This window comes from Galleria mellonella, unplaced genomic scaffold, assembly GCF_026898425.1.
Source record: "Galleria mellonella isolate WM207_F2 unplaced genomic scaffold, CSIRO_AGI_GalMel_v1 utg78, whole genome shotgun sequence".
Classification (NCBI taxonomy): domain Eukaryota; kingdom Metazoa; phylum Arthropoda; class Insecta; order Lepidoptera; family Pyralidae; genus Galleria; species Galleria mellonella.
The window spans coordinates 2349088-2410035 of NW_026442151.1; the positions used below are offsets into that span (position 1 = coordinate 2349088).

The window sequence follows — 60948 nt, forward strand, 5'->3', positions numbered from 1 at the left end:
GAAGAAAATTATAGTTGTTCAATAATGCTAAATTATGAATATTAAATTATGAAGAAATTATCCTAAATGATTTCTGGGTTGGAGTTTCTGAATGTCGATTTAACGAGGTATATTACTAGCAATAAAGCCACTAGTCCCTGCCGTTACTAATAATTTTTTCTTCAACTTTATATGTATTTTTAAACCACTTGTAAAGAAAAATAAGTATAGGTAAATTCACCAGATAATTAACAGACCAATATTGCCCATCTGCATTTTAGTACGAAGATGGGTTAACTAAGGCTCTCCACTACTTCATAAATAACTGCGTACTTTTTTAATTGCTACAGAACAAAGGCACCGCAATGCGAGCGAGATAATATACGTAGGAGTGAGTGGGCCGGTTAAATGCCATTCTAATTGCTCAGATACTCATTAGTTAAATTTGAATTATTTATTAGTGTCCCAAATCCCAGCAGGTGGCTTATCTCCGGCAACGATAATGCGCCAGTTTGCCGGCATTCGGGTCGCGTACTATTGGATTATGGCCCACTCTTAGTCCTCAACATATTTAAGTAGACTTTACAGTTTATGGGATCTATTTCATGCTAAGCATCTAAATGCGTCATTGAAAGGCTATCGAAAGGTTATATAATTTGCACTATTACCACAGTATATAACATGTTTTTTTTTCCAATTAACGTTCTTTTCTCTACTTTTTACTTTAAGTATTTACAATATTTGTATCTTACAATAGCGGTGCGCGAATCCTAATGATTTGGTTAATTGAATAATTAGTAATTACTAATTTTATAATTCGACTATTAAATAGTACTTTTATTGCTAATACTAATTTCATCAAAAACACTTATAATAAAAATAAAGTCTTTACCCTCACATTACCAATAGGTGTAATGGATAACGACGACTTACAAATCAACAGAGATCGACTGCTTACAAATTAATTAAAAGGGACCCTTTATAGAAGTAAAAATGTCTTAAAAATGAAATTATCCAACTGTCTCTTGATTTCCAAAATGTTTAATTCCTAAATAAATTGAAATAATTTAAGATTTCTTTCCACAAAAAACAACGTATTATCGTAGCAAAACCAGTTATTTTAATTTAAAACTACAGTTCTGAAGATTTTAAGAACTAATCTAAAAGTATATCTTTTCAGATAAAAAAGAATTTTCCAAATTAGTTTACATATGACGGAGTTCTGAGGTAACAATTATAAAAAAATACAATAAATTTGAGAACGTTCTTCTCTTTGAAGTCGCTTAAAAATATTATTCAACTGAAATTGGTTAAAAAGTGATATCACTTAATTATTTTAAAACTATATTTGATATCCAATAAATATATAATAGACACATAAGATATGTGAACAATATTGAGGTAATAGCCTATAGCGTAAAAAACGCGATTTAGCTTACATTTTCAGCTTCGTAAACTCTTATTCTTTTAATTTCACACTTCGCAGCACATCGTTTAAGTTTATTCATCATATGAGCAACAAAATTCAAGAACAAGTGAGTAATTATTAACAAGCAAGTACGGGAACCCAACATGAATTCTACTTAGTAACTCCAATTGTATTTCTCAGACTAGGTGCTAACACCGTAAGTCAATTGCTCATCGAGTTGTTACCGACTGGTTACGTGTTAGACCGCTTTTCGGGGGCTCCTAATTGATTTAGGTACTTACGTATCTAACTTTTACCAATCAGAAAAAGTTGGAATGCTCTTTCGTATGATATAACGTAACGTATATGGTGTAACTGTTTATATATTTAATAACTTCTTTATTATTTGCAAATATTTACGAAATACATCTTAAAAATACTTCGAAATTAATTTTTTATTATAATTGTAATATTATAAAAATATTAAGATTAAATTACAGCAAGTATAATATCAATAAATAAAATTTTATTGGTGAGAGCACTAGCTCCGGCTAGGCGTAAAAGATAAGTGTTGAAATTCCACCTACTTCAAACTTTTTTAACCATACCATGTGAGTAATTATTATTAATTATCATATTTTAATAATAGTATTTCTACTTGTGTCTTTTACCTAACACGTATTTGTTTGAATAATAGCTTATTAGATCGCTAAAAATAGTCTATGATTTTTTTTTTGTTTTTATTAATATACCGTAATAGCTACGCTCGTGTATCGATTAGGTTCACTTTCCCAGACAAACGTGATGCCCGCTTTAATAGGATAAAAACTCAAGCTGACGTCAAGCTCTACAGTATGCAATAAAACTACGTTTTTAACTCTTAATAAATAAAGAGTGTGATTGGCGTATACTTCATTTCATTGCATAGTAATAAGTTACAGAGATTTCAAGATGTTTAAAGTAAGATGAAAACCAAATAATCATAATCATGTATGTAGTAAAATTTAATTTTATATTTACATGTGCAATTAATTCATCTCCGGTACCCAGCAGTGGGACGTAAATGAGTTATTATTGTCAACTAATTTTTAGTTAGCATTTATATTATTTTTAAGGATATGCATGTACATACTAATGCAACAATAGAAAAGGACAAAAAACATTAGAAAAATAATGGATTTTGTTAAAGAAAAAAATTCGAAAAACTGATTTGTAAATATTTGTGATTAAAATGACAATCTCAAATTCTAATATGATTCTGTTTAAATCTCATCTTGTTCAATCGACTTCAAAAAAGAGGTTCTAAATTCAGTTGTATTCTTTTATATTTGTTACCTCATAACTCAGTCAGCTCTAAACCGATTTCGAAACTTATTTATTTAAATACACAATCGGGACTTGACGCGATGAAGAAACCTTTGCAGGTAAATATTGCATACCTGCTTCTTTATTGCCGACGTTTCGACGTGGTGCAGTCCACGTGTATTTAAAATATGTGTAAAGAACGTGAAAGTTTTTTTTATCTGAAAAGATATATAGTTATTAGTTCCATAGAAATTTTATCTAAATCGGTGCAGTAGTTCAGTTTTTATAACGAAATAACTGGTTCTGTCACAATTGAAGTCGGTTTTTTTGTGGAACATTTTTTACCTTTAATTATTATCTAACAAACTGTGAAAACTTTAAAACTATAAAGGCAAGCGCGCGTGTTTGGAATACAACCACAATCCTTCTGGACGTCTAGCTGCTCGTAGCTTTGAATCCTTTGTCTGAAATGCAAACCTGGAATACATTGTCTCATTAGGACGAATCTCGGATAATGAATATTGTATGCGAACGCCTTGGACTGGGCGGTATTGCATAAATTCAACTACAAACTGGATTTAAACCGACCCATTTCTATTAAGTTAGTCCAGACATCAGAGCGAAAGTATTCTGGAGGCTTACAGACATTTTAGCGTTCCCTTTATTAAATATAGTAAAATAGAATAGTTTGCCGTTGGTTAAGATATATATGTCTATCCTTTTTTCCTTATGGAATTTATCTCGGTAGAACAGGACGCTAATGCAGTACTTTTACTGATCAAAACTGTACGGGTTCCTCCTTCTCGCATGGGGCTTGGTATAGCTGTAGCATGTTTACTTCAAATCGATCAGCAGTTATTTTTATTGAGCTGCCAGCAATTACTCCTTCGAATAATTCTTAGGAAGAGCTTGAGCTGCTCTTTAGAAACATTTGGGTGCCTTAGATTTGTGAACAGATCAACGTGAGCTTGAAGCTCCAATCCATCACCAGTCGATTTTAGTTATCTATATAATTTAGTTGTCTCCTACCAGAATCTAAGAGTGGAATCTGAGAGTGTAAATAAAAAATACAAGAACAAATATTTCGTCAAAAATATATGTAAAATGGGCGCGAGATTTTATTTTTAATTTATTTTTTTATTCTTAATATTACATGAATAGATGGACAGATTTTAATAAACGGGATCTCTTTATGTTTGTTTTCATTTTGTAGGCCACATAGGATATTTAATATAAAGCATCAAGAAATTTAATGTTATAGCTGTATAAATGTTTTTGTAAATTTCTTTGTCATCCTTTTGTACATAATATTTTTTTAAAAGTTTACTAAAATCACATTAACTTGTTTTTTTTTTTATGATCCTTATATCTCATAATATATTCAGTTTAATCTTGCAATACGTATCTGTTGAGCAGAGCCTTAACTATTGTAGCTTCTTACCTTTTTCGTGTTGCTTACCTTGGTGTATTTAAAATATTTATTTTTTTTCCTTTATTATGTTATTTCTGGTTGTCTTTATATTAATTTTATTAATATAGCTCTATATTATATAACAATATGAAATTCTTATGTAATAAAATATTTGTTATGTTATCCTATATATAGTACGCGAAAGAATTATTGCTTAAACTTAAGCTTACAAAAGCTATTAGCTTTATACGCATAGCACGCATAGCTAGTTTTTCGTAACACACGACGAAATTATTAGGTTTACGTTTTAAATATTTCACAACACAACCTTATAAACGAAACTCGCGTATTTAATTAATTGATGGTAAAGAAGTTTCTGAAGAAAATAGTTAGGTATAAAGAAATCTTTTATAGGTTACTCCCCCATCTATCGGTTTGTCAAAGTGTTGTATCTCATCAACTACTAAAGCTTTCAACTTGAAATATGGAATCATTTTAGGTATCATTAGTTTTTATATGTTAAATAAGATTTTTTTGTGAATGCTATGGAGTTCAGACGTATGTACAGAGCTTTCGGCATGTGAGTTTAATTTACATCTTACGTTAAAATCTAGAACTTATCTAGTCTAGTCGAATAAATCAACTTAAAGATATTTAAGATTAAATTTGTCTGCATAACTTAGGCTATAACTTACCTATGTACCAAATTTCAATTAAATCTATTTAGTATTTTTTTACGTGCAAAAGTAACAAATATCCATCCATCCACCCATCCATCCTTACAAATTTTAACATTTATAATATTAATAGGACATTTAAGCTTTTTAGACCATTGTGTTCGTGATTTTAAGTATCAGGTTAAAGACTAAATATGTACCTACCAATAATAACATAGCAACAGTCATAGACTTTAATTTATCGTGCATTAAAAAGTTGGAGATTCATGACTCCACTGATATATTTACATAGTTGCTCCCACGAGACTGCGAGAAATGTTTATATATATAAGTACTCGCTGTAAAAAAATGTTATGTTTATTGTTGCAAGTTTTTGATTGAAACTGCTTATTTTTTTGCTTTTACATTGTCAAAACAGACTGGATTGACTACAAATTTTGGAATTTTATACAGATTTATACTATACCTGCTAAGAAAATGTTTACTACCTATAAAATAGAGAAGATATTGTAAAATGTCTTTGTAGAATAAACGCCAAATATTAAAACTGCCTATTAGCAATTTTGTTAATTTTTTTAATAATTTAAAATCATATATTTGAAACTAAAAATCGTTTAGAATAAGAAATAATCGGATGAAATAAAAACATAAGCTCCTTTCGCTAGAAGTGTGTACCAGTGAAATTGAACATTGTTTCCAAAACAAAACTGGGTCAAAAACGACATAAAATATCAAGTTTCCTACACGTGTCAACATGATCCGTCCAGTCATCAAGTTATGGAAGGTTTTAAATTTTTTGTTGATATTTCACTCATGTTTGTTTTGAAAAATGTCGTATTCTCCAATATTTATGCGTAAATACTGGTAAGTAGTAATAAAAAAATGATAATAATTTTGAATTCGATTTCGATTCACTAATTCAAATAAAATTATATTTTAAAACACCTCTTAAAATAACTATACGTTTTTTACGTTCTGTGTGATCGTTTACCTAGTATTTAACAGAAATTGCTGTTGAAATAATAAATATCATTACTTTAATTAAACTACCATTTTTCTATACGCAAGAGGTCGTTACACCATTTAAGCGGGCTATTTGTAGCAAGATCCTACCTTGGTTATTTTTTATGAGTTCCGATTGCAATCGGTCACGACCTCTATTTGCTGTTGCTGGTGAGGGTCGGTCGGAGATTGCTAGAGCACCGAGCGTCGTGATTGATGCCGGCAGGTACATAGCAGTTTTAGGGTTGAAGACGATTTATGTTTACTCTAGGCACCAGCTTAAAATACTGCTTGTGGCTATCCTTTAGTAATATACATTTACGTAATATATATGTTAGTAGCATGTTACACATACAACGCCCATTTTTATTTGACTTCAGGTTTTCTATAGCCGTGTTGTTTATATCTATAGGCGAAACTTACCACTCCATGTATCCAGTGGATGATTTTTTTAATGGGTCACGATGGAATAGTAACTCAATCTGCACTATACCAGTACCAGTGAGTGATGATAGGTCGGATTGAAGTCAGGTTAGTTGACCAATTACGACGAATTCATCGTGAATTAATCATGATGGTTTCCAGGTAGAACCGTGTGGAGATCGATCTGATATATTGCTAGCAATGGAGTGTTTAGACTCCCATTACCAACAATCTCTTTCTCTCCTCAGGAGATGTTAGTTTGCCGCAGTTTTTTAGTAGGTAACATAAAAAATAAATTTAACGACTTTGTTTTTGATGACTTTGGTGATCCAACGGCTTAGCACACAGATTTACCTACCCCTGGTTCGGGGTTCGATCCCCGCATAATACAAACATTTGTATTCATGAGTGTGTCTGTTTGTATTAGTTTGGGTGCTCTCTATATATAATATGTAAGTATTAAAAAAAAGCATTTAAGTATATCTATCACTCGCCTAGTATTCATAATACATAAACTTTTCTTAATTTAGGACTAAATGCTATTATAATATGCCCCGTGGTATTTATCATTATTACTACTGTCTTGTTTTGTCTTTGTTGTGTTCGTAAAATTAATCTCCTCCTTCATAATCTTAAAGTAATTACTATTGATTTATAATTAAGATCAAAATTCTAATTTTATATAAGCACCTACAATTAAAAATTTCACCGAAATTAAAGTATTCTTTTTGACAGAAAATGCCGTCTTCAATTTATATAAACGATCTTTCGTTTAAATTACTGAATAAGTAATACAAGTACACCGTTACATTATTCGGAGTGCTTTTTCCTACCATTAAAATGCCTATATTCTGTTTGTGACCTCTTTATACTTTATATATAAGCTGACGCTAAATTAATAATTCCCATAGACATTAATAGACCTATGGACATTAGAGATTATACTGAGACGTATATAATATCCCTAACACGTGCTATTTCTGAGAGCTTAGGTATTATATCTTCAAATACAGCCACGTTAGCACAGGCGCTTGGCGACATAAACACGTGTGTTATTGTGTTTTTTTCCACCAACTTCATAAAAAAAGGTTCCCAATTCGGTAGTATTTTTTTAGTCTTCATTACTTCATAGCTCCGTCAGTTACAATCCGATTTTGAAAATTTTTTTTTATCCAAAAGGATATACTTTTAGATTAGTCTCATAGGAATTTTTTTTATTATTTAGTAGTTTAGTTTTTAAATCAAAAACTTGTTTTATCATAACTGAAGTCGCTTTTTTGTGAAACAGCCTTAAATTAAAACAAGAAAATATATAATGCATGTTCTCAGGTATTATTCTGATAATTATTTGCAGTTTAGAAAACACCTAATAGATATATATTATAATCCAAGTTGATATCGATTTATTTATTTGCAATATTACATATATACAAATACAGCAGATTGTCTTTGGGTCAGGTCTTATTTTAGTTTATTTATATTTTCATTAAGTTAAAAGGGTATATTATTGTTTCTCGAGGATCGGCAAAGCGCACGTGACACACCTAGTGTTGCAGGCGTCCATAGGCTACAGTAATCGTTTACCATCAGACGGGCTGTATTTTTTTATACCACTGAGGTGGCAAACAAGCATTGAGTCCACCTAATAGTAAGCGGTTACCGTAGCCTATGAACGTCAGTAATACCAGAGGTATTACGCGCGTGTTGCCGACCCTGAAGAAACCTCTTTACCTCCCCTTTGAAGAATCCCATGCTGTAGTGTCTTGGGTATACCTTGGCAGGGAGCTCATTTCATAACTGAGTGTTCGTGGTTCATGTATCCTTGCTTGCTACCTTTGTGGTATAAAAAAAAAGTTACATTCGAACAGACTATATATACATCAGTGCAAAAGGAAGAAAACTCGCATGCGGTTCAATTAATCTATTTTTGTAGATGACTTAAAAATTGGACATTGTGTATAAGTACATAAGCTTGCATTGTTATTGTTTACAGATATTCATAAAGAATATAAAAAAATAATTCGTTGTCACTTATCATTATTTAATTATTATAAGTTTTTACCAGATATATTTGTTTCGTTTTGGCCCTGTGATAAAAAAAAATTAAACAAAATTGTGCTGTTTTATATTTTATTGAAGATGTAGATACAATTAACTTATCGAAAGAAATTTGAGAAGATATATTTACAAGGAATTGTAGGTAACATTAAAATTTAGGTAATACTTCGTAAAATGGCATAGTCTAAATATAATTTTAAATTATCAACATGAAATTAATGAAATATAGTTATTAATTAACACATTTAAGGAAAACAGTACACAAAATAACAAAATATTTCATTTTCATCTTGGAAAGTATAAGTATCATTAACATTGTTAATTTATCTAAATAAACAATAATTACTATAAAAATTATTGCCCTAATTAAAACTTTAACTATCATTATGAACGTGCACAACATTTAACAGTGATTAAAATTATCTATTAACTATTGAATTAGATCTAAATAAATAAATTTTCTTATTTCCAAATGGTAACTCAATAACTTAGAATAGGTACTTAATTATTAAAACTTACCTATATGATTTATTAAGTTTTGATATGTTTGATATTCCTGTTTTTGATACAAGTTGTAAAAATTATTTAGTCAATGTAAAATAAATATATTTCTGTCTCTCTCGAATTAAAGTATTTATTGCTCTTCATTAAGATTTAAACCTTTTTCAATCCTTTTTATCCTGTTAGAATGTTTTGTCACTATCTTGTAAATTGAGAATTTAGCGTAAAAGGAAAGGACAAAATACTTTAACAACTAAAATAGGTTTATAAAACATTTTTATGTATAAGGGGGTAAGTTTTTTCGTTTTATCCACTTCTCTAAAAAATATTTTGAATTGAGATAGTATATGACTAGGCTACGTCAATTTATGTCTCTGTCTTAGAATGTATTAAAAGAAACCGCTTGCTTGAGGGCATACATTCAATAAATAATTAATTTATCTAACATAAATTATACTTGTCAATATAGTAATTATTGTATGTATCAAAACCCCAGACTCGCTGATAAATAGATAAACCCTGTGAGATTTTTGGATATGACACACAACTGAACTGTGTATAGAATAAGTAAATTGAATAAATAGTTAAAAAAATCTAGGTGTCGTAATATATCGCAGTAAATATCGATACAATAGTCAGATTATATATCTGACTATTATATATCAATAATTGATTATAAAATAGTCCATTCTTTTGTTTTAGTAGTCCCAAATTTTAATAATATGTATGTATTAGTATCTATTTGTACTGTTCGTTTGTTAGTAAGAGTTTACAATAGAGCGCAGTGACGCTAGAAACATCAAATGTTTACCTACCCCATTTCGCACTATAAACGTAGCAAACAAATTAACATACACAAAGCTTATATAATTTGATTTTAGTAATGATTTATTTTTGGGAACAGTTATTAAGGGATATTTAATCACATAACATCCGTGTTCATAATAAATGTCAAAATCAATACGGCATCATTAAATATGTTTTAATAGTTACCTAGTTACCCGGTATTTCTTTCTTTGTTACTTAGTATTTATCTAAAAAGTATTATACTATATATATTATAATTACCTACCTACATAATGATATCATAAGTTAATAAAAGAATATTATATTAAGAGGTTTTAGTCCAGGTTTAAATTAAAAGTGAATGCAAAATAGATATATTTAAATTAATCATGATTGTTTGTATTTGAACAACTTGTATCAAATTCTAGCAGCTTGGTGCTCTTAATAAATTAGATGTAACGACTATATGTCGCTACAATCACATTAGTGGAATGCCGCGAAGCGCCCAATAAATGTAGCAAATTTTATTTGGATCTATAAAAACATGTTTATAAATATTCGTTGACTTTGAAATTTGGATTTGGAAGCAAACGTTCTACTAGGATATCCTTATCGAATTTAAATGATTTCGATCTTAACAAATTAAAATGTTTGATAATCTTTTATATCAGGGCTTGCAACATTGCCGCTGTTTTACGTATTACCTATGGACATTTTATGCTAAATAGGTATTACTTAGACTTAATCAACTAACTCTTCAGTCTTGGACGTTACACTTAAATAGAATACTTCTAAAACCCGCGTCGAATTCATACCTCTCCAAGTTTTAAAATTATCGTTAGAATCAGCGTGTAAACTAATTTCCTATGCATTTACCACCACATACAACAAGTTTTGAGAACAAGATTTAGAAAAAGTATACAGTCATATATTATTTAAGAGACACACAGATTTATTTGGAGACTAATAGCTTACAACTTTTGTTCTACAGAAACGAGACGAATTCAATAATAATACAACTATACTAATTTTATTTTCAATTGTAGATTTTGTGTTTGCAATATGAAATATTTTGCCTAAGACTCGAGAAAATCACATACACTAACAACAAAATACAGTTATACACGTTATGTCACACAGCACGATCAAATCACGACATCTAAAAAGAGAAAGCGAAAATTGTACAACATTCATTCTTGTCGAATTTAATTATTATTTAATACATAATTCTGATTTTTACACCTATATAAATAATTATTTCTTAAAACGGAAATGATCATAAACAGTAAAAATATTTTAATCTGTATAATAAACATTGTATAAATATAAAAGTTGCACATAATATTTAATTAGGTATATATAAAAATATATTGCTCAAGGTTTCGGTGGGTCGGTCTATCAAATCAGTGCGTATTCACTGCTGGTAATTACTCCTAATACAAACAACGTTTAGAATAAACAAATAGAGCTACGATAATGACGTATAATTAAATTAATTTTCAAAATTATTATTTAGATTGTTACCCAGTAAAATTAGACAATATTTTGGTATTTTGTAAAATATGTTAAACAATCAAACAGAATGTTCTACCTTAGAGAAAAGTTTAGTTTCTGAAACGAGTAAGTGTTCATAGGTTACGACTATAAAGGTAGGTAAAAAAGAGATATATCGAAGAATACCTGTAAGATCAGATAATAAATTATAAAATATAAGTCTTAATTCCATGGTACATGAAATCTATATCAACTAAAACGTTTTCAAAATAGTATGAATATTATCCGAAATCGAGATATTTAAAATAGCTAAGATAGATTTCCTTTCAGTGGTTCGAAACAAAATACCTAGATACTTTCATCATTATCTTGTATTAAATAACAAATATTTATGATTATTAAAAATGACTTTTGAAATTTTCTTTCAAGATGTCTAAGTTTACTGGGTTTTTTCAAATTTATAATATTGTTCCCTTTCATTAATTGCAAAAAAAAAAATTATACGTATTAAAGATACAAAATAAAAAACAAAACTTTAAATTTAGAATATTAAAATTTTGCGTCGAATTTTATAATTTTCTACATGGTTGTAAACCACAGTTATAAATAAATTTAAGTGTAAGTACTATTCTAATTTACGCTAGATGTATACATAAACGATTTAAAAAACTTATTAACTAGTGATATGTATTATTGATGTGTATTATTACATTGATATGTATTTGATCACAACGATAGGGTGTCTCCATCAATTGCAGATTAGTAGATGGATTTATTTATAAACTAGTCTTCTGGCCATCCGAGATCCTCGCCAACTAAATCATAGAACCTCTGGTTGTGCTGGATAAAGAACTTTCTCAATTTTGTGACGACTGCTGGATCTACTCTTGGGTGCTTACGTCCTTTAGTTTCCCGTAGACATTTGTCCGTGGTATCATTTCGTAAGCAATAGAAACCTTTGGTTTCATTGAAGTAAAAGTTCTTTCGTCCTAATAGAAAATAAAGGAACTCATTATGGTATTGGGTACTTAGCGTAACAACAACCATTTCTCACATATTTTTTATACCTAATATTTGAAATGAAGAATCATTACTACTGGCAAAACTTCCCCGTATTATGGAGGATTAAATTTAGCAGTGTGCAATTAACACAAGATATCATAATAATAATAAAATAAGTAATGACTTACCTATTTTGTGCTCCAATCCTAAAAATTTCTCAATACGGCGTAATTGTGGTACTGGATCTTCAATCAATAAATCACCGTTCACCACGAGAATTTGCTCCCTTGGAAATACTTCTAGCCATCGATGAAGGTAAGCGTGATATAAAGATATTGCTATTGGTCTGCAGAAAGAAAAGGACACTAAGAAAAGTTACTTATCAAAAATATTAAGTTTTTAGACAGAAATGAGACGAACCTATATGCCATGTTTATTGAACCATCTGGCGAAATTGCTAAATGTTCGAAAGGCTTCGCAGCATCAGGCAATGGATGACCCGGAGCCAATGGTTGTGCAGGTGCTGATGGAGTGGCTCGACTTCGTAGTTGCGTGTAATCGGAAATCGCCCGAGTAACTGGTTCTCGGACTATCAGGAGCAACCGAACCGAAGAATTCATTGCTCGCACTCGCTCTGGTACCTGGCAATTTCAAAATGAATAAAATATAAAAAATATAATTTAGTTCTTAAGAAATTATCTAACATTTTTAGTTCGTTCTTACCTCAGGAGTAACAAAGTAACTCGGACTCTTCTCAATTGTAATCTGTCCTTTAAAAGATAAAGGCATTTTGCTTCTATACCATTCCAATCCTAATGCGTAGTTCTCATCGCGATCAAAAAAGTGAACTTCTCCTGAAGCTTTTTGGACCATCGGATGGAGGTATAGCATTTCCAATAGAGCACGAGTACCACATTTCCGTACACCAATTATTAATGCCTACAAAACAATTCATAAATATTAATTATGTATAATCAAGTAAATGAAATATACATATTGCTAAACCTCCCAATATAAAATGTAAATAAATACACTCATAACTCCTACCCCGTCAGAGATATTTGTCGCCTGTTGTCGTCGTGTTTAAAATAACATTTACATACTCACATTTCTCAGAACATATTAGAATACAACATGGTAGAAGTGAACCTACCGTCGATACTTGGAATAATTTATTTTATTATCTGTGTTTTCAGTTGCTAGACAATTAGTCGGAAATCTAAATGAATGTACAAAGTGTTTGGTGTCAACCAATAAAATGCAAGTCGCAGCAAATAAAATACGACGCTAGTTAAAGTGTACTCTTGGAAAATACCACTGTTAGCAATTAAGAGCTAAATGTGGGTAATCAAAGATAGATAGATATAATTAAAGGTAGACTTTAATTTCTTTATTCTATATATAATTCCTAGTATCTACTGTACTGCTAATTATTGTACTGTATTGCTGATTACGTTAAATACCTGAGGGAGTCTGCGTGCCGGCCGGGGTTGGCGGGGTGCACGTAGCCTTTTCCTTAGCGCCATTGGATGATTAATGGTCCGACTGTGGCTTTCTTGATTCTGTAAGATCTTACGGTTTTCGCTCGCGGCCGATGCCAAGCTTGCCGCCTACGCAAATATGAAATTAATAATGCGCCTCCAGTTAGATTAATGAAGAAAATTGCCATAAAGGGTGGATGGAAACTTAATTATTTATCATTAGTCATAATCTCTAGTTACACGAGCTGTGTTTTGAGTTTACACGAGTGGTCGGACATCTTCTCTATTATCATCACATTTTTTCTAAAATGTATATAACATTGGAGTAAAACTATTCCTTATTAATAGAGTAGATAGCAATGATATTATAAGTGATTTATGTGGATGATATGGTTTGAGTTCCAATAAGCAATAACCGAAGATATAATATTTTATAGCTATAGTTCTCAGTGACCTGTCACTCACAGTAAATAAAATCAAGTACATCAATTGTAATATATAATTCTTACATACAATAATTAATTTACATCTACAAAGCTAATAGGTAAACGTACATTCCTTAGAAACAAAGCATGCACGACGACAGTAATGTTTGTATAATCGTGGGGTTCTTTTCCTTGGTTAACTGTGTAGTGTGTTCGTGACCTTAAATCAAACGATGACCTTTTAGTTGATTGTGTTCCTCGGAACCAAATAACTTTTGTTTCAAGAACTTTACGGTATTATTAACTAAACGATTTCCAATAATTTTATTTTATTTTATTTATTTTTATTTAATTCTTTATTGTACACACCAGTTATAAGAATATGACAGAGGTAATCAAATGTACAAAGGCGAGCTTAACTCAAATAGAGTTTTCTTCCAACAAACCCAAAGTGGAAAGGCGCATCAGTGTTAGCGGATAGAGCAGTGTACAATATTGTGATTATATTTATTTAAATAATTACGAGTTTTAGTTTTAAATCACGATGATAATAACGCATCGTTAATACTATTGTGTCGCCCTCTGGTGTCAAAAATTCTAGGCTACTTTCATTACACACGACGATCTTTAACCTAGTTTATAGTTAATTATCTTTGTCCGCAGTTTTGCTCGCTTTTGACTTTCATCACCTGTTTGTCCTCTTCGGGAGTGAATTTTTAAAATTCGTTTATTATTGTTTATCTGCACTATACTCGTATCAAGAACTTATATGCAAAGATCCAAAATTATATATATAGTTAATAATATACTTATTATTTGTTAGTTTATGCCAATTAAAAAACACCTAAAACGAAGTCGAAAAAATAAGAAATCATAATACATCTCAAATAAATACCTGTTACGATACAATCTACCACACTTTTAACCCGGCTAAAAAATCGCGTTGGGTTACATATTTCCCTAAACTAAATTACGAGAATACTTGTAATTTATTTAGATTTTAAGCCTATTATCGTAGAAAAATATACAAGTTGGCTAATTAGTTTGTATTTTAAAAGGCACTTAACTTTAAACTTAGAGAACAAGTGTCTAAAGAAGGGCAGCACAGCGCTATCAGGTTATCTGCGGAGAATAGCGGCTTTGACCATTAATTACTGTTACAACATTCATGATAGGTAGTGGCCAGTAGGTACTGAGTTATGAGACTGTATGGTGCAAAGTCTGCTCTGACACGCCCTTATGTAGCACGCACCGAGTACAGTCTGTACCGATGAACTAGTGCACGATTAGTGAATTTGAGATTATCTATAGGTGATTATAAATTTAAGGAAATGTTTAGTGGTCAATATCGAACAAAAGTCAATTAACATAACACTTTGTGTTGAATTAAGATTTTCAAATTCTCTATATTCCGTAGTACACATGTCATTGTGTCATGTCATTGTATATGTTCAACAAATTTTTAGTTTATACGATATTAATCCAATTATTTTTTTTCAAAGTCTCGTAAAGCCGGCATAGACTAGGGCACTCCATCCTTTCCCGTGGGTGTCGTAAGAGACAATCAAGGGAACCTATTGATCGAGGAATGGGCAGCAGCGTTCCTTTTAAAACGTCACAAAATCTTAACTGTGGTTGCCAACGTGGCAACTATTGGCAAAACCCCCCTTTTAGGGGAGGTTTATCTTCAGCAGTGGACAATAAATGATATGATGATTGATCCTAATATGGTAATATTTAGAATATCTACATAGAGTACAGCAGACAAATTTTGTTAAAGAAACATTCATTTTAAAAACTTATAACCTAACGTATCTTAGAAATATAGGTATATACATATTTTTAATATTTTAATAACTTGCCGTCATTGAGCCGAAACTACTGAATCTATAAAGAGTAAATTTGCATAATAAAATCTTTGTATATGGCAGACGGAAATATAAAATGATTTCTAAGAAAGCTTTTATGTAATATTAAACTTAAAAGACACTTGTTTGAGCATTTTTGGAAAACGATCCCTTAAGAAAAATGATCCACTGTATTTATTTTTCTAAATGGTATGCGATTTCTTCCTCAATTCTTTTTAACTGAAATTGTTTACTTTCGTTTTGGTTCCATATTCAGTTTATTGACATGAAAGGCTTCAATTGTATTCTTAATACATGATTTTATAAGGGAAGTCTCATACAAATTGTGGTAGTGAATGAGAGTTCTCTCTGGTGATAAGAATTATATGTTTATTAAGGACCTCACCTGTATACTATAGAGAGCGCTGTCGTAAAGCACATGAAAAGTGAGGAAGAGCGACAGCAGCGTGACGGAGAGGAGGGCCGCGGCGAGCTTGGGCCGCGACACCCCCACCACCAGCACGCAGTCCGCCAGCTCGCCCTCTGCCGGCCGGAACGACGATCGGGGCAACCATCTACGTCATAAACATTCATAATCCATAACCCAGTGCTGGAAAATCTGTCCCCATAATAAAAGTATCCATGTTCTCTGTCGTAGTGGCTTTTATATGTTTTATAGCACACCGAGTGCTAGAGAGTGAACCTATGGCTGTCTTACCCTAGTCGTATTAATAAATTCATTATGTTAACAAATTTAGTCCTTTCTTTACATTTTTTTTTATATTTGTGCATTACATGCTTTTAATATTTGTAAAAAATAAAATTTACTTTCTTATTATAATTTTTAGTTATAAGAAAAACAAAAAAAAAACTGTTAAAGAACAAACAGCCTGTAGTGCACGACAATAATAAGTAATAAAATGTACGTTATAGCATAGGGGCGCAGTTGTATACAACAGAAAAGAGACACGTTAATGATAAAATGATGGCCTTAGGTTATAGGTTTGACCTCTAACTGAAGTAGTAGTATCTACGTTTGTGACACTATTAGATAAGTAGCTAGATATTTTTTTATACAACTTAGAATGGCAAACAAGCTGATGGCCCACCTGATGGAAAGTATAACACGGATACATGTAGGTAAATATTTATATTTTTCATGCTTAGTACATACTTAGGTTGCCTAATAAGCTGATGGCTCACTTGATGGAAAGTGGTACTATAGACATGAACAGTACCATGGACGTAACAGACTATACTGTTTCGCCCATGTTACTCCCATGATATATGATGTTTTATGCCTCTGTACCCTGTAAATCCACTGCCATATCCTACCCTTCAAACTGAAATACGGCCATGCAAACGCAACTGCTTCACGGTAGAAACACGAATGGGACAGTGGTGCACAAACAAACGACTTTTGTACAAAGTCTCCCTCTGATGGTCTCTCTCTCTGATTTATAATATATAAGGTTTATTCATTACCCGCTACTTCGCCCGCGTGACCGGGGTACATGTTATATTTGAGACGACGTAGGCTACTTTTTATCCCGGTCACGCAGAGTCGCGGCTAGTTAGCGATAATTATAATTATCCTCTCCAGGCCTTTTTCCCATAATTGGCAGGGTTGACATGTTTTCCATTTTGATCTTCATTCAAACATCTTACTGCTGTTACACAGGAATAACATTCATATCTTCTTTGACATAGTCCTTTCATCTTTTCGGATGTTTCCTCTTTCAAACACATCATTCGTCAAGTCTAATCTAACAATTGTATTGTATTGTAAAATATTTATTGACCTCAGGAATAGCAACGCATGGGGGGTATCATAGGCGAAACAGTATACTCTGTTATGTCCATAGTACTGCTCATGTCTATAGGTGACGGTTACCACTTTCCATCAGGTGGGCTGTCAGCTTGCTTGCCATTCTAAGGTGCAAAAAAAATAGGAAAGTTTGTAAATATATAAGGATATTTGTTATTCAATTACTCTTAAACGGTTGAACGGATTCGAATGTTTGGTGCACTGATGGGTCATATCCTAACTTAATACTTAGAACACTTTATATGCAGATAATACAGTAAAACGAGTAATTATAGATTAAAAATACTTACAGAATATCGAGTGGCAAAGATTGCGAACAACTCCTGTAGGTTGCCTCAGGCCGGTGGTGTTTGGTGGGCAGCGATTGACTCATCTGCGCACGCGACTCCATGCGGTTTCCATCGAATTATAATCGACTAGCACATTTTAAACAATAAATTCTTTCGTGGCATTGCTTCTTCCGAATAGCATCTCTACATCACAGTCATTGCTTTATTAGAATAGACAGAAATATATATATAATCCTGTTTTGTTGTTTGTAAATATCTTTAAATGCACCTGCAAGGCAGTTGATATAAATTATAGTATACATATATAATAGTTTACTGTCTTATATATAAATATCGATATTTAACTATACAAAAAGAAGTATTTATATAATCTTAAACATATGAAAATTATAATAATGTTCGTCTTGTAATTAAATATTAAGGCAAATAACATGTTAAAAATAATTTGTAAAAACGAAAATAGCGGCGAATAATCGTACAATAAATGATTACATCTCGTAAAAAAATTATTAGGATTAAATATGGTATATTAGGTAACTATAATGATCAGCGGTACGTTTGATAAAATATTCAATATGCAACCTCGACCTTTGTACTATTACATCGTAAAAGTATTGACATATTTTATTTCATTAATTGTAACTAGAAGTCCCAACATACCATGTTAACATATCCTCAAACACTTCTCCAGCACCTGAAAAGAGGGAGACATAATTAAAATAGGTGACCAATGAAAAAAAATATAGACGAATTTGTGGTGTAAGTTTTTTTAATGAGTGATAATGAAATGCTAACCCCGCCTGCGTTATTAGTATATGCTGGCAGGGCACCAGTGAGAGATGATAGGTGACGATGAAAGCAGGTTAGTTAGCCCATCGTGAAGAATTCTACAAGAATTAACCACGATGGTTTCCAGGGGGAATGGCGTGGAGGTTGATCTGAAAGGCTGGCAATGGGTCAGTTAGATCCCATTACAAACAATCTCTTCCCCACCTGTTGTGCCATGTTGGGTATGGTGCTTTGCTTAAATTAGGTTCCTACTTCGATTCTCGATTGGGGTAATTTAGGATATTCGTCGTCCGGTTACCACAGGATATCCAACTATTATTATTATTATAATATCTAAAACATAGATATGTATTCACGTATGTGAATTGTCAATAATTAATTAATAAGTAACATGTACTTTATGTCTCATTAAAATTACAAGAACAATAAAGCAACACGAAGTTTCTAGCTAAACTCTGTGTTTAAATTAGCATTTACAATAAAGTTACAGAACTTAGTTCGCCGAGAAATCACTGTACCTCCCTTTGCCTACATTGGAATCATGTGTCGTTCTTCAGGACGTTTTACGACTCTGAGGTGAAATAAGGAAGCTTCACACGTTTTCACCTTTGTACAGTTGCACCATATTACTAAATCACAGAGTAGAATCGTCTAGTGTGTGGGTCATGTATTTGGCCATACTTACAAGTACTACTACAAGAAAAACTATAGATAACCTTTTAAGATTTTTTTCCTTCTACTTTTTTTTCTCTATTTGGTATAGTAAATTTTAATAATATAATAACATTGTAGCTAGACGATGTCTGTAAATGAGACGAGTCATATCTATGAAAAATTGACATGAAGTATCTTAATAGGAGCAATAGAAATAAAAAAATCATCATCTTCCAATCATTATATTAATTTATTTACAAGCCAAAAAAATAATTTTTAGAAATTTTGTGTGTCTGTATGTTTATTCTGGCATCGCGCAAAAACTACTGCACTTTTTGGAACAGATTTCATCTTAATATGTCATCTATAGTGATCTATTTCATTGGGTTTTCTACTTGTGAAATCCACACATACGAAGTAGCAAGCAAAAAGCTAGTCTTAACGTATAAAATCCCATGTTACGATGTTCGTTCGTCCCCAAAACCACTCGATCGATTTTAATGGATTTTTGTAATGTGTATTATTAACTTCAACTTGAGAACCGTGTCAGCTAGTAGCCAAAATTATGTGACGGTTATAAAAGATTTTAAACGGACATAAATAAGAACGATATAAACGGTATATTCAACATCAATACATAAAATACTTATATGTATTTATTTATGTACAGGATACAGCTAGCACTAAATAATTATAGGACCATTCTTTTTACGTATAATTTCTTATTTTATTAGTAATTAAAAATAGGAAGAATTTTTGAAGATGTCTGCAAAACTTAATAAGTAGGTACATATATAGATTTCTTAAATTATTACGACTGAACGAAACAAAATATTCATTACATAGAAAAATTGGAATATTAGTAACAAGGAAAACGTAAGAATACTAAGTAATCATTACAGGCTTATGTTCCCCTAATGTCAAGCTCATTTATTATTCTCTCGTGGATATTATAACATATTTCGTCAGAGTCTACTCCAATCCAAAGTAAACAGTTCTAGATTTGCATTCGCCTATAAAAACAAACTTCCGGCTTCAGTTAAAGTGGCTTTTACGACGACGCATAAAAATATCTTGGAGTTTGGAATGTTTCCTCTTTTAACCACATTGGCGGAGCAAAACGGACGAAATGGCATATATTTAAAATAAGTGCTTTTCCGTCTTTATTTTTAAGTTATTTGAATTGCTATAAAACATTCTTCGGTACATATTTTATTTGATAGATGACAGTATACGATAACAAGGCTCAAGTGAGGGATGATAGGTAAGGATAAAAGCAGGTCAAATGGCCCATCGTGTCGAATTTCACAAGAATTAACCACAATGGTTTCAGCGGAGGTCGATTTAATAGAGTATATTGCTAGCAATAGAGACTAACTTCCCCATAACTAACGATACCTTCTTCGTTGATGTCTGTTGACTATATATATAATATTGGAATTAATCTTTTTACATTTTTCTTGTAACTATCCATATTCTATGTTTAACGTTCGTTTTTTTTTAAATGAATCAATAGAGCGATCCTTATTATACAATAGTTCGTTGAATATTGTGGGAATGTTATCAGTATTAGATTCAATTGATGGAGAAACTTCTAAGACAAAGATTGTTTGCGTGCGGAATCCATAGTAACCATTAAGTATAATAGATACAAGGACAGATATTTGGCAAATGACGGTCTTAAAGCTTAGAGATAAGTAAATGTATCTGAAGATATCTTCGAAACATTTCAAAGACATTAAGAGGTTGTATATAAGGCTGGGATTCATCTGACTAAGATATTTCATATTTATTTGATGAGTTTAATATTTGATGACACTGTGATAAACTGAACTCGATAAAGACAACACCAAATTTGCTTGTGAAAACTAACTTTTATGAGAGAAGCAAACGCTTATTTCTAATTTGTGACTTTGTTTAACGCGAGAAGTGAGTGTACAAACTCATTTAAGTAGGCACCATAGCTTTTTATTTGAGAGACAATAAGAAGTTCTGCAGATTATTTTGAATATATTTTTTTCTTACAATTTAAATTGTGAGTTATCAGGAACAATACAAAGTTTTAAATGCTTTGTGGGTTAGATACCCATAATTAATAATTTAAAATTTTTATAGCGTTAGCCGTACTTAGGTATAATACTTAATTAATATACCTAAATGCGGCCAAGAGCCATATGCGGTGAAGGCTAGGTCAAGGTCTGATGCATCAGTTTATTTATTGATAGTTATTTATACGTATGTATTGCTATCGTGTCACGTTACTGCTATTTCTAAACAAGGTCAGATTATCGGCAGCTAACTATAAATTTATTAAGGTCTGTTTAGTAGTACGGGTAATTTTGAATATCGATTGCAGATATTGTAGTTTCGTTCTTGAATTGCTGATATATGTAGTTTACAATCGTCGATCGTAATCTTGTTTGTTCCAATTTAAATTTATATAAAAAAAGATAAAACCATTCAGTCGATGAAGATGAACTCTATTACTACATTACATTAGAAATAAACACAATAACGTTCACATTCCTGAAAATATCAGTATGATCTTTATGAAATATATTTCTTACTTTAGTTTTTATGGAAATATATCAAGTACGTATGATAATTATTAAATGTTGGTACCAACTTTTAAAAATGTATTAAGTAAAATAATTGAACATTATTGTGATTGATACTTTTGTGTCCTTCAAAAGATTACAGTAGTGAACTTATTATTGATACAAACAAGTGCAAGAAAATTTTGAATAGTTGTGAACGGTATAACTAATCGCTATTTGGTAAATAAATTGGTAACGTACTAAATGCGATGATGAAAAACATAGGTTATTTTTACACGAAAGAAATTTCCGATAAAATTTAATAACATTATAATTAGAAATATGTACGTACGTACACTAGCAGTAAATAGTTAATAGCTCAATAAAAAATCTTTTACTGAACTATTAAAATATATGTAGATGATTTTTAGTAAGCTCTTTTAATAAATAAGTAAATGTTGCAAATATTAATTATCGCTTACAATTAGAATGACATGGTTTAAATAACCAAAACATTGTACCAAATAATTAAAAATAAATTATTATTCAGCGAAACAGCAAGCCGAGTAAAATGGTAACACAGTCTAATTAAAAAAAGGAATTGGTCGGCGAAGGCTTTCTTTTATTGCAATCATAAAAAAATCCATTTTGGCTACAACACCAATTATGTACGTAGGTATCTAGAATTTTATGGGATACAGACGTTTTAATTTTTTATTTAATTTCTTTATGACTAGCGGATTATAATGTCTTTTTATATATATGCAAAATAATACGTAAAAAAAATATGTACTATGTATAAGAAAATTCATTAATTAAATATGCGATACTCGTATAGTTAATGAACAAAATGGCTGGTTGAAATTGAAATAAAATTGATGAAATTAATACATTTATTCATATTTTACTCGAATGCCGAAGAAAGGAAGGTAATGTATTTTGCGCATAAGATAAATAACAATGTTAGTATTATAGTAGTAGTAGTTAATACGTCTTTATATATGTATATAATATTAAAATAATGAATTGCTAGCTTAAATAATGAATTTTATAAGTTACTTTCATGTGCCCCCCTGCAAACTACCGTATGATTAATTTTTTGTGAATTTATTACGATAGATATTCTATTAGGAAGACAACTAAACGCAATCAATCTAGTTAAGAGTACTGATGATTAAGTTATAAATATTTTAAACTTCATGCCTAGTTAAAGTAATAAATATTTTATGTGACATAGTTCAAAAGAAACTTCCTACAAATAACTGTGTCAATGTCAAACGTGTTGTTATTAGCGTCGTCATAGGTAATTGTATATCCACATACATTTTTCAGGGATTATTCATAACCATATTTCTATTATAGTTGGCATTGGCGTGGCTATTTCATGAATAAAAAACAATGGCATGCAATTTTACAGTAACCGCAATTTGCGTTTGAGGCCAATGCTGCATTTTCAATTACTGTTTGTTGTTTTTGTTTTCTTGCAGTTTTATTATACAAAATGGAAAAACTTAAAAGCTATGTATAGAGTAACTACCTACACTGACGTCCACCGTGGCTCAATAGTGGCAGTGGGTGAGTGAGTTGCTTTCGATATGTAAGATTTCAGATGCGATTCTCAGCCAAACTATAGAATGTCCGGGGAGAGTATTATTAGTAACAAAGATTAGCGGCCCCATTATTAATAATATACGCCATCACATTGATTTTCACCTTCTTCCTACTGGAGATTATAGCCAATTTTTTTTATAAACAAATATATAATTAAATAAAATCTCTATCTGTATTAAATAGGTATATTCGATCAAAAAATTTCGTTCATATCTGTTGAGCCATTTCTCGGTATTATATAGCAAACATATTCAGAGATGTATTAATAAATAACTTATCATATACAAGGCAAGTACAGCTGTCGTTCGGTAAGCCACGTCAAAAGCTTTTTTGCAACGAAATCGCCCTACAAACTTTTGGCATCAAATGGCGGTAGCCATAACGATTAATAATAGTGAAAATATAGATAATAGTATAAAATACTAAGGACTCTCTTCCATGTAATATTATGTGTATATGTATATTTTATTCCATACTTAAAACATCTTAAAGTAAAAAATCTGGAGGATCTTTTTCGGATAAGTGCTTGATAAAGAATGACATGTACACATCAAGGTTAACTACGACATCACTAATAATCCGAACAACTCTCAAAGCTCTCGAGCCGTGTCGTTGAGATCCGGCGCCATTGTGACGAAAAGGCCAGGTTATTTAGCGAACAAGTGGAGGCCCTGAAAGGTCGGCCTGTGTATCTCTATTGAAGAGTTGAGACACCTTTGTCCAATAAAAATAGGGGCACACTGCCTTTTTCACTTGCGTTTCCCATTTGTGTTCGGATTTTTCTCAAGGTAAACATTTACGTAATTTGAATTCGCTTTTTACCATATTTCTTATTCGATAAATATATAATTCGAACTAAAGGATAAGTTGCATCTGATTATCGTGGAGTCGTAAATAATATTAAACAGAAGATTTGTTAAATACATTTAACGTCATAATGTTGTTCAAGTAGTAAGAATTTTATATAACTGATATATCTTGTTTTACATTTTAATATTGCATTACATTTTTACTTTCAAATTCCTTGAAAATTAATACAAAAATAATTTCATTTCTTTTTTTTTGGGTATGTATAATGAATATTTTCTTTTGTTGCTAGAATTATTTTTCCTTGTCTTTTACAATAAGCCTTCTGAGAATATTTGTGTTCTTCCAATTTATTTTAGTCACTTTAAATAACTTTTTTGACCAAATTAAAAGTTTAAGACATTACCACAAAACTCTATAAATTCTATTACATCACACTGTGACTGGGTTTCTTTGAAAATAAAACAATTTCAAGTAATTTGATAACATTTAGTTAACACCAGATTGATCAAGCTTCAACCGAGTAATAAAATTGTTCCATTAAAATTGCATGTAAACGAGATTTTCCGCAAATGTAACCTAGTTTAATCGAATGTTCGGCTCGAAACCTTTTCTTTGTGAATTTCGCTAAAATCATTGAGTGGTTTCCGATAACCTATTTACATTTATGTAGGTATATTATAATATAGGATAAAATCAATAAACATTACAATATATTGCATAAAAAGGTAAACATATTTTTTTCAGCTTGAAATCTTTTAACCTCTTGTTAACTACTAACTATTTCCCATGGTTTCGCCTACGTGATACTTGTGGATTACACGTCGCTGTATATTGTAGTTACTAAATAAATTCTCTTAATCGACTACATAGAATTATAAAACTTTTTGACATTGTGACAATAAAAAGAAAACTTCAAGAAAAAGTAAAATATTTTCTTTATCGAACTTGAAATATGGAGAAACTCACTGAAGCTCATATCCATAAAAATAAGACGTAAACCCGAGCATAAGTGCTATAATTATAAGTTGTATGTTTATTATACATACATAGTAATAATGTTATGTAAGTAACGCCGTAAGCTCAGCCCTGAAGGTTTGTACCTATTACCATAAAATACGGAAGCTATAAAATGGAGCTTCCACGAAATTTGGTCCGTGGCTTAACGTCGATACTATTATAAGGGCAAATATGAAATGAATAAAACCGAAGTGCTAAAACCATAGCCCTGTTAAGTTCATATGTGTAATATTGCTTTTAAACGCGTGTTTAGGTTTCTCTCATTTACATTGTGAGCGTCTCCTTTATACATAAATATGAGCAGTATAAATAATGTTTTATTCGGTCCTATTTACCTATGTAGATTTAATTTTTGAATTAATTAATTTGTCCGACATTAAGGTTTTTCTTGTAAATGTATATTATTTTATCGTGTTTGACTTGATTTACACTTGTGTGTGTAAAAATATAGGTACTTAATAATAATTTACAAATATATAGACTAGATAGACTTTGAACACTAGTCATAATAAAGTAAATAAAAAAAAATCTAAATATTATTCTTATTATTAATAATAATAGTGTGATATAATTTCCAAAAAATGTCAGAGAAAAATATTTTCAAAAACCGACATATTTTCCGTGATATCTATGTTGATTTCACTGAATTATTTGTAGACTAAAGAACAAATTAGATTGATATCGGTAAGTATAATTTAAAATAGCTACAATTTGCCCTTTTTAGATACAATATAATCTTATCAAACGTTATTGTAAGGTGAAAGCACTGAACAAGTAATCACTACGTTTTAGATGAAAGCAAATGTGTGTCAATGTAATTCGATACTGTCAGAATATGCAGGCGAGTGTGTGCTCACAACAAGGAGTGTACGTTACATATTCGCTAACACCCATTTCAAACACGCGTATTGTACACGCTAAGTGGTTTTCGATGACAACAGAGAGGAGTGACGTCCTGAGACATATAATCGGCTTTTCTTTCAAAGCTTTGGAAAGAAAATGTGTTTTTTTTTTCAACCAACAGTTTGTAATATGGTTTTTTGTGGATGGAATTTTACTGCCTCGCGCGTAGCTTAGGAATGTTTTGACGCCTACGGCCTCGGAAATTAGACAAATTGAATTTTTAACGTCATTTCAATGTACATGTTTACATTATTTGCATTTGAACTGAAAGCTACAAAATATCATAAATGATAATTATAATAATAATGTAACAAAAATACTTTGTAAATATACAAAATTTTATTTTTGTGACATTTTATTTTTCTTTTTATTTATGTAGAAAAAGGAAGGTTGAAGAATGGATGTGTTAATATAATTACAAGGTACGGGAGCATGACACTTTAGCCTTTATGAATGACAAGATAGAAGGGGTATATAATAACATGAGCATCACAGTGTATTCTGTGATGTTACAGGTTAATTTATACCTTTATGTAATTTAATTTATAAATTCATTATATTTTTTTTTGTGTAAGACGTGACAAAATTTTAATGTATAAAATTTTACAAATTACTGCACCGTAAAATATACAATTACTCTTATTGTTGCTGCCCTTTTTAAAAACACGTTGCTCCCTCTGAGGGTCGTTATTATGGTGTTATTACAAATTCCTCCCACATAATATTATGTGCTCTAGATTTTTTGAGGTCAATAGAGTCAAGTGAATTGCATGTTTAGTGGGTACAATACAATGGTTGTGCCATTTTATACCTTAATATACTTGACAGAAGCGATTTTTTCTTTACAAAAGAAATAACTTTATTTGTGATAAAGTTAATATTAATTAGGATTCTCATTATTTTTACTTTAAACCAAATACAATGAAACCATTGATAATGATGGAGATGTTTAACGGAACTAGAACATTTGAATATAGAACGTGAGATTATGCGTAATTACGCATATGTAAAGATTTTGGAAGTTGCTTAAAAATTAATATATATTACTAATTAAAAAAGAACTATAAAAGACTGGCTTTTATCAGCACCTTTATCTGTGTGTCCTGGATATATTTAAATGTCCTAGATAAATAGTCTTTCGTCAATCAGTCTTCTCGTCCTTTTCTATCACACATCTCAAATTTTTTAACCATTGGTTAAATACAGAACTACAGGTGAACCTTAATTCATGAAAATCTAGATACAATGTTATACTATCTAGGTATTAGATGAGCACTGCGATAAAGAATTCAGTCCAATAACCTGCCGCACGCAGATGTTGCATGCCTTTAATAAAACGTACCTGTCTCTCAGCTGTGAGCCACTAGGATTGGATTTTAAATTACCTTATCAGTGAAACAATGTTGATTTGATATCCACATTCTGTTTGCTCAAATATAGAGTCGTCATCAAAATAAGAGCTGTAAATTTGAAACTAAATTTCTTCTCCATTTGGTCTTACTATTCGAACTATTTCTGGTGACCACAACATGAATATAAAATTAGGTTTACTAAAAATATTATTCGATGCTTGATCTAAAGAATTCTATTCCATTTTACTAGTAAATGTCAGGCAATATTTTCAACCGACTTTAAAAAAGAAGGAGGTTCTAAATTTTGTTGTATAATCTTATTTAAATTCTGGCTAAATTTATAGAGTATTTACATGAAAATTATGTTTAATGCAGCCTATTTGCTATACATGTCTGATTTTTATTACTGACGTTTGCGTTCACAACAATGAAAATGTTAGAGTGGTCACAGTGCGTGGGCTGCCAGAAGAAGAGGTCGTTCACTTTGGTTCTGTCGTGACCATCACGTGGAGCAATCCACGTCGAAACGTCAGCAATAAAAGTCAGGAATATAATGTAGTATAGTCAGTAGTATAGTATAGTACCTACGTTTCTGATTTTTATTGCGGATTTTATTTACCTGCAATTGCGTCGCGTTGAATTCCGATTGTGAATTTAAAATATGTGTAAACAAAGTGAAGTTTAAAATTGTTGTCAAATCATCAATTATTAATATTTGCTATTAATAAATAAGTAGTTTTGAAAGTTATACTCGTAGTTGTGTTACTTATCTTCAACTTTAGGTCTGATTATAGCTACGTACTGTAGAAAATGTTAAAGGTATTTATATTCATTACTAATTTGATCTTTAATTCTTATTGTAAATGATTAGTATATTAGTAAGAACGCATATATTGGTTAGTACTTAACTATGCACATATACGACTTCACCTTTATAAATCATCAATCTATTAAAGATTTGATTCATCATCATCATCATTCGTCCCTGCTGGACATAATCCTCTCCCATACACTGCTATAAATAACGATCCTGAGCCACCTGCATCCACTGACTTTCTGCAATGCATTTCAGGTCGTGACTCCATCTAGTGGCGGGTCGTTCTACACTGTGTTTGACCGTTCGGAGTTGCCACTCAAAAATCTTTCTTCCCCATCGGTTATCGGTTTTTCGAGCTATGTGACCAGCCCATTGCTACTTCAGCTTGCTTATCCTTAAAAAACACAAAGATTTGATGGTTTGTTTGTAATAACGAAAACTACTCAACCGATTTTAAAAAAACTTTCATATACATATATAAAGTTACATGACTAATAAATACGCGAAGTCTGGCCGGATCGCTAGTAATGGATAAATATATAATACAGGCATATAAAACAGCAGGTAGTACAATAGTATCGCATTTAGAAGTTCAGTAACCCTATTTCTGCGACTCGACTGAGCCCTTACGTCACAACGGTTATATTACGCCAGCTGCAAGGTTTCGTGGTTTATTTATATAGCAGACGAACCGATAGAATCCAATTTAAGCTTCTACAAAGGTTTTGATAAATTATTGTTTATTGAATATACCTAATGGATATTATTTTGCGTGTTTTCGTTGATTGGACATTTTATAGAATTAATTATATATCACTAATAACTATTAAATCTAGCTATTGTTTTTTATTTAGTGATCTTTATATTTGCAGTAGTATAATCATAAGTAAATAATGAAGGTTGACAATTTATTATTTATTTCATAATAAACAATAATTTCAACATATCTTTGCAATAATTGAACCATAATAATCAACCCGCCTATTAAGGGTGGTAATAGAAATGCTGGCATATACTCTGTGTAGTTTATAGAAAAATATCTCCCAAATATAAAATTTGTAGTGCTATTTCTATAAATAGATATACAGACAGAGACGAATTTAATAAATTTATAAGGATTCTGCTTTTGTGATTTGGCTACGGAAGCACAATACACTTGCAATCCTTTAAATATACAGTGGGTAAGCATTCATTTATATTCAAGCCAGTATTCAACCTAATTTTGAGCTTATTTGAATACGGAGATTTTTTTTTTTAATTAATATTTGTATACGTGTTTCTCTTTATTTTTAATTACTGATATTCGATTTTTTTATATTTATTTATACCACTTCCAAGTATTCAAATTATTATATTTCTTCCAATAGTGTAAAAGTAACAAGTTATGTCGTGAAAGTTTAGCTACTGTGGTGATTACTAAACTCTTTACATCATGGTACCTATGCGAATAGGTTAAATTTGTTCACATTGAACACATAAACTGATATAGCCATTGCAATATATACTAGTTATTGAATATTAGTAAAATAATAAATCTTAATTATATAGGAAATGGAGTTTTATTAGTTTTCACGAAACTGCTCGATGTGAAACTGCAGATTTCAGAGTTACATCAAGCACGCATATATTAGACTACTGGTATCCTAAATTACTTTGAAGTGAACATTTATCAGCACTAGATTTATATATGTCATTATCATCTTCATTACTAACAATCCCTTTCGTTTTCTGGTGTCCTAAACTACTTTAGTGAACATTTAACAGCACTAGATTTATATATGTCATTATCATCATCTTTATATCAGTCGTTTTCTGTCCACTGCTAAACTTACGCACGCGTAATACCTCTGGTATTACAGGTGTTCATAGGCTACGGTAACTACTTACCATCAGGTGGGCCATATGCTTGTTTGCCACCTCAGTGGTATAAAAAAAACTTAGGCCTCCTCTATAGATTGTCATAACAGAACAGCATCATTCTTCAATGCCGTTTACCATTAGGGAGATTTTGCCAGTAGTTATCATGCTTAGCAAGTGAATTGGCAATCGCAGTTTGGCTTTTAGTGATTTCTTAAGAGAGTCACTGCTGCCCATCCCTTGTCCATTAAGTTCTCTTAGTCACCTTTTAAGGCATCCGTGGGAAAGGAGGGAAAGGAATAGGCGGCCATTCTATGCTGGGACCACACGGCATTGAAAATTTGTATATATATATATATATATATATATATATATATATATATATATATATATATATATATATATATATATATATATATATATATATATATATATATGTGTGTGTGTGTGTGTGTGTGTATATATATATATATAATATTTTTGTTATATTTTTATTACACTAAAAATCATGCTAATGCATTTTCTGTAATCTTAAAAACCATATGAATATGCTTTTGAATATTTTTTTCTTGAAACGGTTACTTTTAGCAATAAGTATTTTCTTGTTCTTGTAGTAATCGTCTATATATGCGACACTTTTATTATTCTCCAAATATAATATGTGTGGTGTAAATAAAGCATTTTCTTTCTCTCTCTTTTGTGTTGTTATGACATATATTTCTATATACCTATTATATATTAAAAACAAGTTAGAAAAATAAGCCGGTGTCTATTTTAAATAAAATTTGTTCATCATATATAAAAACAACAATATATAACCCAGATATAACTATGGTACTTCATAAATATAGTTCTTAGGTACCTATTCCCATATATTTTATTTGCATTACTTTCTTTTTCTTTAAATAAAAAGCAATAATGGTATCTCCCTACCAGATTTGTTAAGTACTTCTACTTGACAGAACAAGTTTCGAGAAGCTTCTAAAATCTAATTTAAAGTTGCAGCATAAAAACCGTTGACTGATTATTTATGCAAAAGTATGAACATTTCATTTATAAGACAGGTGCAGTAGTTCCCATGTATTTACATTAATGCACATAATTCTATTAGTATGTACACATCAATACATTCACTTTACCTATGAACTATTTATATGATAATATTTCAAATTACATTCTGCCTCAAGTTACGGTTAAACTTCGGTTGAGTATAGATGTATAAATATAAATAACGTACTATATCATTTAAATCTTCATCTGGGATATTTATGAAAAGTATTTTTTTTAGTATTAAATACCTATTAATGCATAACAATTTATAAAATAACTTTGTGGAAAAATATAAGCATGAAAGTAAATCTTTGCGCACCAAACACCTGAGTCCTCAGGAATGTCAACACATAGGGGGTGTTATAGGCGAAACAGTATACTCTGTTATGTCCAAGGTACTGCTCATGTCTATAGGCAACGGTTACCACATTCTATTAGATGGACAGTTAACTTGTTTGTCATTCTAAGTTGCATAAAAAAAAAGTAAAAAAAATCTTAGCGCTTTTTAAATTTCGTAACATCACTCGATGAGATAAAAAAAATCTGTGGATAGCTTTTCGTGTTCGAAACTTTTAGTGTTCTCTTTGGATACTTCTCAAAGTTTAGATCAAGATTATAAAGTTGGGGATCTTGTCGGGAGCTACAATTCAGTAGAAGGATCTGATACGGCCGAGATGAAGCATTCTCTTTGGAAAGTTGACCCTCTTCAGAATTATATCAAGCTACAAGTATTTTTATAGATATAATAGTTTATGCATATATGTAATAATTTCCAATTATTTTATATTTTCTCTTATACATATTTTTAATATAGCCGTGTAGGAATGAATGGACTACCCTTTTCTTTCCCGTGGGTGTCGTAAGAGGCGACTAAGGAAACTTATGGTATTTTTTTATGCATGTAAATGGCAACCCCATCCGTGCTATCGATATACATCAGCGGGGCACCAGTGAAAGATGATAGGTAAGGATGAAGCAGGTCAGTTAGCCTATCGTGACGAATTCAACAAGAATTATTCACGATGGTTTCCAGGGGGAACCACATGGAGGTCGACCTAATAGGGCATATTGCTAGCAATGGGACTGTTAAACTCCCTTTACTACTAACAATCCCTTTCCCCCCAGGAAACTTATGATGGAAGGATGGTGATGGTGATGATGATCCCTTCTAAAACATCTGTAAAAACCTAACTGTGATTGCGAACCCGCTTGCCAAGCATGGCAACTACTGGCAAAACTCCTCTTATGGGGAAGGCTTACGTTCAGCTGTGGACAGTTAACGGCTAAAAATAACAATAAATAATATTTTTAATAAAAGAAAATAATGAAATATATTACCAACTATAATTCCACATGGGATAATGGAGGCATTTGTTAACTGACACGGTGACGAGCCTTCCGCCGTTATATTGATTAATAAGTTATTTTATCGGTGTTGTTACCAGAAAGTTACTTATTTTTAATACTATATGAGAAAAAGTCCAATAAGAGATGATAAATATGCTACCATTCAGTTATCGGTATTCAACTGGTAAGTACGAGAATGCGATAAAAGTTTTTTTTTAATGGGTGATAATGAAATGGTAACCCCGCGCGCGCTAATGGGATACGCTGGCGGGGCACTAGTGAAGGGTGATCGATGACAATGAAAACAGGCCAGTTAGCCAATCATGATGAATCCATCAAAAATTAACCATGATAGTTTCCAGGGAGAACCGCGAGGAGGTCGACCTGGTTGGGTATATTGCTAGCATTGGGATTTTTAATATCCATTACTAACAATCCCTTTCCCCCCATGCGATAAAAGTTGGCTGGTGGTAATAACTGCGATTTTAGGCATTGCCGTCGAATATACCTACTTACATATTATAATTCTCGTTTTGTATATTATTCTACAAAAGTAGTGGTTACGTGGTTTGAGAATAACTAACGTAGTGTGTGACATATAATATACAATACTTATCTAGCTCAGACAAAATGGTTGGCTAATCAAGAGAGCGTCTTTTAGGTATATCTGGAGGCGTGTTATATTAATACAATTAGCTCTGATGCTGTTCTAGCTTCCTTAATATCAAACGGGCTATGAGAGAGGTGTATGTTTATAATTCGTGTTGGTATAGCGATGAAGCATATATTAAGGGTGAACAAGTAAAATCGAAAATATTATGGTCAGACGAATTTGTCAAATATAAAATCTGCATAATGACCTCAAAAGGTGAAGCTTAAGACGCAAGGGGAACTTGGAACTTGTATAAAGTGGACAAAGTATAATACTCAACTATATATAAACGTAATTGAGAGTCAAACTTTATGAATAAAAAAAACGATGGTATATGTTCGTGAAGTTGTCATGAATTTAAATTACATTTTGAAATATCTTATTTATTATTATTCAAAAATTTGTATGTTTTTTAATTCTATTTCATGTTTTCATTCCAGGTTCTTTGTTAAATCTCATTAAACATGACATTTACTCCTACACTTGTGTGTTTATTAAGAAATAAATACCTATTAGGTACGTATTTAACATATCTTTATGAAAATAATCTTTACAAATTATATTTATAATACTGTTTGTTGTTTGTATTCTGATATTGAGATATTCAATTATAATTTTATAAAGAGGAAAGATTTGACTTTTTTTTAATGAATACACTCAAAATATGTATAACCTATTTAAAAAAAAAACCTACAGAAAACTACAATATCTACGAGTAAGATAAGCTAGAAGTTGGGGCGGGTCGCTTATTTTAAATTTATTATTATTATTATCATCATCAGCTATTAAGTGCCCACTGCTAAACATAGGCCTATCCCATAAAGGGAGTTTTTCCAGTAGTTGTCATGATTGGTAGGCGGGTTAGCAACCGCTGTTAGGTTTTGGTGATGTTTTAAAAGGAACACTACCGCCCACCAGTGTCCCTCGACTTTTAAATTTCCTTAATCGCCTTGAACGAAACCCGCGGGTAAAAAAGGGGTGGCCCATTTTATACCGGGTATGGTCCTGTTAGCATTGTTTTAAATATTAGTATTTTTTAGTATCTATTTGAGTATTGATTAACCTTTGACCTTTAAATAATAAATATGACAATATTATCGTCACTTGCTAACAACTTCACTAGACCCATAATAAGCGTTATTAACGGAATTTAATACGTAAGGTGTGATTGTATATAATTATTCATTGACCAATGCTTTGTAGTATGTATTATTATCTGTAAACGTACGTACTCATATAACATAATAAAGACCATCAGATAACATGAAATTATTGTAACAATATACGATACTTTACCGAGTCGATCTCCACGCAGTCTTCTTGGAAACTATAATATTTATTTATTTATTTAACTCTTTATTGCACCAAAAACATAAAAATAAACAATGACATATAAACAATTCAACTAAAATACAGTAACATAAAGTACAGATCAAAATATACATATTAAGGTACAAAAGGAAGTCTTATCGCTAGGGCAATCTCTTACAGATAAACTTTGGTCAAAGGAAAACATATAGAAGTGGGTAGGTGTCGCAAAAGTATCATGGTTAATTCCTAGAGATTTCCTGTTATGATGGGTCAACTGACCTAACTTCATTTTCACCTATCATCTCTCACTGGTACCTAGCCAGCGAAAATCAATAGCATAGGGGCTGTTACTTTATTTTAATCTACTAGCGACCAGCCCCGGCTTCGCACGGGTGCAATATTTGGATGTGTAACTTTTAAACTGTTCAAAAGATTATAGTAAGACTGGTATTTTGGCGAGTGCGAAAGTATTGCATTATTAATCTTAAGCAATATTTTGCTTAAGATTTTAAAATGAACGGCATGTAAAATTTATTTTACTTTTAACATAAAAAACCTTTTTTTGGGTGAGATATTAAACATAGATATTATACATATATAGATTAATTACATTACTGAAAATATATATTTACCAAAATAAAAGGTAGTCTATAGTACTCAGGAATAATGTAACTTTTTTAACAGTGAAATAATTTTCAAAATCGGATCGGTAGTGCTGGAGATTACCCCGAAGAGCCAAACTCACAAACTTTACCTCTTTATATTATAATATTATACCACTAAGGTTGCAACCAAGCATGAAGTATGCGGTTACCAGGGGCATTTCGCACACGTTGGCCACACTGAAAAAACCTCTTTATCCCTTTTTTATAACCCCTATGTTGTAGTATCTTAGAAAAATCTAGAACAGGTATATATAAAGATGTACAGGTAGTATAGATAAAAAAAAATCTAAGACGAATTTTTTTAAATTTCTCACAATATACCAAAAGTACATTCATAAATACGAATACAACAACTGTTAATAAATTTCATCAATTCATTTAAACTATACTATAAAAATAAGTTGACTGGGATATATTTTCTGATCGTTATACGTAGTATGGTTCATTAGAAATGGGAATTAATACTACTTTAGGTAAACAGCAATTATTAAATATTATTAAACCTGAAATATTTCGACGTTTCGACTAGGTTATACCAGCTGTGGTCTTGAGTAGACTCTTAATATGGTATTGCCATATCTCTGATTCCGAGGCGGAAGCTTTTTTCTCCACACAATCATTATCCAACAATTTGTATCACTATATTCATGGTTTCTTAACACAGTACTCACCATACTCACCATGACTTTATTTGAAAGATAAGACATGATATCGCGTCATCAGTCTATTCGTGATCACGACCGGTGTAACTTGGGAATCAACTACGAAATGATATTCCGAAATTACAGACCCGCTTTTGTTCATACTTAATATATATTATGTATAACAAAAGCGGGCAATAATACATTATATGTATAATATGCCAAGTAAATAAAGTTTCCTACCCTAAAGATATAAAATCTCGACATTTTAATATTTTTAAACAAGTTTTATTATGTGATTTTAATATCAAATTTGTGTTCTAATCAGCTCCAAAGTTTCGGAAAATTTTTCATGATAGGGCCTCTAGTCGAAACGTCCTGTTAATTCTAGTCCTTATAAACTATAATTCATGAAACGCGAAATTCTAAATGTTATATGTTCTAACAAAGATTTAAAGTAGCTCTGTCTGTACTTACACAAACATATTTCATAGCTCAAAACGTTCTGTATTTGCTTCAACATTCGAGTGAAAATTACATTAATTTTTCATTCGAACCAATTTCAGGAATTGCTTTTTACGAGGTCAAAGGCACTGACTAATTAAGTAAGAACCAATATGGATAATGACAAATGAGTCTGTTTGTTTGTTAGCTCTTGACATTTTGATGGCTTAACCGAATGTCAAGATATTTGGCCTATGCGTAGTACTTGAGATATGTTAGGAATCGGTTCCTAGGAAAAATACTAAACTTGATATTAGATGTGTTATTACTATTATTATTATATATTAAATTATTACATCAATAAACAAAGTACCTATATAATAGTTTAGAATTATTCATTTAATTATAAAGGTGCGTTTATACACCCGTACACGTGGATTTTGGGATGATCCACATAAATCTCTGACACGTGGGAATTCTCATGGTCACATAAATTTGTGCCGAATTTCGAGGATATTGTGCTCAGTGCCCAACGGTTATTGTTGGACGTGCGTATGTTATATCATATATGAATACCTAGGTTGTTCCGTCAGTTTGGAACATAAAAATATACAAAGTTTGGAGTGACTGCTCCCACTTTAATAAATATATGATTGTTATATGTAATTTTTAGAATATATATATATATATATATATAGCTACTACTAGCAAAACTCTCCTTATGGAGAAGGCCTATGTTCAGCAGTAGACAAATAATGGCTGATATAATATAATAAAAGCCAACCGATGCAAATGTATAACTCCGTTAATATTACATCCTTAGGATGAGAGAGCTATTAAACTCGGTGGGTATTAAACTCGATTTTTGTAAAGTATGCTTTAACACCCTAAATTACGTTGCACTTCGTATATTTGTTACACTTTAATATGTCGTCGTGTTAACGTAATGTTCAAATAGCATGTTTGTCTCAATTAGATTCGCATATAAAATTTATTTACAACATTAAAATATAACAAGGTCATAACATTTCAGGAGACACATGCAAAGGTATATGCTAAAATGTTAACGATTTGAAATAAATAAAAATAAAACAATAATTTATATTTTAATTCAATAATTAGTTATAACAAAATTAGTATAGAGCCATTTTAAAGTAAACTTACTCTGTGGAATAAGAATAATTAATAAATCCTACAAAAATTACTTGTCGAACTCGGAGTCTGATCTAAGCGACCGATTGATTGATGGTTATATTTACTGTATTATTGTTTTCATTTATATAAATATATTACTTTAATTTATTGTTTTCTTTATATTACAGACTTTATGCATACAAAAATAATCAATAATTTAAAAAATAAATGAATGAGCCAGTTATATCACATTTTAACTAGTAAATTATACAGTTGTAAAATTAATTATTATTTGTAAATTAAAATTTGAACAAATAAAAAATATCTAACGTATCTCGAACAGCTATTTCTATTCTGCATAAAGAGAATAATTTCAAAAATGTAACCTCAAACATTTTATCTAATACAAAAATATTTTATTCTAGTCATAAAGTATGATTAACACGGATGAGAGGATAGACAAGCCTTGTTTGAAATACAAATACCATTTTTCACAGAGTGTAAGTAAGCTTCAGCGCGCTGTTATAGCCGTAAAGAGATAAATAACTCGACAATATGACACTAATTGCTACGGTTTACTACGCGTCCGCTACGTCGTAGCCTGGCGCTACATCACGGTCATTGGACTATGCAACAACACCTACAATTCAGTAACGATATCTCATATTTACAGTTTGATACTTATTGATAAACTTATGAATGAATTGTTTATTACCACTTAATTATACATAAGTACTCACAAGATTTCTTATCGTAGGTCAGAAAATATCAATTTAATTACTGTTACATGATCACACACGCTGTAATTTTAAGTCTTTTTTTACTTTGAGTTTTAAAAACTAATATTAGATCTAGTGTATTTCATAAAACTCACCGTCTGAACAGCCGCCTGAAGAACTGCAACCCAGCATAGCACTTTCACATGACACAACAAATCTTTTGTCTTATTAGCACTCGTGGTCGACGTTTGACCTCGGTACAGTTTATGTAGACTGCGATGCTCGGGTATGCTTAGTCGATTTATATTTTATTAGCATGAGGAACGACGATTTGTTGTTGGAATATCGACGGCTGTCATTCGTGTGCCTGTGGAGACGCGGGACGAGGTCGGCGGCTCTGTGTAGACTGAGCCAGTCGGCGCGCACCCGCGACCCGTTTGCCGGTCGATATACGCGGCAGAATAAACACGCCGTACTAGGACGGAGAGTAACTCGCGATGTTGCCAGCACCCTCCCGGTGTTACCATCTCAAATGTATGCCGCGGTTTGTATCTCCAACACTCGTTTCTTCGCGCCACCGCACGGGAATTCTTATGCGAATCGCTCCCAGACTATAAATAGGCGACGTTATGAAATATGATGCTGTATTTTCTTTGGAGTTGGTAAAGCTTTTTAAAATGCTTCCGAGGTACAAAATACTGTGCCGCTCAAATTTGAAGTCTATATACAATATTCATTCAGTTCAGCTCAACTGTTAGCTCTCTGCCAATAGGAATGCATGTATAATTCACACGTAACCTTCACTTATCTGTACGTTTTGAAACAGAACAATTTCCATAATAGAACCATCTATAGTCAGAAAGGATCGTTCTACAGTTTTGTCATCGAACTATCTCGGTTAATATGTATCTGTTATCTTTATGAGTTACTATAAAGAAATATCTAAAAATATACATATTGTTATGGCATATCCTTATGAAGTTTGTAGGAGACTTCTAGGTTTAGTAAAGAATTAATACCAGAAATATGACACATTGAAGCAAGTCATATATATATATATATATATATACACATATATACATATATATATATATATACATATATACATATATATATATATATATATATATATATATATATATATATATATATATATATATATATATATATATATATACATATACATATATATATAGGACAGATAATGGCTGATATGATAATGATGATGATGATGATAATGATGACATCTTCAAACTAGGCCTTTTACGTAAAATATAGAATCAAATCTTTGCACATATATTTTGTTTATTGCATTTTTATAACTAGTTTTATGTATTTTCGCCAGTACAGAAAAGTCTGGGCATATCTCCCAAAATAATGCAGAATTCCATAAACTATAGGTGTTTTACGAGTATAAACGAGTAGATTAATAACGAGTAGGTTAATAATTGTTTGTGACTAAACTCATAACCATTATTAGAGGTTTTTAGCTCACAAAATAAACAAAGTATTGGAAAGCAAAATATTTATGTATATGAATAAATTATAAGTTTCAAAACAAACCTAACAGAAAAGCAAAGATAATTATAAATTGACCGTGAAACTAAACAATGTAATATGTGAGAAATTTACTGGAGACCTTCGTTGAGTGATTATGAAAATGTAAATACATGTAACAATATACAATTTATTTACGTTTTTATGAATATAATAATCTACAATTATGATATTGGATTTCACAATGCAATGTTAATATTTTTACGAACATATTGCAAATTGTGTGTCACAAAAATTTTTCACCGATATTGAGGTTAAATCCACAAATTAGGTCATACATTTAAAGTGTATATTAATACATTGTCTCTGTGTTTATATATCTGTGTGTAATCCCACAGCACTTAAATATATGAAATCATTTTAATGTTGTTACTTTATTCGAAACTTAATTCAATCGTAACAGTTTTTAGCTATATTTGGTGAAAATTAAAGTACTAATAGTATTTTAAATACACTATCGGGACTTAACGCGATGAAAAATGTTTGCTAGTAAATAGTAAATACCTGCTTCTTATTTGCCAACTTAATTGCCGACGTAGATGCCACGTCGTGGTACAATATAATCGACAGGATCAGGATTTTTCATTGCGTGTAAGTCCCGATAGTGTATTTAAAATACGTGTAAACAACGTGAACGTGTAAAATTAAATACTTATAGTAATTAGATTGGACGATCTAAATCACACTATTACAGATAGAATATCGGGTTTAACCTCAAACAGTTAAAATATAGAGATTCTATAGTTATTTAAAATATTTAGAACTAGATAAAAGTTAAATCAGTGGACATGTAATAAAATTTTGTAGGTACTTATATAATAAATATAAAAAAAAAATATATATTATAATTTTTTTTGTGTTTATGATAAAAGTTTAAAACTATGTAATTCCTTTATAATAAGCATAAGATGTACAGTATTAAAGCCAATCTATTATTTTTATTTTTTTTTATGTAACTTTGAATAGAATACAAGTTGACAATCTTTTTGATTGAAAGGGACAAATGCCGCCTTAAAATATGAACAGTGCCACGAATAACTCTTTTTTTTTTATACAACTTAGAATGGCAAACAAGCTGACGGCCCGCCTGATGGAAAGTGGTAACCGTCGCCTATTGAAGTACCATGGACATAACATGAACTGAGGTGATGTTATTCCTCTGTACCCTGTAAATTCACGCCATATCCCATCCTTCAAACCGAGACACAGCCATGCAAACACAACTGCTTCACGGTAGAAACATGAATAGGACCAAGCAATCGACTTTTGTACAAAGTCTCCTTCTGGTACTACTCCGCGATACCCATGGTATTTATTTAGGAACTACGGGTATAATGGTGTTATTATGACTATAGTGGTGGTATTATACTCTTGGATGAATATAAAATGAAAAAGGAATCTTTTTTAATAGAACAATTAATAACTGCCCAGTTAATCAAATTCCCTGGATGACGTCAGCACAGAAAAAAGTAGTTAATGTTGTAAAACTTGTTGAGTTTGATTGATATTTATGTTCTGTCTTCATTATTTATTAATTTCTATTTTCGTAGATTGATTAATGCGCATTTCACTTATAAATAAACTAAAAGTATATTTTAATAGAAAACTTATTTCGATAAATTCATCATGTGTTTAGATATTAATAATAGCAGTACATCAATACATTACTACTTTATTCAGTGTATTTTTGTTTGTTTTTCTTTTAATTAAAATCAGTAGTTTACTAAAAAGTCTCAACTATTATTTATTTAAATCGAGTAAATGGTAATAATTATACATAGACAGAATTATTACTATGTTTAACTGTTATTCAATATGAAATAAAACATTAATTAAAAATAAATAATACATTCTACTTATATTTGTTTAGCTTGTTATCATATTGTTTTACCTTTATACAAGCCTTATGTTTATAAGACTTGTATAAAGGTAGTTAGTTCGTTAATTAAATGAATAATGTTCAAATGTATAAAATATTTATCATATGGTTTATATGTTAAAGATTAAAGAAACTGTTCCGTTTGTATATATTACTTTGTTACACATAACATCATGGTAGAATTTATTAAAAATTGATTATTCAAATTAAGCATTTTTATAATTGAGTTTACTTTAAAAATATTCTTATTCTTATACATTTATAAAGTTCATAAATAGAAAGCTAATGAGCATTTTTAACAGACTTCAAAAAGAATAAAGTTCTCAATTTGGTTATATTTTTTTTTATTTTTGTTACCTCATAATTCCGTCAGTTGTAAACCAATTTGAAAATTTTTTTATCTGAAAGAATATGATAACAGATTGGTTCTATAGACATTTTATCGAAATCGGCTCGGTAGTTTTGTTTTTAAATTAAAATAACTGATTTTGCCCAAATTTCTCCAACTTTTACATAAGCCTTATAAGTTTTTTCACAATTATATTTCTCCATTAATTAACAGAAGAACTTGTAAAGATTTGAACAAAAATATTCGCTTCTATACAGGTCTTATTAACATGTTACACATAAATAAAATTTAGTATTTGATTCCACTATTCATTGATAGAAGAGCTTATAAGTGTTTTAACAAAATTGTTCCACTTTATACGAGCCTTACAACCTCGTTTCACATAAATAAAGTTCAGAGTTCAGATTTCATTTAATTCGACGGCCGACGGCCTGGTTTAGCGTTTACACAAGGGCCCTTACTCTATGATTAAAGATCGTAAAGGGTGCGTATTCTATTACACTACGTTTTCTATCTCGCAAGAAATTAAATTTGAACGGTGGTTTCGGCTTCACAAAAACAATTAGTACTGAAAAATATTTGAGCATTTCTTTTACTCATATTTTATATTCTTTTTCGTTTAGTGTGTCAGTACTAATTTTTACTTATGGCTTTTCTAGGACTTTATATTGAGAATTTCCTGTTTTGCTGTTAGATTTATTATAATCATCTATTACGTAATCTAAAGAAAGACAAAGAAAGGTGGGATATGGCAGTAAATTTACAGGGTACAGGGGCATAACACCTTAGTCCTCAGGAAAGGGAACACATGGAGAGCATCATGGGCAAAACAGTATATTTTGTTGTCTATGATACTGTTCATGTCTATAGGGGACAGTTACCACTTTCCCTCAGGTGGACCGTAAGCTTGTTTGCATAAAAAAAAGACAACACATGATGATATGAAATGATGATGATAACGAAATGAGATATCTGTGTTTATATATAAGTAACAATGTCCATGCAACTTAAACGTTATGATGATTTCTCATAAATCAAATAATACAAGTACTTTATAATATCTTCTGGCTCTACTTGATACCTATTTCATACTTCAGCTTTTTTCAAGATTATTTTGAAATATAATACTTATTTATTACATGTATAATGCAATGTATTTATCAATAAATATCAGTGGTAATATTAAATAATATTTACACAATGTAATGAGTATTCATAAATAGTTTTTAGTATTGTGATATTAATTTATTACTATATTATTATAAAATATCATAAAGTTATTATTTGTACTAATAATACTGGGTACCATATGTGATATCAGAAAAAAAAACACGTTGATAAAAAATTATATTCGAACCGACAGCACGATGCACGACGATTTTTCAGATTATGAACATTAAATTTACACCTATATGTACTCACGGAATTTACCAAAAATATTCATAAAATACTCGGGTAAAATCATCTCAATTATGGTTTGGGTCCAATTATTATCTTTTATTATCACCAATACAACACTAAATGATGTGTAATAATATATCATTTAGTAGTATGCTGGTGATAAAAATCTACTTTAAAATAAATGAACAATTATTGAATTAAACGTATAAAATCAGTAATTGAAAGCAGTGTAATGGATTAATAATATTTTTTAATTCGATTTTTGTTTTATTTTCTATGTTATCGTTACCGTTTTATGTTCTCTGGGGAAATAAATTACAGCAAATGTTTTTGAATATATATTTATTGTTTTATGTTATGAAAATAACGTATAGTTTGAGTATTTTTTATAATAATGATTTAATATAATTTATCTATACGGAAGTTTATATTACCCATGGGTAAAGTTAGATATTGTTTTCTACAAACAATAACAAGACCGTAATATTATAGCAGAACATGAAATAACCCCGTTTGCTACTGAAATATTGTCACTATCGAGCAATATTATTTGTTTATCAGATGTTTCTTGGAGATACAAGACATACTTATGCTTTATATACATAAAATATCTTTGTATTCTGAAAACAATTTGTGTGACAATAAATTTATGGCATAAAGTAACTGACAGTTTTGTGTAATCTTGACTCTCGAACCAGTTTCAGTTCTATGTTACAGACATCCTATCCAATTTACATAAATTTTGAACCGATTTAATAAACAAAGATAAATGTTACGTAAAAACTTATAAACTAATTCAAATGTACTGTATTTTAATTCGTCCCTGCATTGACTTTGTCCCAATTATTCTGATTAGTTCAGTATATTTTTTATACACTGGTATTTGTAAGTTGACTCTTTCTTAATGCATATCATCTTTCGTATGCTCCACACATTTTTTTTGTTTGTTTATATTTCCATTTACCTACATTTACATTCATATCCAATACTTTTTTAAGGCAATGCTTTTATTCCTTCGCATAACATGTTCATATCAGAATAATTCGTTACTTCGCAATTTCTCAGTTACTGACGCGACTTCCTCGTACATACGCATTCTATATTCTGTCACTCTTTGTTACCTTATACTGTTATCTTAAGATAACTTACATCTCAACTGCGCAAATTTATTTTTTCCTCTTTCTTCTTCACCGTCCAAAATTCAAATTCACATAGGACAATCGTTCTTAGATTTATATACTTTATTTTTATTATTGTGACGTTCAGGGGTCATACACTGGTCAATGACTATACCCTGGTTATTATTAAAATAATAAAAATATATTTTTAAAGATGTTTAGTTTGTATTTAAGTGTTTTTATCTTTGAATATGTTTTAAAGAAGTAACCCCATATAGATAAATGCATTATTCAACCTTTTACTATATAGTGTGACGATGTAATATGTTGCAGGGAATCAATGGATGTCTGTGGTTTGATACCATTTCTTATGGTAGTCTATGGAAAAACATTATGTTTAGCAGTGGACAAAAAAACTTAAAATTATAATTCCATTATTCTTTATAAAAAAATTTGCAAAATAAGGAATTCTGCGAAGATACACAATTAACAACATTTTAATACACACCTGCTCAGCAATAACTATACAAAGGCGTTCTTCTTGCAAACAAACCCCTAATTTATTTACAAGCTTTGGAGTGTTCATTCGGGGTTTGAGTTTCATTGTATGCTACAATAAGTTTGTGTGCCGTGAATGAGGAGTGAAAAGTGCTAAATAATGTTCATAAAAGATTTATACGTTTTCCCGACAGCGGGTCTTTTTAGAAGTTCGTATCACAGAATAATAAATCGTGTATTCCTTAATCGCACTTCCTTTGTTCGTCTGTCCCTTTAGCGTTTTTACCTTTGACCCAATCAACATCACTTGCTTCACAAAATTACAAAATCTAATAGAGAATTTAGAACAAAACAACTAGAGCTGTAACGTGCTATATAAATATACGTAGTCCCGGTGTGAAATCGCTGTTCGAAACTAGTTAGTGTTCTAGGGTAATATAGCGGTTGATTCAACTTTAATATGCGAAAGTTTTCACGGTGCTATGGCTATGTGATACTACTATTATAAATGTATCAATAGAACTTTATTGCTCTACACACAAAATTAGGAATAGTGGCTGGTACCTCGTGGTTCATGTGTTGACACTAATGTGTTTATAATGAAATGTTAGAGCTTGGGGCATCCTGCGGTAGTCCACTATACACACGGCTGTCACCGCTAGTTAACATTTATCAACCGACTTTAAAAATAGAGGTGATATATTCCCCAATTGTGAATCGTTAATTACTTGTCTAAACTCCTACGTTTGTCGCACTCCTCTACTACTATCATCTCCATAGCAATTTTTTCAGAATAAAAATCGACCTTTTATACATATTTAAGATGAAATATATAACTCAATTATATCCTGCTGCTTGGATAAAATACACATGCGAAAAATTATGCAAAAGTTGTAATTATTTAATTAAACATTAAAAAAAACTTCTGAACTTTTTTTTTATTATTCATTGTAAATAAATTACCAGTTTGTATAAAATACATACTAAGTAATATCTCAAAAACAAACTAATAAAATAGTATTGTATAAACCACATTTGTTATAATAATGTTTTAACTGGTAACAGTCATTTACATCCAATTACGTTTGTTATTAAAACGGTTAACATAACAAAAGGTCTATGGTTTATCGAAGCGTTTGATTGTTACACCGAATTGACCGTAAGTATCTCATATTATTCCAGTGTATTAGTCGGATATTAGCGAAGGCTGTTTACACTGCTAACCATTGCTTTTTGTAAGACAAACAGTGTTGTGGGGGAATGTCGTTGAACATTAAACAACCGCTATGGACACGACAATTTTTACCAATTTACATAATGCCATAACAGGATAGTGCGATTAATTGTTTATTTACCATTTCGTATCATCTTCCGCCAATTTTGAGCGATTTATAAAAATATGTTTCTTATTATCATTCTGCTAGTACTTTCTCTTTTTGTGTGATCTTCCCTATTTATACTGATTTCTATAAGTTCTTAGAATATTTATGAAGTGCGAAATAGAGTTTATTGTTGTATTAATACGGAAAAATAAGATTGTTTATAAGTTTTATTACCAGATTTTACCAGAGGGAGACTTTTTACGAGAGTCATTTGCTTGAGCACCTCTGACCCATTCGTGTCTCTACCGTGACACAGCTATGTTTGCATGGACGTGAATTTACGGGGTACAGAGAAATAACACCTGAGTTTTCAGGAATGGAACGCATGGGGGTATCATGGGCGAAATATTATATTCTGTTATGTCTATGGTACTGATGGCCGCCTATGATCACCCACAACACCAAAGGCATTGCAGGTGTGAGAAAGTAGTTAGTGGTTTTAGTAGGATTCATTCTGTATTCTCGATTGAAGCAGTTATATTTTTTTATTAAAGGTGAAAGTCCTGATTTTTAGAAATCGGTAGGTACTTTTATATTTATACTTTCATCAAGATGTCTAAAAACTGCTTATATTAAGATCAGTAAATGCTTTTTTTTGTTTGATAACATTATAAAGGTAGTTAGCTGATGGTATCGTAGCATCCACGTCATGATGCGTGGGATCGACCTGGACGGAGGGTATTATTTATAGTCGCGGTTATGAGCTATGAAAGATTGAGCAAGAATAAAAAAAATATATATTTATATTTTTTTTATAACACAGAGGGCAAACGAGCATGCGGCTTATCTAATGGTAAGTAGCTACCGCCGCCCATGATCACCCACAACACCAAAGGCATTGCAGGTATGCTGCCAGCCTTTTAAAAAGGAATATGCTCTTTTCTTGAAGGTTATGATGTGGTATCGATTCGGAAATAGTGTATATACACAATATCCTACTACTAAAAATAACACTACATGTAATTAATTTACGTTACATTTATTTCATGAGTATAAGTAACACATTTAGCACAGCAATAAATCAAAGTTACGGAAGAAATTCAGTGGTATTTTCTTTTATTTGTACCTATATATTACCGTAGCATAATGTAATCAACCGAGTCGTTAGTTGTGGCATATAATATATAGAGTTATCAATATCCAAATTGTGCGTTAATTATTATTCATATGTACAAACAATACCTTGCCATGCCTTAATTACAAAGGCGGTATAATATACAAATACTTATATAGAGGTTGTATTAAATTGTAAACATGTTATATATTCGTCATTAAGACTTAACACATCTCTATTTTTTATCTGTATTTTCTCCAGTGTGAAATTCTTTTGCAAAAGGTATCTTATATTAATGTTTTTTTGTTAATTGATTTTATTGTAGGTGTACTTTTGTTAAAAAAATATTTCTGTTAGCTTATGTAAAACAACAAAAAATTATAATTAATTTTTACATAAGGTAGTGATATAATAATATGAAACAGCCTAATATTTATTTTAAAAATTGCTATGTTACATATGCATCCATTTTTTCTAAATTCTCGTAGTAGGTATATATTATTGGATATAGAAAAAGTTTAATAATAATTAAAGTAAATAAATAATTTAAAAAATAAAAATAATATTATTTCATAATTACATTGAATTTACAAACAATAAACATTCACAGCGGTTGAATAGTATTCGATAGATTCACCTCAATACATACATAAAAATGGTAAGGACGTAGAACTATTAAGTATTCTATAATTAGGGTTAAAAATTATCTATTACATAATGTAAAGCTTAAATATGGAATAACGGACGTTTACCTGACACAAATTGAAATTATTTGATTAATATATAAAATAAACAACCTTTAAAAACATTTAATAAGTTGTTTACTTCACGTCGGGATCAAAGAATCTTAAATTTTAATTAGCATTTTTCGCCAGTAGGTAGATAATTTGTGGCCAAACACTACGTTGCTATTATTTTTATAGGATTAAATAAGAATAATAACAAAAAACAATATTAAGTAAATATTTTGTTTTTACAAATTAAAAAGTCTCATGAACCCTAAGCATGAACCATAGTTCCATTTTCAACGCTATATAAATTTTTAATTTAATAGACAATGGCTTGTTCACATTGCAGATGAAAAAAGTAAGTAATACTTGTTCATATTTTATATATTTTAATACAGTGCAGCAGGAAACCTGTTCTAACACAAAGTATTTTTTTAACTGACGAAAAAAGAAGAAGGTTCTTAAATTGGACTTAGACATTGCTTATTCGATTATTTTCGTTTCTAAGTAGCATTGTCCATATAATTCACGGCAGCGTTATTTTCTGATTCTACTTTGCCTATTTTACGAGTTGTAACGAGTGAGTTACACGTTGAAAAAATATAATAAAAACCTTTTTCTCTACTTTTCTGCCTGAAAAGTAGTCATGATATTGGTCATTTATATAAGCCTAAAATAACTATTCATAGTTGTGCGTGTCTGCGTGACATCTTAGACTCCTATAACTAATCTATAGCTATGAAATGATAACGTGACGAGTGACTATAGTCGCAGGGACTGCCAAGGTCGACAGAACTGACGCCAACAACAAAAAGGTTGGATATACTTAATTTGGGGACACGCATTTTGTACTAGGTATATCGTGCTATGTATTGTGTATTATTGATTATAATTTATTTGGTCTGGCGTTCTTGGCGGCAGCCATTAGGGTCGATTCTAAGGCGCAATTTCTCTAAACTTATCTTTTAATCTAATATTTCAATTGAATAGTTTTGCAAAATTATTGTATTATAGATCATATTTATTGTACAAACCACGATGAAGAAAATTTCTAATAAATATAAATCAAAACTGTTATAATTTATGATGGTTTATCATTATCATCATCATATCCTTCTCCACAGACGACCGGAAAGAACGGTCCTCAGCCACATATATAGCCATACTTTGCAATTCATTTGAGGTCATCGCTCCATCTCGTGGGGGGGGGGGGGGATCCTACACTGCTTTTCCCCATATTGGATCGCTACTTAAAAACCTTTCTTTCCCGATCATCGTTTGTCAGTTCTTTGAGCTATATCACCAACCTATTAACCTATTTTGGATACCATCATGCAAAGAAACTCCGAATATAGCTCGTTGAGTAATCTAAAGCTTTTGCATACGGGCAACCGTCTAGGACTATATTCCAGTTCCATAGATCATCTCTGTCAATACGCACTAATTAAAAACAATCGTCTTTAATGTATTTTATGAGAAAATAGTTCTCCGAATGCTATTCAGTGCAATTGCTAATTCGCCTGTCATATATGGGAACTACTGGCAAAACTTTCTGCCGCTTGTACAACGGATTTTGCTTAGAGAAGTTGTTCAATATGATGCCCACGCTCATATCCTACAGTCTAAATGGTCACGTACAGCGCGGTTTGAGAGAAGTTTCCTCCCACGAACACTCAGGTTATGAAATGAGCCCTGCCGAGGTTTTCCTAAGAGACTATAGCATGAGGTTCTTCAAAAGGGGGGTAAAGAGATTTCTTCAGGGTCGGCAACGCGCGCGTAATACCTCTGATATTGCAGGTGCTCATAGGCTACGGTAACCACTTACCATCAGGTAAACAGGCCGTATGCTTGTTTGCCACCTCAGTGGAATAAAAAAATACTCCCTAATGATAAATACAACAAAGAAATTGTCATCATCATAAAAAGAAAGAAATTCTGAGACTGTTGTAATTAAAACTTAAAAAAAAGAATCAGAAACTTATGACAAAGGATTTCATTAAAGTGAAGGTCATTTTCATGATCAAATCAACTATAAGGGGAGTTTTGTAAGTAGATGCCAAGATTGGCTAACTGATTGATAACCGCAGTTAGCTTTTGCTGATGTTTTAAGAGAGACGCTGCTACCCATCCCTCGATCATTAAGGTCCTTTAGTTGCCTCATACGACACCCACGTGTAAGGAATGAGTGACCTATTCTATGCCGGAACTAAAAAAGTATAGGTAATAGGCATCTATTGTTCTGTCACTTAATATGTACTTTATTACACTATCGATTGTATCGGGTGTATGTATTTTGTCGTAATTATTTATGTTTATATTTTGCTATAAAAAAAATTACCAAATTTATTGTTCTCTTTTAAACTACAGCTATTTAAGAAAAGTCATATATATAAATTATTACAGAGAGCATAATTTATATAATTTAAATAATAAACTATAAACATTAATATTTACATGCTGTTTGTAAAAATGCGTAATGTTTAAATGAATGCACTTTATTGAGACGCTTTGTAAAATATATTTTAAAAAGCATTATCTTTTTTAAAAATGTTTAAAAAAAAGAGATATGAGCAATAATAATCCAGTCGCCGCTTGTATCTCTACAAGATGTCCTGTAGCAAGTTATCTCTTACTGCTGTCCTAAGCTTCTATCTAATGAGTCTTTATACTCGTATACAAAAAAAGTATTAATAGATCAGAGATATACAACTAATACTATTTACTTTCGGATACATTAATTTCTTTTAATGTATATATTATACTGATATATGTACGTAATCAACCATTTTTTACGTAGTTTCGAAATTTAATGAGCTAAATTTGATTTCAAATTATCAAAAATGAGAAATAAAGTAAGTTTATTAATTACCTGGCATATATTAGTTATATATTTATAGATTATAGATAGATCCCTTAAATTCCTAATTGGTCATAATTTTGAAAAACTGTGTACTTATGAAATATAAAAAGTTGGATACCCCAAGTTCGCGCTATACACATGTATTATTTGCGCTCGAATCTCATAATCGATGTATAAGTTCTGCGAATGCAGTCGCGTCACAATCGATTGCTATATACTGTATAATGTATTAGAATATCGACATTTTAAAAAAATAACGTTTGTAATATGTGAAACCAAAAAAAATTATAACTAGTAATTCAAAATTTGAATTGTGTGAAATTTAAATTAAATATGTATAAATATTATCTATATGTATATATATACATATAGATGCAGTCCTTTCTTATGAATTCTGTATTATATACTATTATAAACAAACAAATATATCCTTGGGAGGCTGTCGGAAACTGTCGCGTAACTTGCATGATTAATTACATTAACCAATGCAATCTCTAAGCATAAACACCTTAATTTTCAGGAGTGGTAAATCTTTCCACTTTCTATGTGGCAGGACTGCGAAATACATTTATATAATTGTAAATCTAGAGACAGCTCAAAAGGTACAAAGAATCTAAATAAATAATTAATAAAAGTTTATTGTTTACATCGATGAAATATCCAAAACTCACGCTCATGTATGTCTACAGGTGACGATTATTACTTTTCATCAGGTGGCGTGGCTGTCAAATTACTTTCCAAGTAGTTATAAAAATATTGACAGAAATCGGTGAGTTTTGGTCAAGTGTGAGCAATATATTTATTTTACACTTAAGATTTTCACGTACGAGTCTTAAAATATTTTTATACCCGACCATTCTTTCTCCATTCTTTACAATATATTTCAAATAGCGAAATACAATGCAAGTATAGAAGTCCTATGCTTTATTTATTATTAAATTCTGAATTTCTATATAAAGCCTTTTTAGACTTGTCTTATCAGATAGTAGTAATAATTGCACACCAAAATGCAATAAAATGTAATTATTAATAGTATAGAAATAAAAAAATAAGATTAAATTTCTGACAATCCATAATATTATAAATTATAAATAAGAAAGTGAATTTATTTGTTAGTGCCTAAACGGCTTAATTAATCACTATAAAATTTGGTATACACGTACTATGTATGATGAATAATGATATAGGCGAATATTTATCCTGGTCCGTAAATACATACTGGTCACACGGACAAAGTTGCAAGTAAAAGCTAATAAAAAATAAATAATACCTGTGTAAGTATTATTTATTTTTATATTGTTAAGACCTGCATCACTTCGAATATAATAACTTTTAATATACAATCTACTCGTATGCAACCAGTTCATTGAATTAGAAAATTTTACACTACAAAGTACTTAACCTGTAAAATCGTGACAAAATGTGATATTATTGTACATAAACATTGTTATAAACGTTGTTGAGTGTTTAAATTATATTGAAATGCAGTTGGTTAGAGATATAATTATATAGATAAATAGATAATTATTATTTTTGTGCACGATAAATCAAATTACATATAAAATATTACTTAAGATCAGTTTCATCAACTTTAATAAATGTACAAAATAATAAATAAACTACAATTGTGATTTGAAACCTTCATCATAATGTCAGACATCTAATGTCACTGATTATTCACCCATAATTTGATTTATATGCTTGCTTCCAAGCTTGCATATATTTCTGTTAAATTGTATTAAAATACGTTAATAAGCACATTTCAGTATTTGTATCAGCTGTTAATAATTTTAAATTGAATGCATTGGTGTTGATTGGAAAACCGTTATTTAACATAGTTTCACCTAATTGGAAATGTTATAGATAACAATATACAAACCTATACAATGAAACAATGCTCCCGGGCTTAACTTGTTTACAATATTGTAACAACCTTCCATTTAGTATTAAATTTTAATTAGTGCTAAAATAAAATTACATTTCAGGAGTCGACCACTGCAGCGGTTTCTAAATACAATTAGCTTTCATTTTGTTAAAAACCTTGGCTAATTAATCAATATCTGTACTGATTTACAATACTTCTTTATATATAATAGGTAAATATAATATACTAGCAATATGACCTGGCTTCACACGGGTTATATCATACAGAATTTTCAAAAATAATATTATATGTTATGTATTGTACTTGCTTATAATGCAGCTTCCTTTAAGTGAAAAATATATAAAATCAGTTCAGTACTTTTTGAATTTATCCATTGCAAACAAACAATCAAATATTTCCTTTTTGATAATAATAAATATAATTTCACTATAAAAAATATCAGTGGATGTAGTATCTAATAAAAGAACTCTTTGAATTTTTGCTCGTTCACTGCAAGTGAGTCATCTGCCAGTAATAATAAAAATTATAGGTAATTATTTCGGATCTATAGAATCATATATATAGAAACAATAATAATATTGTTGGTGATAAAATATTACTTAATCTAACCGTATGTTCCATTTCCGAACCCTAATAAAAGAATCGTAACCAATATTCGCATAATAAAACGTTATTGCATTACATTCGTTTCGAACAGATGCCTAGTAGATAACACCTAACGCGTGATGGCTAACTTTCAGCGAGATTTTATTTCCGTGTCCGAGCTATACAGCCTTCATGCTGTCGTGAATTATTCATAGTTCAGATCCGCACTTATAATAGCAATCTGTCGTGGAATGGAACCCATAAAATGTCATTCGGTTTTGTGCTAACGAATTCCATATTAGTTAGTGCTCCAATATTGCTTCTTAATTTTTTTTTTAATAATTTCGAAAAATATACATGTTGACAGTTCAATTTTAAATTTGGAAATGCCCGACTAGTTTCGAACTCAATAGCAGCCATTATTCATGAGCGCGGTTCACGACTGTGTAGCGCAGTGCTACTAAGGTCGACATAAATATACAATGTGGTAACTACTACTTATAAGAGGGAAAGGATTATTAGCAATGAGGACTAACGATCCCATTGCTAGCAATATACCATGTTATGTCGTCTTTCATGCGGTTCCCGCTGGATAACATCGTGGTTAATATTTGGTGTATTCGTCACGATGAACTTATTTGAATTTTTTATCATCTATCATACCTAACTACCGTATCCCGCATTTGTAAACTAATCCATTTTCATCAATTGGAAAAAAAACATTATAAATATAAACAGCACCAAGCACATAGAATACACAGTTATATCCATACCTTACTTTATTTCTTATTTGTTAATATTTATCCTAATTTAATTTGAAAGAACTGCGGATAGCTTACAATATATATTTGAATACAGTTATTTAGAAAACTATAATTTAAATCCATTATTTCGATCCTCGCCCATCAGCAGAGAATAAAACAGTCAATATTAATTTTCAATATCAGATAAAAGAGAATTGAGTATATGATAGTCCAGCTAATAAATTTCAGACTGGAAAATATTGCCTTAAGTCCCTTATTGTATAAAGGTATCTTGCCTTTGTGCCGGCGGCGTCAGCGGTGATCTCGCCCCTAACTCGAGGGCGCTCAACGGTGACCCCGATACTTTTACAACGTAAGAAATTCTTTTATCCTCACTTTTGACAGGCAACATTTAGGTGAAAAGGATATCCTGTGCTTTATAAGTCGATAAATATGTTTGAAACAAAATACAAAGGATCGTTGACCATTTGAACAAGGAAACCACCTTTCAGCTTTTAACAATTTAATCAGATACTTTATAAATAGTGATTTCTTAATTTATTGTTAAATAACTGATTCTGATTATTTCAAATATATTTGAAGAGAAAAACTTAAATTAAAAAAGAAGAATTTTAACTATACGAATATAATAAAGAGAAAAGATATAAATTTATGTATGTTTGATTTATCGATTAAAAAATTTCTCTCATCTATAGAAAACTACATTATCAGCGAGTAAAATAAGCTATATATAATATATATATTATATATATATATATATATATATATATATATATATATATATATATATATATATATATATATATATAATATATATATATTTTTGTATACAACTTAGAATGGCAAACAAACTGACGGCCCATTTGATGAAAAGTGGTAACCGTCGCCTATAGACATGAGCAGTACCATGGACATAACAGAGTATACTGTTTCGCCCATGATACCCCCCCTGCGTTGCCATTCCTGAGGGCTCAGGTGTTATTCCTCTGTACCCAGTAAATTCACGCCATATCCCACCCTTCAAACCGAAACACAGCCATGCAAACACAACTGCTTCACGGTTGAAACACGAATGGGACAGAGGAGTTAGTAAGCAATCGACTTTTGTATAAAGTCTCCCTCTGGTAATATATATATATATATATATATATATATATTTAAAGTAGAGATTCCTACTAACATTACAATAACATAACCAAACGTAACCAAAGTACTAATTTATTTAAAAAGTTGGAACCTAATTTTATTTTTTTTACTCGTTAGTACATATACATATGTGTATGTGGCGAACTTTATGCTAAAAGCATTCTCTCCCAGTCAACCAGAAAAAGGAAAGTGTCAGAATACTCGAATGCGGTACTAGTAATTATTGATATACATACATAAATACATACATATATAAACGAATAAATATATAAAAATAACAAATATATTATATTATTAAAGATTTATATTCTATCTGTATTTCAAAGCAAAGTTACACAAAATTAAATCCGTTCATTCAATCAATTTTACAAACTTTCACATTTATCATATTACGTATGTTATTATCAGGATTATCAAAATATAAAAAACGTATTGAGTTTGCAAGGATGTTCGCACGTTTGGATATTTAGCACGTAAATACTTAATCTTGTGTAAATGAATTATTAAAAGGGTACAAGTCCATACAGTATTAAGGTGTTTACAAAATAGATAAATTATTAACAAGCTGTACCTCGCTGATTCGCCCATGTTTATATTGTGATGCTGCTTTATAATATTCTTTCTAGAAATGACCTATCAAATGCATATATAGAAATTAGTGCGTTCAGACAAACACTTTCACTTTATTAAATTAATGTATAGATTACGGTTTAAGTTAAAAAAGTCTTTATAGAAAAAAGATACTATATTAAGTCTACTACTATTTTAAAACATAGATTTTCTATCCACCAAGACTACCATATTCTACAATTTCCTATAACCAGTAAAAATTTGCTTAAATCACAAACTTAATAAATTAGTCGTGGCGAGAAAAGTCTCTAAAGCAAATTGGCAAGAGCAATGAGGAAGCTTGGAATAGCTACATTTGCCACAGGCCCATTTAGCAGATGGTTTTATTATGAAAATCGGACAGAGAGTATACCGTCAGACGGCTATGGGGCCCGGATTCAAAGAAATCTTTATGCGACATTCTTCGAAAATGTACTTTATAAATTTTAATCTCAATTTTGTAATATGTAGATATAACAACTGTTAAGTTATATTATTTTTATTGAACGATATTCTCTAAGCTCCAGAGTACTTGTTTGTTATTATACTTACTCTTCGGGTGAATAATATTTTGATAGGTAAAGGTACTTGTTATGTAAGTAGGTTCAGTAAAAACAAATTTGGTCTCATGAATAATGAACATGCATTAAAATAATATTTTCATAGTATTACTGATAATTAATTTCTCTAATAGATGACAAGCAAAAAATATTGTCTAATCATTAGGCCTGCCGTGTCATGTAATTAATAATTCATATACGCAATAGAGCAGAGTATAAACTCTGCATACAAACAAATTTCCAAAGAAATAGGTAGATAATTTATATGTAAACACTTCCATGTGTTTTTTTTATGTTTTTATAAATCTCTAATGTTTACAGTATATAAAACTATGTAAATTAGCAAATTATGTACTGTACATTATTGGTAAATTGCGCAAATTACACAACGTAATATACAAGTACAGTAAATCCATTAATTGTGTATCCGATTCAATAATTACTTGCAATCCGCAACACGACACAAACGGGTTAGTATGGTTTACGCTTCAATAAAGGAGATATTGTTTGTAATCGAAATATCATATAGATTCATATAGATTGGTGAAAATGTTCGGTTTCATTGATAGAAAACTACCTTAAAAAGGTTATTGAGTTCGATTTAATCCTGTATTATAGCTGTAGATTTCTCATCTTTGTCCATCAGAGTCATTATGTATTCTATATTTTAGATTAGGATATAACCTAATACCAAATTATATCTGTATATCAAGTTATTATTAAATTCCGTGAAAGAGTAACAAATGTCCGTCCGTTCTCACAAATATTTACATTTAGATATAACAGTATTTGTATTAGTAGGATATGTAAGTACATATTCGTATCTATTTGATTAAAAATATTTGAATACTTTAAAAGTTCTAGGAAGAGGATTTTAAATGAATAAAGTTTTATTTTATTACTGTTTTCCTGGAAAATCTGTCACCTATAAAGTAGAATAGCATAAATTATTAAGTTTTAATGTTATTTTCTTCCAAAAGGTTTTATGTAGTCTCATAACAAGATTACGCCTCTATTTCTGAATAGTTTTTAATAATTCTTTGCAAATGAAGACTTTGGTGACGATTAAAATGATCAATTCTCGTTGTGGAACAAAGAATTTCATTCCACGTTCTAAATTTAAATAAGTATTTATCAGTTAAAGTTGCTTTTCCGAGTATAAAAATATAAATATAATTTAACATTAATAATGTACTTCTTGGAACGCAGAAGTTGAAATTTGTTTTATTTTTTACAATTAGTAGACTTTTTGAATTAAACTACAATTCACGATTTGAAAGATGTTGACAAGTACCTAAGTAACATAAATGTTGCCATTAGATACGGCAGACATAAACCCACCTTCAATGCTTCTAATGCATTAGTATGTAGGTAATAGTGTACGCTATCTCTTACTAGGTAAGTAACACAACTTTATTTCAGGTATCATTTAGATACAAGAATGAATTTATGTCTATTTATAAAATTGTCCTTATTGTCTATATTTATATTATATTATAAAGAAAAAAATCCTAACTGGCTGACTCATCAATGCACAGCTGAAACTTTTAAAATTAGAATTACCAAATTTTGGCAGCGGGTTCCTTTTACTATCTACACAAGTATGTAATAAGAAAGGATTTTTCGAAATTCCATCCCTTAGAGTGTAAATGTGTAGGTGGAAGCTTCTATGGACTTTTTTAAACCGATATATACTTGAAACTTACCATAAATACTTTTAAATAAAAAATAATAAACCTTAATTACATAGCATTTTTCAAAATTCAACCTTACTCGTAGGTGTGTTTAAAAAGGGATGAAGTAAGAAATGTCCTGACTGATTCATCTACGTACAGCAGAAACTACTAAAGTTAGAAATATCAAAATTAGACAGTAGATTCCTTTTATGATCTGTATCTTTTTTTGGAAAAATATTGAGAAAGTATTTTTCGAAATTTGATTACTGTCGGTACTAAAATATATATATATATATATATATATATATATATATATATATATATATATATATATATATATATATATATATATATATATATGTGTGTGTGTATATGAAACGATATTTTAATTCAGTATTATAAAAATTCATCCCCATCGTTTCTTTGATGAAAATGTTCAGTTACACTTGTAGAGCACAACCTTCGTGGGATGATAAATATTTTGGTAAAAAGTGAATTAGTATTCTACTTCCTACTATATCCTATAGTACTATAATTCTAAATGCAGAAGGATCTATGTTTGTTAATCAATCATGCTTAAATGACTAAACGGATTTGATTGAAATTTGGTACAAGGGTATTCTAATAACATAAGATAATTTATATATCGCACGTGGGCGAAGCCGCAGAGAATAACTAGTAATTTTATAAAAGGAAATATGAGTTTGTTTGTTATCTCTTGGTACCTTAGCGGCTTAATCAATTGTTATGAATTTTGATATACATATACATACACGTATGTGATACAAAGGGACAGGCAACTTTTTATACCGATCAATCAATATATTCGGGCAAAAGCTAGTTTCATATTTTTTACATTTTTATATTATCACTTAAAAGATTTATTTGAAATATAATAACTTATTATAATAACTTTTAAAAATATAAGTAGGTAGTTAATCATCAAAATTATTGTTATGTTTATAACTGCTGGATCATTTAAGTATTTAAAATGATTTAGTTCATGATAATAAAATACTGTTATTGCCATTCTAACATAAACATTCCCTAAATTTATACCATCCAACCCACTAATATTATAAACGTAAAGGCCCATAAAGATGTTTATTACTGAATCACGCAATAGCTGAACGGATTTTAATGACATTTAAGAGAATAAACCATATTTTATATAAATAAACACATAGAGTACATCATCATCATCACATCAGCCATTATCTGTCCACTGCTGAACATAGGCATCCCCCATAGACTGCCGTATCGAATGATCCCGAGCCACCTGTATTGCAGTCGAAGTTGTCACTCTATCTAGTGGGGGGTCGTCCGGGATAGCCACTTAAGAATCTTTCTCTTCCATTAGTTGTCTGTTCTTTGAGCTATGTGACCAGCCCATTGCCACTAGCCTGCTTATCCTTCGGGCTATGTCAGTGACCTTTGTTTTTTTGCAAATATACCTCATTTCGGATTCTATCACATAAAGAAACTTTGAGCATATTCCTTGCCATATCTCATTTTGCATACGGACGTGAAGGATCACGTTTCGGTTCCATAGGTCATCTCTGGCAACACGCACTAGACATAAGGTACGTTTTATAATAATTCAAGCCAACATAGCCGCGGGTTACAGCTAGTTTAGATACCTATATACCTTATTCATCAATATGGAAAATAATCTAGCAAAGCTTCGTTATTATTCATAGGCAATAGCGCACCAACAAAATTAGTTGAAGCGCAAAGCCTAAAAATAAAAATAATAAACCCGATTCGAACAAGAAAAAGCCCGAATACGATTGAATAAAAAATAAAATTACCATCTAAAAGAAAGTAGTAACGTATAAAATACACGTTGCCTACGTGTAGCTATATACAGACATCCACTGCTAATGTAGTCTTGGTTTTGATAGCTCTATAAAAAAATAATGACATAGCGTGTCGACTTTGCTATTTTATGGTGTTTCCATCTTTTCCATATAAAATGTTGACGTGTCTAATTTTTTCTGTTAGACAGCGAGATTAATAAAAAGGCTTTGGCAGTTTTCATTAGGTACGAAATACCGACGGAAAGCAAGATTTTTTTGTAATCTGTAATTACACTTATTTACATGTATATTACGTAATCGTATCAAAAACTGATTGTAATATAGTGAATTAACTAAGTGCTTATATTAGTATATTATTATATTATCTGTAGTTGAGTGTAATGTGGATTAAAGAACGTCTATTTTCCTCACTGAAGAAATCGGTCTAGCCAACCAGACTGCATCAATGGAAACTTGTTCACTAACTTTTACATAAAATATGGTTCCTATTTTCTTTTTAAATTTTTTTTTGTTTCAATATTGTTAAAGTTTTATATATAATCAACCAATAAATAACTACTAGTGCTATCAATTTGGAATACTTTTGGATACTATAAACCCATATGTAATGTAGGAGAAATAATTGAAAAAAAATGTAATTATCGTTTTTAGGAGGTCCAAAAGAGATATTCAAGATTCCAGTGGACATACATTCTTATTAAGTAGCTTTTAATTATTTTATGCTGCGTAGTTTTCGAATTATGATAGATGTGACATAAATACTACTGATCCGACTTCATCCTCATCTAACACTCATTCATCCATCAGTACCCAGCCACCGTAAATTTGTATACGAGGGATACCACATAAC

At 30.6% G+C, this 60948-nt stretch overlaps 1 protein-coding gene across 1 annotated transcript; it reads right to left on the reverse strand.

Moving 5' to 3' along the window:
• Positions 1–8339: 8339 nt before the first annotated feature.
• LOC113517575 (heparan sulfate glucosamine 3-O-sulfotransferase 5) lies at positions 8340–38686 on the reverse strand. The gene is made up of 9 exons (XM_026902289.3): positions 38383–38686; positions 18578–18611; positions 17918–18185; positions 16206–16374; positions 13510–13656; positions 12770–12985; positions 12467–12687; positions 12235–12392; positions 8340–12033 (listed from the first exon to the last, which is right to left on the reverse strand). The coding sequence occupies exons 3-9, from the start codon at positions 18016–18018 to the stop codon at positions 11828–11830; spliced, it is 1218 nt and encodes a 405-aa protein (XP_026758090.1). The 5' UTR covers positions 18019–18185; positions 18578–18611; positions 38383–38686; the 3' UTR covers positions 8340–11827.
• Positions 38687–60948: the final 22262 nt, after the last annotated feature.

Excerpts from the sequence above, each read along its gene's own strand:
- LOC113517575 (XM_026902289.3), bottom strand. The coding sequence starts at position 18,018 with ATGGAGTCGCGTGCGCAGATGAGTCAATCGCTGCCCACCAAACACCAC. Across the intron at positions 13,657-16,205 it reads GCGCTCTCTATAGTATACAG|GCGGCAAGCTTGGCATCGGC; the intron begins GTGAGGTCCTTA and ends ATATTTGCGTAG. Across the intron at positions 12,688-12,769 it reads GTTACTTTGTTACTCCTGAG|GTACCAGAGCGAGTGCGAGC; the intron begins GTAAGAACGAAC and ends TGAAATTGCCAG.